The sequence below is a fragment of the Asterias rubens genome, chromosome 2, assembly GCF_902459465.1.
Source record: "Asterias rubens chromosome 2, eAstRub1.3, whole genome shotgun sequence".
NCBI classification, from domain to species: Eukaryota; Metazoa; Echinodermata; class Asteroidea; order Forcipulatida; family Asteriidae; genus Asterias; species Asterias rubens.
This window is the reverse complement of record NC_047063.1, coordinates 2,084,059-2,156,147: the sequence shown is the minus strand read 5'-3', so window position 1 is coordinate 2,156,147 and position 72,089 is coordinate 2,084,059. Positions and strand designations below refer to the sequence as shown.

The 72,089-nt window shown below is 39.1% G+C and overlaps 5 protein-coding genes across 10 annotated transcripts in view; 1 reads left to right on the top strand and 4 right to left on the bottom strand.

Moving 5' to 3' along the window:
• Positions 1-5,661, top strand: part of LOC117307061 — a 19,755-nt gene extending 14,094 nt beyond the window's left edge. For all 3 annotated transcript variants that reach the window (XM_033791710.1, XM_033791709.1, XM_033791708.1), the window contains exons 4-5: positions 1-2,733; positions 4,547-5,661. The exon at positions 1-2,733 is cut by the window's left edge. In XM_033791710.1, coding sequence (XP_033647601.1) covers positions 1-2,733; positions 4,547-5,037 — 3,224 coding nt within the window. In that variant the 3' untranslated portion in view covers positions 5,038-5,661. The remainder of the gene's footprint in view (positions 2,734-4,546) is intronic.
• A 16,709-nt stretch (positions 5,662-22,370) lies between these two features.
• LOC117307341 (integrator complex subunit 13-like) lies at positions 22,371-41,242 on the bottom strand. 2 transcript variants are annotated; one of them, XM_033792064.1, is made up of 15 exons: positions 40,912-41,242; positions 37,431-37,694; positions 35,769-35,843; positions 34,852-35,057; positions 33,985-34,071; positions 33,108-33,327; positions 32,137-32,365; positions 31,548-31,591; positions 30,324-30,633; positions 29,979-30,055; positions 28,036-28,193; positions 26,738-26,971; positions 25,086-25,204; positions 24,153-24,297; positions 22,371-23,003 (listed from the first exon to the last, which is right to left on the bottom strand). In XM_033792064.1, exons 2-15 carry the CDS (start codon positions 37,656-37,658, stop codon positions 22,967-22,969), a joined length of 2,169 nt encoding a protein of 722 aa, XP_033647955.1. In that variant the 5' UTR covers positions 37,659-37,694; positions 40,912-41,242; the 3' UTR covers positions 22,371-22,966. The 2 variants fall into 2 exon arrangements, with proteins under 2 accessions (XP_033647955.1, XP_033647956.1); XM_033792065.1 differs by lacking the exon at positions 40,912-41,242 and having other exon boundaries at positions 37,514-37,521.
• Positions 41,243-43,871: 2,629 nt separating this feature from the next.
• LOC117306628 (ras-related protein Rab-7a) lies at positions 43,872-62,295 on the bottom strand. The gene is made up of 5 exons (XM_033791118.1): positions 62,158-62,295; positions 54,140-54,221; positions 48,814-48,940; positions 46,703-46,921; positions 43,872-45,935 (listed from the first exon to the last, which is right to left on the bottom strand). The coding sequence occupies exons 2-5, from the start codon at positions 54,190-54,192 to the stop codon at positions 45,717-45,719; spliced, it is 618 nt and encodes a 205-aa protein (XP_033647009.1). The 5' UTR covers positions 54,193-54,221; positions 62,158-62,295; the 3' UTR covers positions 43,872-45,716.
• Positions 62,296-64,359: 2,064 nt separating this feature from the next.
• On the bottom strand, positions 64,360-68,635 carry LOC117307346 (alpha-N-acetylgalactosaminide alpha-2,6-sialyltransferase 2-like). Its single transcript, XM_033792068.1, has 7 exons — positions 68,628-68,635; positions 68,086-68,245; positions 67,471-67,651; positions 67,100-67,265; positions 66,668-66,785; positions 65,275-65,420; positions 64,360-64,621 (listed from the first exon to the last, which is right to left on the bottom strand). Exons 1-7 carry the CDS (start codon positions 68,633-68,635, stop codon positions 64,360-64,362), a joined length of 1,041 nt encoding a protein of 346 aa, XP_033647959.1.
• A 1,716-nt stretch (positions 68,636-70,351) lies between these two features.
• LOC117306720 (alpha-N-acetylgalactosaminide alpha-2,6-sialyltransferase 2-like) overlaps positions 70,352-72,089 on the bottom strand; it is a 21,297-nt gene continuing 19,559 nt past the window's right edge. For all 3 annotated transcript variants that reach the window (XM_033791198.1, XM_033791212.1, XM_033791205.1), the window contains one exon: positions 70,352-72,089. This exon is cut by the window's right edge and continues 2,253 nt beyond it. The gene's annotated coding sequence lies outside the window, so the exon portion shown is untranslated.

The window sequence follows — 72,089 nt, the reverse complement described above, 5'->3', positions numbered from 1 at the left end:
TTGGAGGACAGAAGAATGATACCATAATTGGTGGACCTGGTGGAGAAGATTTGATTGGTTTAGATGGGCATGATACCATATATGGTGGTCCAGGAAATGATGCACTTTATGGTGGAGATGGCGACGACTTTCTCGATGGGGGTCTAGATGACGATGTGTTTTATGGTGGCATGGGAGCCGACACAATCATAGGAGGTCCAGGTTCAAACACAGTGGTTTTTAGTGGGCATAGCCTTACCGGTGTGAACATAAACCTTCAAATTGGTCTTGGATGGGATGCAGATGCTGAAGGTGATTCTTTTGAAATGATTAACAACATTCTATCTTCAGAATATGATGATTTTCTGATTGGAAATGATGACAACAATGTCATACGAGCATATGGTGGAGAGGATTTCATTTTTCCAGCTGGAGGAGATGATCTTCTTCAAGGAGGAAGAGGCTCTGATATCTATCAACTTGACAATGCGTTCGGGCACAAAGTGATCAATAACTTTGCAACTGACGAAGAACTTGATTTAATTGTTTTGAATCAAACTTCATTACATGGAATTTGCTACTATTTTTACGGTGAAGATTTGCAGTTGACAGTGGGCTTTGATAATTCTACAGAAGCAGTATCAAGAGACTTTCTTGGTCAGAACTTTCTGATGATAACCCTTCCGTTCTGGTTGCGAAACAGCACATATCAGCATATAGCATTCTCTTTCTCTGATGGCTACTTAACCCCGGAAGATTTTGATGAAAGCTATAGACAACTGGAGCCTATGATTAATTTGGTGCGTAGTGGACAACTCCTTTACAGCACAATTGTTTCAGCGACTTCCATTCGACTAATCTTTAATGTAAGCTCTTGGAACGATGTGAACGATTCTCATGAGACAGTGAGTCTTCAATATGTACACTTTGAGTACAATTCTACTACATATTATCCTCTGAATCTACCACCTCCTGAGTCAGTCACAGTCAATAACCTGGCAGCAGGGTCAACACATAGCTTTACTTTGATCCTGAGTTCTTGTGAGCTAAATGTTGCCATTTCACCTTTATTGTATGGTACTATTCCCCCAAACCAACCCACTGGTCTAATTGCTGATCCACTCTTGGACGGTTTTGTTATACACTGGAATCCACCCACTTCTCTGACCGATCCTTCAGTCCAAGATTATGAGTACAATGTTAGAATTTGGAGTGTTGAACAAGCCGGAGACAATTTTGAGCAGACCACCAACAGTTCCAACATCTCTGTATTCAGTTTGATTCCAGAGACTGAATATCATATTTCTGTTAGTAGTCTGGTGTACAATACAACTAATACTCCTGCACAGATAACAATAAGGACTGGTAAAAATACTTGCACAAACTTAGTTAATTTGCCATCACATCTGCGGATAGAGGATTCAACACGTAATGAACAAGGATATATTGTTGCAATAGTCTCGTGTGAGACTGGTTACGAATTGGAAGGTAGTAGCAATATCATCTGTAATGACGTGACGTCAATCATCCCTAGATGTAGTATAACAGAATGCACACTGCCAGTAGTCACCAATGCTGAACTTGTTGTGGGTAGTGACAACCCTGTTTATGAAGACACGTTTTCATGGAGATGTGTGCACGGTTATGAAATAAGTCGTGATGGAACAAACACATTCAGTAGTGTTTGTGGTCACCAGTCTCAGTGGACTCCCGAAATTCCAACCTGCTATGAAAAATCAAAGTGTACAGGTCTGAAGGCTCCACAGTTTGGTAGCGTGAATGCTACTGCAATTTATGTAGAAGAGAATGTTACCTATTCCTGCTCTTCTGGGTACAATCTTCAAGGCCCTGCGCACAAACAATGCACTAGAGTTGCAGGAATTGAGGCATTTTTGTCTCCATCAGATGTGACCCAATGTGTACCACGAGTGTGTCCAGCTTTATTACCACAGACACATGGCTTTTACAATAACATAAGATCTCAATATGTGACGGGAGATATGGTGGAACTGGTTTGTAACGGAGGGTACTATGCAAGAGATGATCGAGACTACCCAGAACCAATGATGTTTATTTGCAATGGTTATGACTGGAACCCACCACAGAGGCACTGTCAGTCTATCATTGAAGTGTTTGACGCAAGGCATTATATTTCACACGTCGATGTGAGTGTGCAATATACGATATCTTCACGGCAAGGCACTATTGTTCCAACATCACTGTATCCTCGAGCCTGCCGTCAAATACTGCCACACTTTACAAAATGGGTTTTAAATCCTGAGACTTTACTAAGCATACATCCACGTCTTGATTGTCATAGAGCAATTTATTTTGCTAACGGACCAACTCGCTATGAAGGAATTCTCAAAATTAGTTCAGAGAATGACTTTGCATATGTGTGTGTAATGAGCAATCACTTACACACTGCTACTGAAGTTTGTAGACAACTTGGGTACGAGCAATACACCAGTTCCATTTACCACAGTGCATCAGCAATCCAGACAACTTACATATCACAAACTTCATCCCCAACAAAAATATCCCAACATGAACAACTATGCAACCACAGAATCAGCTGTAGAAGAACATGTGATCAACTCTTCCTTCCTCACGGTAATTGGCAATTCGGATGCCCACAAACACTGGAAGGACAAACTTGTGACTTTTCTTGTGATGCTGGTTATGGAATGATAGGATCATCATCTCGAACCTGTACAAGCAATGGATGGACAGGGAATCACCCATTTTGTGATGGTAAGTGTAGTATTAACCCTTTACCTGCTAGCCCTATTTCAGTATTTAAAGACAGTGGACACTATTGGTCAAAGACCAGTCTTCTCACTTGGTGTATCTCAACATATGCATAAAATAACAAACCTGTGAAAATTTGAGTTTGATTGGTCGTCGGAGTTGCGAGATAACTATGAAAGAAAAAAACACCCTTGTCACACAAAGTTGTGTGCTTTCAGATGCTTGATTTCGAGACCTCAAGTTCTAATCAAATTCGTGGAAAATTACCTCTTTCTCAGAAAACTATGTTGCTTCAGAGGGAGTCGTTTCTCACAATGTTTTATACTATCAACCTCTACCCATTACTCGTAAACAAGAAAGGTTTTATGATGATAATTATTTTGAGTAATTACCAATAGTGTCCACTGCCTGTAAGTAGTTCTTTTTATTTTAAAATAATCAGCAAATAATCTGTAAGCAATAAAAAAATTGCTGTATGGAAATTTGGATAGCCAAATTATTAAAAAAATATATTACGCCAAAAAATAGGCCAAAACCTCACATTTGTTCACTTTATTATCAAACCTCGATAAATTAAGGTAAAACACTTCCCCTAACCATAACCCAGGTGTTTTAGACACTACAAATAATTGTTGGTGTTTTCATCTTGTTAACTGTTGAAGGAGAAAATAAAATCCATTATACTTGCGTGTGGCCTAGTTCCGCGATATTACGTATTCAACGAATAAACAAACATGTAGTGAAATATTATCCAGCCTAATTTACGCCAAAACAACCTTAAAAATATAACCCTACAACTGTGGGGGGGGGGTGTGATGTCTCAAAAAATGAAATACGAATCATTTTGGCTGACATGGTTCAAGGTATAATTCCCCAATGGCTCGCCAAGCAAAATCCCATTGACTTAGTGTGGAAGGGCGCAGAAAAACCTTGACACCCACTAAAAGCAAATTTTGAATTCAAGCTAGCAAGCGGAATGAAAGATATAAAACTTTTCAATAGCTACAATATTTGAGAATGGCAGGGTGTAAGTTACAAGAGATTAGGGGTCAAAAGGTTCAGGTTTTAGGTCAATAGGCACATAGACAGCTTACTGGGCTCACAATGGTTTTTTTTTTATAATATTGTAAAACAATTTAGGGAGCAAACAAATACAAAATGGAGCAGCTTCATTTTGGGGCTGATGACCTCATTTGACCCCAAATTGCAAGATCAAGCCATGTTCCTCCCCAGTGACCCCCTCCAAAAATGAATATATGCTTAAAAACCCTTTCTCTTTTCTATCAAGGTTTTGAAAAACCTGATTTTTAAAACGCAAATTTTGCGTCCGTGGAAGGGAAATTGGGTTGACAAGATTAGTGGTAAACTGTCATTAAAAAATGGCTAGTGTAGGAATGGATGCTGCAAAAAGTAATGATACAAGGTACGAATGGTCACAATGGCAATGTCTGAATTCTGATAACACAGGTATATGACCACTTTGTTTATTTATTTTTTACTATACATGAATGCATGCATCCTGTGATGTGTACTGTCCAGTGTCTGAAGTAATAGTACTATCCGAGATATTCCAAGAGTTCAGTTGAAAATGAAATAAAGTAGTTATGTGCAGGAATTCAGACATGGTCATATGGCCATTCTTTCCTTTTTTTCATTACTTTTTTACAGCAGCCATGCATTCCTACATGAGTAGGCCTAACTTGTTTTGATGAATTTTTTACCACAAAACCTCCACCCAAAAAATTATGTCCCAACTTAATGTTGCTTTTATGTAATAAATAAATGAACGTCCTGTTTTTACTGAATTTTTTCTCAGGAGAGTTATGGAAGACTGACATTGAAAGAGAAAGTCGTGAAAAGTCCGATCTTACCCATCATGGCCTGTCCATTTATCTGAAAAATTATCTATGTGTCAACTATCCAGGAGTCTATTGGATGGTTGCAGTCTACGATCCTATTTCAGGTTCTGATAAACACACTGTCTCAGGATATGGATATTATCACCTTTTCCGTCATTACGGACATAACATTGTGGTAGGACATAGCCTACCCAACATTGGATCATCTCACAATGACTTGAGTGTTTTGTTTTGGCGAGCATATTCTCGCCAGTATGATAAAAAAGGATGGGGTGGTTCAGTTTTAAATGCTCAGCGTACAGTTAGTGCAACGTGGGACAAGCTTGTCAATCTCGGAGTGAGACCAGACATGCTTCTTATTTACAGGAGCACATATAGCGGTGCATGGGCTTCGTGTTATGACGAAAATCGAGTGTATACCACCGATGGTGTGGTATTGCTGATATAATGACGTAAACGCGATGTCAAGCTTTACATACAAGTTATAATTATAAATACTTATTAATTGGTACAAGTTATAATTATAAAGATTTATTAATTGATACTATTTACAATTATTATGAACACTACAAACTGGAAAAAGCCCACTTTCCGTTGGAGGGTTGGAACAATAGGCCTACAGAAATGATTTGGAATGGTCCAATTGCTTTACATGCAAATTGGTATGCGAATTACATTATGCAAGCTTTTCACAAATTGCAAAAAAAAAATGTCTGATATTAATACAGTTCCTATTGTTGGTCTCTTTGTTCCGCTGCAAGTGGTCTACCCACAGCCATTAAGAGTTGATGCTTGAGGACTACTGGGACAGACAAGGCCAATGGGACCGATTCATAAAAACTAGCAATTGCTTATTGTAAGCACAGGCACCGAGCAAAAGCAAAAGTTCATCAACAGAAGCTGTTATCAAAAGGGCAATTCCATGGTCAGTCGCATTACATTTTTCTGTGTCATTTCTTGATCTTGGTGCTAATAGATCTGTCTGGGATATTTTTTCCACTAAGTTTATAGACTGATTTGTACTTGACACCCGAGGCTTTGAAGTGATGATATTAGAAATGTTGTGGGCTTTGTGATCTGGATGTTATAACGTTGAAAAAAACGGTCAGTCGCATTACACAAAAAAGACATGGAAAAAATTCACTAGTCACAAATCAAAAGTTTCCTCTAACTAAAAAACTTAGGAAAGTTTGACTACATGCATCACACAACTCTTATACATGAGTATCCAACAGGGATACTTATAAATGGTCAGCAACTTGAACTTTTAGATACATGGCATAACCATGGTCAGTCGCATTACGGTCAGTCGCATAACAGTTTTTCAGTCAATTAAGCCAAGCCTACATTGTACATAGAGCCCAAGCTGAGTTGTTTGGCAAAACTGGGTTCATTTCTTCTCAACAACTAAAAATAAATTGATTTCATAAGTAAGCTATAACTTCTAAGTGGAAAGAAAGTTGTGACAAAAATTTGATTTTTTGTTGTGTCATGTCCACGTTTGCTTGGAATTGCCCAGAAGCAATTGCTTAAAAATGTATAATAACCTTTTGCTTTGACTAATTGCTTTTTCTCAAACTAGCCCAGCAATTGCTTGTAGGTTCTTAATAAAGCGCTATTCATGTGCGATGAAGCATGCGTAAATGTGGAACTCAATAGAAGCAACAAGAGAGTGCAGCTTTGGTCAAACTCATCCCAAAACATCCTGTGCTATAAGACAAATCTCAACTAACATAAAAGCAAAGGGTGCCATGCAAAAACTGCTACAAACACAGGGAAAAACATGGATGACAAACAAAATGCTAAAGAAAGTTGCCAAGACGATAGTAGTATAATAGATGTTAAATTTGCATCGGGGGTAAAGAATATTAATTTTGGTTTTTACCCATAAACCGATGTGTGTAAGCACTGTATACTCAGTACTTTCCCCGAGTCCTGTGAAAAAATATCACAGGCGTGTTACTCCGGTGGGATTCGAACCCACGACCCTTTCGATTCTAGAGCAGTGTCTTACCAACTAGACTACCGAGGTTGCCCGGCTGCTCTAGAATCGCAAGGGTCGTGGGTTCGAATCCCACCCGAGTAACATGCCTGTGATATTTTTTCACAGGACTCGGGGAAAGTACAGAGTATACAGTGCTAACACACATCGGTGTATGGGTAAAAACGAAAGTAGTAGTACAACTTTGTCTTCAATAGAATTGATTTGATCAAGTATTGTTTGTTTCATCATTCTATCTTACTAGATATTAAAGTCCAATCCAACATATGCAGTAAAATCTGTATTCCACAGAAATAAAAAGCAGTCGCATCACTATACCTAGTGGTGCCCAGTCCAAGGTGTCAAACATCATTTAAAGGGGCAGTCAAATATTTCCTTCATTTCTAGTGCATTATAATACACACAAAGTCTTTATTAATCAAATTTAATTAGACAATACTGGAATCCCCTCGACCGGGCTAAAGATAATAATTTTATAAAGTTTTAAACCTCCCAGTGGTGCCTGGTCCAAGGCATCAAACAAGATTTAAAGGAGCAGTCAATATTGTATTTCCTGCTAGTGCATAATAGGCACATTATACTTAATTAAACAAATGTAATTATGATTTATTGGCACCTTTGATACTTTGGATGTTGTTGATACTTTATTTGGGAGGGTTACCTGGTTTCAAGAGACATTTGCATTAAAATTTGATGTGACAATGATATCAATTCTACAACTATCAGGGCGTGTGCACACATACACTAGTGCAAATAGAGGGGAAAACAACAACTTCTAATTTAGGGGGGGTTGTGCAACCCACCCCCCCCCCCTTGCATACACCCATGTTGACTCTATAGTTAGGGTTATGCTATATGCTTGATCTTAACTTTTTACACAATCATGTGCTTAATAATCTTTTTGCATTACCAAAAAAATCATTATTTCAATTGTAAATAGATCAACTTTGGTCATTTTTGTGTTAGCATTCCTTGTTGTATTTAGCGTTGTTTTGCTGTATAGTACTACATTTCAGCATTAGTTATAAGAATTTATTGTAAATACTTTAACAATTTATCAAAATCTTTTAACAATTTCATTGACTTTAGAATAAAGCTGCTACGGGCGAGAGACTGAATAAGTTTCAAGTTACTTTTTTATATTTTCATTCTTGAAATTGTATACTTGACATCAGTGTATGGGTAAAAACCAAAATTAATATACTTGATTTACTTAGAGTCACCTTGATCAAGTCATTTGAATTTGTCACCTGAAATCAAACCGAGTAATATAAACCCAAACTCCTTGCATTTGAACTTTACCTTGAAATCAAAGTATCTAAAAATCAGGTCAACTTGAATTGACGCACCATGATTGAACAGTTTGCATATAACATAAATATTTTATCATTGGGGTAGAACAAAAATGTTTATTCTTAATAAGATGTTTATTCGTAATCAAATGTTTATTCGTAATCAAATGTTTATTCGTAATAAACTGTTTATTCAGAATCAAATGTTTATTCAGAATCAAATGTACATGGTATATTCAGAATCAACTGTTCATTTGTGATAAAATGTTTATACGTAATAAAATGTTTATTCGTAACAAAATGTTTATTCATAACAATATATCTTTAAATTGTTTGTTTTCTGTTTATTCATACCATAAATACATGATATTTGTTTATTTTTAAAAGCATGAGATATGATGTTATAGGTTGACTCAAGCACCCCAATTTAATATTTTCAGAAATTTTCATGATTTGTAACTATTGGTATTTTAAAGATTATTTTAATAGCATTGTATACTTTGTAGCTTTCTGTTATATTAAATCATTGAGATTGCAACGATATAATCATAAATGTTTTATCATATCAAGAACATCTAGGGAGTGTAAAATGCCTACAACCTTGCTTACGATATCACGATAAATTACTCAATAATCTAAATGTGCCTAACCAACATTTCCAACATTTTCTGGTCTTCCAGCATGAATGTGACAGGCAGTTAGTGATTCTTTAGATGAATCCATCACCCCACACATGTGAACCACGCCCTCTTCTTGACCATAATAAGCCTCGACTTTGCCTCCTCTACAAAAGTAGTCTTAATTCAAGACGTTGGTTTTCATGCAAATCAGACACAACGGCACAAATACTGATGGGTTTAGTACCACTAAAAAAGGGTGTCCTTTTTGCTCAGATAGCACAGTTTACAGATTTATTAGTGATGAGGGTAATTAATTGTGATAGCTTTTCTTGTATTAATTATTGAACTTTGCACAAAAACTGGTGGGTTTAGTATCATCAAAAAAGGAGTCCTTGTTGCTCAGATAGCACAGTTAAAGATTTATTTTTGTACTTTGCAATGAAAGCAGCAGCTACACTTACGCCAACCACTGGTTGGCCAAACATTCAGGACTTTGCAAAAGAAGAGAAGCCCCCGCTTGGTAAACAAAAAATTATATTTTGAGTATTAAAGCCATTATACACTTTCGGTAAACAGTAGGCCCCCCCCTCCCCCTATTGTCCAAGTCCCACACTTCGTGTATCACAACTAATATATAAAATAACAAACCTGTGAAAATTTAGGTTCAATCGGTCATCATAGTTTCGGGAGAAAATGACGGGAAAACCCATTCTTGTTTCCGCGCGTTTCGCCGTGTCATGACATGTGTTTAAAACAAATCCGTAATTCTCGCTAACGAGAATTTATATTGTTTTAATGTTTGCTCAAAAAGTAAAGCATTTCATGGAACAATATTTCAAGAGAAGTCTTTCACCATTACCTTCTGTAAACCCTGTAAATTATTTGTAAATCTGTGAACCTTTTTTTGTTTTTCTGTACCGAAAGTGTATAAAGGCTTTAAAGACCTGCTTGAACGAAAATGTCAAGTCGTGAACTTTGCTGAATTCCACTTAAAATGTTTTCGATGAATAAGGAAATCGAGTCATATGATTATGAATAGGTTTCAATTGTGTAAAAAAACAATCTTTTTGTATGCCCTTGTCCAGAGCTTTTCTGCAAGATTTGCGAAAAGCCCCGTTACGTAATCACTCTCAAAACGTCATAAGTAGATAAAGCCGCTTTGTTGCAGCGTGGATGTATAACAAAGCAAACTCCCACAAATGACGTCAGCGGCATTGTCCTTTGACGCCCGCTCTCAACAGCAGAAGTGTTTTTAGTTTTTCAAAAAACCTTTAGGTAGGGGCCTGATTTTTTAGTTGATAATTACGAAAAGTTCAGAAGTGTACACATATCAAAATTACATTAAAATGGTAAACAAGTGCATTATAAACAAGTAAAAATACAATTTCTGTTGAGAACATTCCGCTCAGGTAGCTGTTTAAGCGAAGACATAGTCAAATTATTATTTCTTTGATGTTACACTTAAGACAAAAATAGAGAACTACAAATAAAGGTCCAGGGAAAAGCATTCAAAGACCCCACAAGTAAAATTAAAAACTCCAATCATTTATTGATCATGGTTTTATATATTCAAAATACCCTTTAGATGCTTAACCAGTGTATGGTGGAGGGGGGGGGCACTGAGGCAGACCCATGTTACTGACCCCCCACTATGAACATTTAAAAATTAAAACTTCTAAACAATGTGGATGACTCAATAAAGACACCAACCTGGTCGGCCGTTAAAAGACCTAGCTTTGGTCATTTGGGAAATATGAGTGGGTCGAAAGGTTACTTTAAAAATGGCATTGCGAGAGGTCCAACATATACCCATATTGGACTACGATATAAGATTCTGAACAACGGCAGATTGTATGGCACATTAAAGGAGCACAGCGGCTCATCGTTTATGCAATTTAGTGGTGTAGAATCATAAATAATGTTTTTTTAGATGGTTGCTGTAAAGAAAATCATCAAAATATCACGTAATCAGTGAAAAATTATTTTAAAAACCCAAAGCAGTAAAAGACCAGCATAAACGTGTTTCCAGCCTTTGCAAAGTCCTGTCAAATCTTTGTGACATTGCAGCGCAACGTTGCAAGTAAACTGCTGCTTTGTTTATAGCAACGCTTTACTATGATGCAGCATAAGGATCCAGTCTGTATATCCATGTGTTATATAAACAACCAGCATAAACATATGGATCAGGCAAATCCTTCGACAATGGAGGTAGACCTCCATCCAAAGATCGCCATGAAGAACACAAAGAAAGTAACCCAGAGTATGATGGGACAATGACAAGTAAACTATTCCTGGTACTCATAAACTAGACCTACTACTGCATTGCCATGATGCAGTTTGGAATGCGATTGTGGTGTTACATGCTCTAATTTAACTATGGGTAGACAGATGGGGCATTTTCTACCGCGGTGTATGTTGTCATGCACGACGTGCGCACGCATAGCCTATATCTTTGTACAATGGTGTAGGTTCAACAGCGCCCTCTCTTGATATTTTGCTATTCGCTATAAACAATATTGGAAGTCAGGCTTTTACTCAATTTATATATAATGATGAACATATGGCGCTGCTGCAAATTTGGATGCTCATGATGCATGAACATTATAAAAATGACCACTGCGTAATTTATTTAATTCCTGTTAAAACCATTTTGGTTGCCAGGGGTTTCCCTAAACTTGTTTTTTCAATCGCCCGGCGGGCGAGTCAACCAAAATTCTCGATCGCCCGCAGATTTTTCACTAGCCCGCATGTATTTATACACAAAACAAAACTTTCGAAAAAAAAACAAACACAAAAGTGAAGCCCTTTAAATTGGAGGATTTTATATCTTAATTTTTACCTTAAATTATCCCTTTTCCATCAACAACAACTTTAATGACTTTGTGGTTAGGGGTTCTTGGTTCTTTGAACATGTTTTGAACTCCGTTTGCAACAAAATCTTCATGAATCAACGACCAGTCAACAACGCACATCGATAAATAAATCAAAGAACTTTGCCCCACAACGCCCTCTGTTGGCAAAGGTTGTCCATGTTATTAGAATTCCTCCAAGGCTGTACATTGTGCAGTCTGCAGGCATTATGCACAACGTGCGGCAATTCTTTACTCCGTTCGTTAACGTGTACTGCATTGAAGTCTAGTCAATAGGTCATGAATATGGAATTATTAACATCCATCAATGGCCAATCACAGCGTGTGGAGTGTTGGTCAGAATGGACTTTGGACGACTGTGTTGTGTACATTAGTGCTGTGCATACTGCATGGACCACCATGCCAGTGGGTGACCGTGTACTAAGAGGAGGATACTCGGCACCATGTGGTTTGTGCATCCTGTTTTCAATTGATTGTACGTGTTTTCTGGAACAAACAACAGCAATTCAGGTCCCTATCACGGCCAAATTAAATCTAGCAAGTATCTAGAATTGTCAAACTTAATATTTTTAAAGCTTTAGTAAAAGTTTTCTATGGGATTTTGCCACTGAACCAGTCTACTCCAGGGTGTAGAGAAGAAATTATGGGCAAGTGTCTTGCTCAAGTATTTACTGGAATTCTAGGTCTTATGTTGTGCTATGTTTGTCTTTCATCCATGAAAGAAGCTGTTACACACTATTCATAGTTATAAGAAATTAAGGGCAAGTGTCTTGCTCAAGTAGTCACTGGAATTCTAGGTCTTATGATGTGCTCTGTTTGTCTTTCATCCATGAAAGAAGCTGAACTACACTTCATTCACAATCACAGTTTCTTGATATCAAATTCTACAAGTTACAGAATCAAAGGCAGTGGACACTATTGGTAATCACTCAAAATAATTATTAGTAAAAAACCTTACTTGGTAATGAGTAATGGGAGAGGTTGATAGTATAAAACATTGTGAGAAACGACTCCCTCTGAAGTGACGTAGTTTTCGAGAAAGAAGTAATTTTCCACGAATTTGATTTCGAGGCCTCAAGTTTAGAGTTTGAGGTCTCGAAATCAAGCAGCTGAAAGCACACAACTTCGTGTGACAATGGTGTTTTTCTTGTATTATTATCTCGCAACTCCGATGACCAATTGAGCTCAAATTTTCACATGTTTGTTATTTTATGCATATGTTGAGGTACACCAAGTGAGAAGACTGGTCTTTGACAATTACCAATAGTGTCCAGTGTCTTTAAAACAAATAATCATAATCAAACTTTACAATCTTATACAATATTAAGACAAATTACTCAAGTATCTAAATGTGCCTTTACAACATTTTCTGGTCTTCCAGCAAAATGTGACAGACAGTCAGTGATTCTTTAGTTGAATCCATCTCAGATCACATCCATGATGACCACACCCTCTTCTTGATCAAAATAAGCCGAAGACTTTGCCTCCTTTACACAAGTATAATCTTTTCCTAAAAACAAAGCAAACAGGCCTGTGTTCATGAAATAAAAAATCAAGATAAGACTAGAGTGCTTACCTCTTCCTGTTACTTGAACATGTCCAACTCTCCCTGTACCCTGTAAGTGGTTTCAAAGCTTCCTTGGTAGAGTCTTCAGCATCTGTTATTATTAGACAGTCAAAATATTATGAAAATAAAAGCCTATTATGAAAATTAAAAAAAGGATGGAGAGCTTAATATTTCCGTTTAATACCAAAGTTGTTATAAAATACAGCAGAAATACAATTAATGAAAAATGCTTTAAATTTAGCAGCAAAATCAAGTTTAAAGGGAATTACTCAAAATATTAACAAAGAGACCTAATCGCGCTCGTTAATCGGCCGTCCTGCAGGAGATCTCCTATCTTTTCCCACTGGTCAGACAAGGGCATTGTCAGGGTTTTCTTTTGTTACTATGCGGTTTGGCAGTCGTTCGAACTCCTTCTCTTCCTTCATCATGCTTCAACCAAACAATTATCTTAAAAAACTGAAAAAAATTTCACCGCATTTCACCTTAATGGAAACGGAAACAAAATCTCCCAAAGAATTTTCTGAAAGTAAGAAGCGGTTACAAAGACTTATTGGCTACTATAACTAGTGGGCTATTGCCATTAAAAGCGTTTACAGAGCTACTAAGCACTTCCAGCGAACAGTACTGATTGCTTGGTGCAGAGTTTGTTAGTCAAAAATAGGCCGGTACCGAGTTTGTATAGGGTCCACATTTCGGGTGTCGAGCGTGTGCCAGGCCCATGTTTGCAGAGTGCGTAGTTTGCAGGGTGACAAGTTTGCAAAATGCTTTTGCAGGGTGCCAAGTTTTCAAAGGCCCAAGGGGCAAGTTTGCAAGGTGCCGAGTTTGCAAAGTGCTTTCGCAGGGTGCCGAGTTTTCAAAGGGGTAAGTTTGCAAGGTGTCGAGTTTGCAAAGTGCTTTTCCAGGGTGCTGCGTTTGCAAAGTGCCAAGTTTGCAGGGTGCTGCATATTTGCAAAGTGCCAAGTTTGCAGGGTGCTAAATTTGCGAAGTGCCATGTTTGCAGAGTGCCGAGTTTGAGTGGTGTCGAGTTTGCAAAGTGAAAAGTTTTTAGGGTGCTAAATTTGTGAGGTCCTGATGTGTATTTGCCTGTGCCTAGGCAGAAGGAGCAAAACCTAACTCTTTCTACCTTGAAATTGATGTTTAGTGAGTAATTGTGAGTTGAAATGTGAAGTTTAAAAGCAATTTGTGGTTGCGTTCATATTTTTTTTTGAGCCGTCAAAAAAAAATTGCAACGTTAAATTCATGTCACAAAGGTAAAACAAAAAAAAATCGGCCGAGAATGGTACTATTTTTAACAATTATATTGATGTTTTTACACCATCTTACTTGATCCATGGTTTCTTGAATATGTCTTTATTTGAAAACTGTTAATATTTTGTTGGAATCCCTGTTCGATGTACGATGTTTGTAGATATTAAATCGACTTTAAAACTAACAATACACATGGAAAATGTAGTGGGCGGCCATTTTGTGGTCACATGACAGTAATGCCTCTTCCTGATTGGATGAAAGTCAATATCTGACTGTAAACAAAGTCAGCTGGTTTTTTTTTAGTGTTTTTAATAGTTTTAATTGTAACTAGGAAGTCCCCCCACCCCCTGTCAATAAAACCAGTAATATTAATAATAATTAAATAAATCAATAAACAAATAAATTTAAATAATTAAAATAATTAAAAACATTTTTTTTTTTTTTTTTTTTTTTTTTTTTTTTTAATACTCAGTGTTACGTGCGCCTAATTCATTACAATGTCAAAAAGGAACTAAGGCACGACAGAGACATTTGACAAGGAAGAGTGAAACCTAAACCAGCGATTATATTCACGATGATAATTTATTTTACTCAAACAACAATATTTAAAGCAATAGAACCATTAATAATGTACATGGCAGATTTAATACAATTCAAATGAGAGACCCTAAGATTATAGCTACCGGAAGTTTGATGACTGGGTTTGATGTGCTGGTTACACGGTGCCTCTTCTAAATTGACGTCTGGCACTAGATTGGTACATCTGGGGAGAGCCTCAAACCTGGCATGGGTTTAGGCCATCTAGGAAGAGCCTCAAAACCGGGCGTGGGTTTTAGGCCATCGGAGCGCAAGAACCGGGTGGTTCAAGCCATCAACTTGAAGGAGAAAGAGCACAGTTTGACTGACTGTCTCTGTGCAAGAACCGGTTGGTTCAAGCCATCAACTTGAAGGAGAAAGAGCACAGTTGTGACTGACTCTCTCTATAACTGGAATATGGCTGAAACACCAATACTGGACAATGGTGTGGCCGACGGTTGGAGTGGTGACACCCATCAATGTATGAGTTGGGCAGAGCCCCTGGCTGACTCAGTGGTGGCGGAGTGATGAGTGTAACCCAGCAAGAGGCATACCCAGTATTTTATAGGCTAGAAACATCACACAATGCAGTGGGCAATTATACCAAACATTGTGTGCAATTATACCAAACATTGTGTCCACTGCACCTTAATAATAAGTTTAGAGTGTCAACACATTAAGGACACAATGTTACATTACGACTGTTGCATAACATCTAACAATACACATTGTGAAACAGACTGACCTGTTTTGCCAAATACCACAGATGTTCTTAAAGACCAACAAATATGTCATAACAAAAGGAACAGGATAAGGGGGAGAGAAAGCCCATCTGTAACACTCAGTCAGAATAAGATTATATTTAAAAGAAACTGAAGAAAAATTACATGGAACAAAAATACCAAATAGCAGAGTAAGGCTTTCACAACCAAGTATAAAACTACTTGTAAGTTAAGTTTGATCCTGATGCAATGGTGGGTAGTGAGGTGGGCGGTGGGAACGTCGGGTGGGTCTTTCGGCGGTGGGTAGGTGGATAAGTTTGTAGGCTGACAGGCAGTTGGGTGGGTGGGTGGTCAACTGATGATTTAATTATTACTGTTTAATGTTATTAAGCCTATTCTAAGCTTTCCATAGATACCAAATTCATGAAAACTGAACAAGAAACAAGGAAACTACAACATTTCTGGTAGATCTTTTATTCGCATCATTCCGGTCACAAAGTCCGATTCACTTTTGTGTTGATTTCAATGGAAGTCCATTGGACGCTAATAAGGCTGATTTGGCGACACAAAATATTAAATAACTTTCTAATTACTGGTCTGAGAAGATGATCTTGGTGTCATTTGAAAGGTCTCTTCAAGAGCTTTCCAGCAGTTTCAGTTTCATTGAAATCCATTCACTTTTCATTTTTTTGTCACATACCTACATCATGATGGCCAAACACACAGCCACAGCCACTTTGTGCGGGGAAAAAAACAGTAGAGCTGAGTTGACTTTAAACATTCCGATAGCGAGTCTGTCAGAATGGCAGTTTTGTAAAACGTAGGCCTATCTGTTTGTGTGTGAAAGGTAGCTGTGAATAACTCACCAATTGATACGTTAACCTTGTCCAAATCAATCAAGGATTCAGCTTTCCAGACGAGTAAAGATTAATAAATCCATAGAAAATAAAATATCTTTGAAAAAGCTGCATGAAAACTGTGAAAAATTGAGTTTACTTAATGCGTTTTCTGGACCAGATATTGACACATCTAAATTTCTGAACGTCCATTTTGTCGACTGCCACAAGAAGGATTATTTTCAAAAATACTGGAGGGTGCTCCTTCTTTCAATATAATGTGTGAAACCAAAGTGCATGATGCAGAATTTTGTCAGCTTTCCAATGGAACTATTTTGAAATAATTCACGTAAATAAAAATGTACTTTTTGCCCAGTTTTTCTAACACATGAAACACGGACATATTATGTCGTTCCAATATTTCTTTATTATATTTATTAGCGTTTGTTTATTGACATAAAAAATGCACGTTTTCAGTTGCCATTGTAGCAGTTAATTGTGCAGCTTATGTCTCTTTAAAATTGACTTGCTTGAATCTTCAAGACTTGAGGTGTACCTGAAATGGGGAAACAAAATATATATTCACGCTACATGTAGGTTTTTACATTGTACATATTTTTTATTTTATTTTAGTTTATTTATTTGTTAGTTATTTATTTATTTATTTTTTTATTATTTTTTTTTATTATTTTTTTTTTTTTACTTTTGCAAAATTCCAAACACGCGGTTTATATTTATTCTCGACAACAGATCCGATCTATGCACGCTTGGCAAAAACTGTACACGCTTGTAATGAATGAACGTAGCGGGCGCTCTGTTTCTCTTATTTCCGGACCCGCCAAGACTATCCGACACACCGTGTCTGCGCAATTCAATGGTCGTGTCCCCTGACTTAAAAATGGCGTATCAGCAAGCGTTGCTGCTGATGAATGTGGACACCACCAGTCTGTGATACACAAAAAACAGACCGAATAAGAAACACCTGGCGGCGACGTCCACCCGGGGATATATTGGGTTTAATTCAGAGAAGGTTAAAATAAATTATGTTCTGATGGCCTTTTTTATATTCTTTCATTGTTCAAGGTTACATACATGTTTTAAACTTAACTTTTATTAATATTTGTTTGATAAGATAGGGGAAAAAAGGGGGAAAAAAAGGAGAAAAAAAAAGGAGGAAAAAAAAACAGTTTTTTGTGCGGAACTTTTTAGAGATATTTGGCAATGTTTAAAATTTGCTTCATAATAAACAGAGAAGTAAACAAAATTACTCTAATGAATTGATACTAATTTTAATAAAATACTTGGTAACTATGTTTTAAACAAATTCACCTCACAAATTCCAATATTTCTTTATTATATTTATTAGCGTTTGTTTATTGACATAAAACGCACGTTTTCAGTTGCCATTGTAGCGGTTAATTGTGCAGCTTATGTCTCTTTAAAATTGACTTGCTTGAATCTTCAAGACTTGAGGTGTACCTGAAATGGGGAACAAAAATATAAATTCACGCTACATGTAGGTTTTTACATTGTACATATTTTTTATTTATTTTATTTTATTTATTTGTTAGTTATTTATTTATTTATTTTTTAATTATTTTTTTTTATTATTATTATTTTTTTTTTTTTTTGGGGGGGGGGGGGGGGGGGGGGGGGGATGGGAGGGGTTTTGGAGATGCTTGGGGTCAGGTAGCAACTGGTACTGAGTTCCATGAACTGCAAAATGTTCCTTTAACCTGATTAGGTCCTTTTTTTAAACCATGGCTTCAGCTTTAGGTCTGTTTTTGGGCTCCATTTGTGCCATTGAATATGTTCACTTTCAGTGGTGTACTTAAAACATTCAGACAGGTCCAAATTCTAACAAAAACTATGTACTAAAATTGCAAGGGATACAAGAAGTTTATTTACATATTCACAGTTTATCAAAAATGTTATAAATCTGACACCCTTCACTAGTATTTTAAGACTTTACATAAACATGTTTGTTATGAGAATTAATAACCGTATTTAGCACTTTGTATCAAAAATTCGAAAATTAAAAAAAATATTATTATTAGTATTTTTAAACTATGTGAGGGTTCATTTCTTAGAATGGGGAAAAAATAATGATGCCTTACATCAACCGATGCCCTAATTACCTTTTTTTGTTAATATGAAGTATGCAAACATATATTAAAACTTGATGGACATTGAAATATTCACACTACACACCGATCTTCGATGACTTCAACTGGCCCCATTTGTTTTGAGTTTTTCCTGTTTTAACGGCAAACAAGAAAGCATAGTTTCCCGGTGAGCCATACATGGAAGAAACATCTACAGTGACTACAAGTGTTCTTTGAGACTCTGTGTATTACTCTATAGCCAGCAGTTGTCTTCGTTTTATTCAAAATATTTTTTAATGAAATTTTAAAATAACCATGGTAATTTGCAAAAAATTACAAAAATAAATAATTTTAAAAAAAAGTGTGAATAATCATTGGCTTTCAAATCTGATTTTTATTTATTTTTCCCCCCTTTTTTTTTCTCTTAAAATTTATAATAAAGCGTATAAATAAACAGTGATAATTGAATGAACAAGCTGATCGTTTAAATTTTAATATTAATAATAATATTGATCGGAGGGTTAAAAAAATAAATCTCCAAAAATATTAGAAAATGATATAAGGCACATGGCTTCTTTAAGCCTCTGTATTTTTTTTCCAGAATGCTCAGCAAAATATTCAGTCACATGGTTTGATCATCATGATTTGTGAATTGAAATAGTGTTTGATGAAACTTTTTCGGTGGGCAAATATTTTTATATGGCCTCAACATTATGACATATTTTTGTACCTAGTAGAAATGCCCAAAGTACCAAATTTTTTGCATTTACAAGTGCAAATATCCAGTGGAGCCTTACGTGTTTCTAAGTTTTGGTCAAGGGAGAGGAGACTCTTTGCTTGGCAAATAAAACCACACAATTTTTATCTAGGGACTGTTTACATCGCGCACAGAGAGGTAAAAGATTTGCCACGATTTTAGGGACACCTCGAAAACAGGACCTCCTACGATACAAGCTATTGAAATAAAATAAACACCATTTTAACCATTTAGTTTGCTCTTGCCACCGGATAACTTTCCGTATGGCGCCACCACTTGTTCACTTATTTTTACAAAAAGGGATATCTTATTGAGGTAAATTAAATATGAAAGAAGTTTCAGCTTCCTCCACCAGGTAATGATATGAAAATAAGTGGTTAAAAATTGTTTCAACCTTACACGCCTGGAGGTCTGGACCCGGTCGCGTACTCAAGTCGCAACGAATGGAGGCGTGGTCTGTACCGAACCGAGTGACTCACACACAGCTAGCTCCGGAGCTCCATGCTCACACAACCACCAAGTTCACGGCCAGTCTTCAGTCAAAAACAGCAAAAATTCACCAGTTTATATATTATCGGCACCATGCACGTACATTTCCTATTAATATACTGTACTTTCTAAAGTTTAATGTTCGCTTACCTTTGTTTTTCCCGAAGTTTTTGAGTTCCATCTCCCCTCTGGTCCGGTCCGCGGTCGTCACTTTTGCAAAATTCCAAACACGCGGTTTATGTTTATTCTCGACAACAGAGGGCGCTAAACCTCCAGTCGTGGTGTCGCCCCGCCCCCCAACGTCTCTTTTAATAAACAAACCGCACTGGTTTTTAACAAAATCCAATATTATCTGATTATCTGCAAACTTTCAATTTGAGTAAACAAAATTAACGTTTGAGCTACCTCCATGCTCTATGCTCCAACCAATCTGGTTTTGGTCTGCATTTATGGCTTTCCATAGTTTCTCAACCTGGGGGGGGGGGGGCCTGGGGGGGCCTGGGGGGGCCTGGGGGGGGCAAGCAGTGGGTGAAGAAAAAGGAAGGCCCAATTAAAGCCATTTGATAAACAATGTCTGTGCATCCAAACTGGTTATTGGGTCCTGGATCAGAAAAAAACAATTCAATTATTTCTAAACTTTAATGCTCAGACGGAACACTTTGTGCATTATTTGTTGTAATTTAGCGATAACGAAAGTGTGTAATAATAAGGCCAAGTTGCAGAGTTACGATGTAGACTTTACATAATTTGATTTTCTCTTTTTCCTTTTCTTTTTTTACAATTTGTACATATTTTTTATTTTATTTTATTTACTTGTTAGTTATTTATTTATTTTTATTTTTTATTTTTTTTTTTTGGGGGGGGGGATGGGAGGGGTTTTAGAGATGCTCGGGGTCAGGTGGCAACTGGTTCTGGGTTCCATGAACTGCAAAATGTTCCTTTAACCTGATTAGATCCTTTTTTTAAACCATGGATTCAGCTTAAGGTCTGTTTTTGGGCTCCATTGGTGCCATTGAATATGTTCACTTTCATTGGTGTAGTTAAAACATTCAGACAGGTCAAAATTCTAACAAAAACTATGAACTAAAATGGCAAGGGATACAAGAAGTTTATTTACATATTCACAGTTTATCAAAAATGTTATAAATCTGACACCCTTCACTAGTATTTTAAGACTTTACATAAACATGTTTGTTATGAGAATTAATAACCGTATTAAGCGCTTTGTATCAATTCGAAAATTAAAAGGCGCTTATTATTATTATTATTTTTAAACTATGTGAGGGTTCATTGCTTATTCTTATTCAACCCAAATAATTCAGACTACAAGTTTGTTGGATGCAGTACCATACCGTTGACCTAAACCAGACAGGTTGACTAACCACATGGTTTAACTACCCATATGGTTCAATGTTTGAACAAAGAGGGGGGCTGTGTATTGGGAGAGTTGTGAGACCTTACAGAAGACATTCTTTGGTTCAATGTGCGCATACAGGGTGCCAGACCGGACTGTACATAGCTTTGTGCTACCTTTGGACTGAAAAATGGTGTCCATCAAATCCTAGAGCAACTTCGAGTTTGCACCATGGTTAACTAAAGGTTGACCATTTGCACTCGAACCCCAGGCTGGTCAATCATTGGTTGACTACATTTTGAACCAGCCCCATGAGCATGGTTTCTTCCGTGGTCCCAATGGCTTGTTCCATGCTTACATGTGTCAAGTGCAAAGGGGAACCAGTGACACTATAGCGAAAGTGAATGGGCTTCCAAACCAGTCTTTTGAGTTTCAATGCTGGTCAGTAGTCGACTAAATGTGCACCCTCGAACTTGCTCCAAGCTTACACTACCTACATGGTTGAACTTACCAAACTATTAACCACGTGGTAAAACTTACCACACAATAGAACAACAGCCACATGATTGAACTTATTATTGAGCATACAATTTCATCTTGCTGGACAACAAAGGTGTGTGATTTACATTCTGATTCAGTGGTTTCTTTTTATACATGATGATGCCAAGGCTAAATTGCAGAGAGGCCCTCAAACAAAAGTTGCAAATTCTAATCATAATCACCAAAAACATGTCTTGAAATATTGATAATCTTCTTGTCCTTTGTATGTGTCTGAAAATCTTAATTGCCACAAGAGGGCAGCAGTCTTCATAGTTCTTTTTACAACGAGTTAAGAATGTTGGCCTGAATTGTTGCATGTGTCTGATGTGCAAATCTTCTTTAGCTGTGGACATTATGTGCAGGCATTCCTCTGCAGTTTGTCAAAAATTAGGAAAGTGCATGGCCAACAAAACATTTAGCTGTATCTTGCAGTTTTCAAGGGCAATCAATAGACCTTTACCACGCTGTCACCATCTTGGTCATGTTCCCTGTTTCCAATAGCAGTAATGAATGCTAACATTCATGGCGCATGGCACCAGACTATTATTCCGCCCAGCCTCAGTTTGGTTACAATGAGCTGGAATGGAGTAAAATCAAGATGACCACACCGTGATAAAGTTCTATAGGAAAGCTGGACATTTTCAAATCCTTGCTTAGTAAAATTACATTACCAGCCAAGACTCCACTCAATTGTTATGCTAAGTAAACAACAGCTAAATGCCAGTCACAAGCAATGTAAATGGCATGACATTTTGGCCAGTTAACAGGCAGTGACATGAGCTTTTCATAGCTGTGTTTTGATTGGTTAGGGTGATGTTGGTGCAATCACCTCGGACCAATCAAAACAAAGATATGGAAAGCTTACTTTTGGTCGTCTGCATGCTGTGTCCACGTGTGTATTATGGATACAAAATACAATAACGTACATGCATGTGCATGTACTTGCATGTAATGTACTTGCATGTAATGTTGGTGTAAAATTTGACTGCCCATCTGTATGTGAAGTGAATGTAGGTGAAAGTTGAAGATACACGACAGCTGGAGGCCAGCCTCTGGCGTTATTCACGAGCCTCGAAGTTTGACCTCAGATGTTCAGGGTAGTGTGAAATAAGCATGCTATTTTCGTGCTTAAGCACAATTTGTGCTTAAGCAGCTCAAGGAAATTGGCCCCTGGTGCTTCTGGTACACAAAGCAAGCACTCTTGTTTCCTCAGGCTTGCAGACTTGAGAGTTTTAAGTTTACTTATGAGGCATCCTTCGTTTCATAACCAGAAGTATAAAATAAAACAATACCCTAAATCTGTCAAGTTGGACATGTTGAGTTAAGTCTCTCCCTGCATAGTCCCTTCACGTTAAATAAAAACCAGTCTTCAGGGTTCAGTCTTCGAGGATGTCCCGTGTCATGATGTCCTCTCCTTCTTCACTTCTCCATTTGTACTGAAATCATTAACGACAAAGTCGACTGTCTGTAAGACGAGCTTGGAAGCTACACGATCTCGGTCGATACATTTTTTTTTTTTTAAACACCCAAGGCCTGTGCACATTTCACTGATTCAATTACAACAAGACAGGACCCAATTTCATGGCTCTGCTCACCATAAGCAAAGAATCGCCGCTTACTGAAGCAGGTAATTCCTTGATTACGCCAAGCCCCGAACCATTTCACAGAACAACTGTCTGTAAAGTCTGAGGAATTCAAATTCAACCGGTAACTTATGCCTTAGTAAGTGAAAGTCATTGTACCAGACATTATTCAAACCTTACTCGCAAATGGTTTAGGCCTCGTCCGGAACAGCGACTTCGGCTACAGATACGGCTAGATCGCACGTATCTGCCAGTGATCTAGCCGCAGCTGTAGCCAAAGCCGCTGTTTCGGACACGGCCTTACTGTCCTGGTGTGAACGGTTCTAAAAAATACTAAATTTTAGGAAGCACTTATCAGAGTTTATGCAGCAAGAGGTATGTTATTCCTTCCCAGTGGACAGTATTTTTGTATTTTAGTCTTTCTTACAGACACAGGACACTATTGGTAATTGTCAAAGACCAGTCTTCTCACTTAGTGTGTCTCAACATATGCATAAAATAACAAACCTGTGAAATTTGAGCTCAATTGGTCGTCGGAGTTGCGAGATAATAATTAGAGCCTTAGAGACTCTGCTAGGGTCGAAACGTCAGGCCATTAACTATTTTTTTGAGATAATAATTAAAGAAAAAACACCCTTGTCACACGAAGTTGTGTGCTTTCAGATGCTTGATTTTGAAATCTGAGGTCTCGAAATCAATTTCGTTGAAACTTACTTCTTTCTCGAAAACTACGTCACTTCAGAGGGAGCCGTTTCTCACAATGTTTTATACCATCAACCTCTGCCCATTACTCCCTACCAAGTGAGGTTTTATGCTGATAATTACTTTGAGTAATTACCAATAGTGTCTGCCCTTAATGTTTTTTCTGTAAATTTTTCTGTTTTTCTGCAATAGTACATATATTTTCTTATGCTCTGTAATTTTAAACGCAATTCAGCCTCTGGCTGCCAAGTTTGAATGTTTTTTAATCAACCAATAAAAATAAAAGCTTCAAGAACTCACCTCTCTTTTTCTTCTTTCATGAGGTTGGGGTAGAGAGCAGCGACCTTGCCTGATGATTCTGACCTCCCAGCGAACTCCGAGTGCCGCTTAGAATGAATGGTGTTGATTCGACCGCTCCATAGCGATAGCAACGACTGTGGCCCGGCTGGATCAATAAAAACAAATTAAAAAGAACAATTAAATCCATGCTCAGTAAAAATATTAATAACAGCCCTGTGCCAACCAACCAAACGTCTAGCGTTGAAAAAAACCTCTGAATTCATAACCAAACATTCATGAAAAAAAATTCTTAAACTGAAAGATGTATTTGTTGCTCATTTGCTTTATCCTTCGGTGTTATGTCTTGAGTGTATTTATGTTTTGTCCGCCCCACACCGCATACATGACCTGAGTTTTTGTGTACGTGCGTGTTTTAATTTTGCTGAATAAAGATTGATTGAACAACAAAAAAACGGCTTAGCTTAAAATAGAAACAAAACACAGGTCCATGTCCTCAGGTGTCCACGTCTAAAGCCCGTGTCATACTTCCTGCAAATGCAAAGCAAATTTTGACATCACAGTGCTGCTGCCGCAGCGAATGTTTCGCAGGAGTTGAGCACAAGTCAACGGTTGAGAATTATTCATTGCGAATTTGTGACGTCCAAATTTGTAACGCCTTTTCATTCGCATTTGCAGCAAGTATGAACCAGAGACTCAGTGAGCAGTTAATTCATTTTTATTTTGAATCGATGTCATGCAAAATGTGTAATAATTTTTTCACTATGTTCTCGTGACCCAGATGGCCGATCGGTCTCAAACTTCTACAGGTTTGTCAGTTTATGTATATGGTGGACTACATGAAGTACTTACACTACCAGAAACTGTTTTGTTAGCAAAAACATTTCTGTAGTGTTCCTTTAAACACATGCAAATATAATTCTTGAGTTCACTGACCTTTTGGTTTCCCGATGAGATCTCCAATATACATCTTCTGTTTCTTGATAGGAGGTTGATCTAAGACGCCTCGGATGTTCTCTTTGTGCATCTCTGTTTTGATGTCTGGACCGCCACTCCTGTAAAATCAGACGATTTGTGTCATAGAACATGTCGTGAACTAGCTTTCAGGGGTGAGGTTGTATTAAAAATGATATTCCTAAAAAATTCAAGACTCAAACGTCGAACTCTTTGTGTAGAGATGAAGCAAGGTGATTCCACAAGATGTTACATCTTAGGACTCTGCCCAGGATTTCTTTATTGTTGGAAAAATGTTTCCCCGGAAACCATTGCGAGACGAATCAATTACATCGTAGATCATATAAATAGACTCAAATCAAAGAAGTACTCAAAATGAATGGCTTCGGATACCATTTTTGCTGGTAAATACCCAATTTTACATTTTGTTTCAAAAGGAGATTGCAAGTGTAATTTAAAAATTTGGAAAATGCGCGGTGGTTGGAAACAGAGGAAATTATTCCAGTGGTAGTAGTGCCGGGCGGGTTTTCCGGCACCGACCACTGTGCGACGAACCCATCAGTAACTACTTTAAAGGTACTGGACACGTTTGGTAATTGTCAAAGACCAGTCTTCTCACTTGGTGTATCTCAACATACGCATAAAATAACAAACCTGTGAAAATTTCAACTCAACTGGTTGTCAAAGTTGTGTGAGAATAATGGAAGAAAAAACACACTTGTGGCACAAGATGTGTGCTTTCAGATGCCTTGGATTCGAGACCACAGCTGAGGTCTCAAATTCAATTCAAATATTTTAGTGAGAAATTACTTCTTTTTTCAAAAACTATGTTACTTCAGAGGGAGCACGATGTTTCTCACGATGTTTCTCACGATGTTTTTATACTATCAACAGCTCTCCATTGCTCGTAAACAAGTAAGTTTTTATGCTACCAATTATTTTGAGTAATTACCAAGAGTGTCCACTGCCTTTCCTTTAACCGGAAGACCTGTATGCTTGCACAACTTTCAAGGAGTGAGATCATAACTGGGGTCAAAAGCCTGGTTCATAGTTACTACGAATGCTTTGTGTAAAACGAACTTGACGAAGTTGTCTGAATTGTTCACTGCGAATTTGTGATGTTTAAATTGGCATAGAATTTGCATTTGGCTTAAGGTGGTAAAATGCAGGGCAGGTAAAGCCATCATGATCCCCAACAGTCATTCTTACATAGAGTAACATGTGAAACGTGAAGCACAGCCTTCCTGCAGGCAGGATATTTGTTCCTTAAGAGTACGAGAGTTGACCCACATGTACATATGGAATAGGCTTCAATAGACCTTTATCATGGTGCAGCCATCTTGAATTTTTCCCATTGATATCAATGTAATCAAACAGAGGCAGATAGAACAAAATAGTCTGGTTCCTGTTTTCAAAATGATTATATTAGCATTCATTAGTGTTATTTGATACAAGGAACATGACCAAGATGGAGACAGCATGATAAAGGTCAATAGATCTTGTTGGTTTTTCTAACGGCAAAAAGAAATATGAAATCAGACTTGAGTAGGAAGAATATCATGCCTGCAAAAATGCTAAGAACTACAACTGTCTACAACCGTTGAAATAAATAAAAAAAACGTTTCTCCAACTACCTATCGTTTTCCGGCCACAAAGGTTGCGTTTCCATAGCGTCAGGGTCGCTCTTTTCCACCTTGACAGTAACCCGCTCTGCTGCCCTCTTTGTTGAGGTCTTTCCAGCTTCGTCACCGGGTGGTTTACGGCAATCCAGAATGCACTGTAAGACTTTCTCGTGGGCTGGTGACGTGGCACTGTGCGCTCGGACAAGCGTCTCTAGCTCAGACCACATCTGTCTGTACTGCTCCTCTCTGTAGACAAATATATTTTTTTTAAACATCAACCTTTCTTTTATTTATGTGTGTACGTGTGTTTAGAAATAGATTACGCGCTGTTACTATTAAGCTATGAATTGTGTTCCGCGTAATAAAATTGGCGTGCCCGACACTGGTTTTTATCAACCGTTTAAACAAACCCAACGTGACGAGCTCTCCACCAATAGGAATGGCGAAACTGTCTGGGGTATTTACAGTGTATGAATAATAAATAACACTAGGTATTTGTTTTGCATGCGCCAAATCAATCTAAACAGATGTTCAAGGCATCTTCAACATGATATTGCACAGATGGTATTCTTATTTAACTGAAATTATACAACAAGACCGTCTTACTTGTTCATTCATTAGTTTATAATAATTAATTATAATAATTTGGGGGGGCTAATCATCCTTACTCGCAGCTAAGAGCTGAATTGCGAAGGACGCGGCTACAACGTGTTCGAGAAGCAGGCATGCAAGGCACCTTTGGCTGCCAGCCACATCAACCCATTATGACCACGGAGCACAGCCAAGATCGAAAGTGTTTGATTTTTCCCGAGGGAGGAAAACCGGATGTTCTGGAAAACCCTCGTGGCACAGCAGAGAACCAACGCACAACTCAACTCACATATGGCCCCGTCCGTGAATCAAACCGGGGTCACCTTGGTGAGAGGCGAGCGCTTAACGCACACGCCAACCATGCCACCATTACTGGCCCGACACTAAAACTACCTGGCCTCAAGCCTGCGGTTAAGTGTAAAACTCAAGCCCTTAGTGACACTTGTGTCCCTGAGCAAGGCACTTTGTTACAATTGCTTCTCTCCACCCAAGGGTAAATTGGTACCTGTGAGGGAAGAGATGGTTCTTGTGATTGATTGAGCCTAGTAGCGGTCCCCAGGGAGCTGAGATGGTTTTAAAGGAATGAATTAATGGCACAGTGACCAGGAGTAACACTGTGGGGAGCGCTTTGAGACACCTTTCGGGTGTAAAAAGCGCTATATTAGAACTGGTTTTTATCATTGATACTAATATTCTTGAAGAAGCCAAAACTGACTCACCTCTTCGGACCTTTGCCCCTTGACCCCATAGTAGGCACTGGAAGTGGTTCATTCCTGGTTTCCATGCCAACCACGTGATAGACAGCTTTCTTACACTCTAATACCTCATCGTCTGTCAAGACCGATTTAGTGATGAGGGTAGGCAAGGGATCTAAATGCTAGTAAATATAGGAAAGATGCAACCATTACTTCAATTCAATGTGACGTTTATTCCATACTCATTTTGGAAAATAGTTGAGAATTTAACAGTACATAGAAAGGTAACAAAATCAAAAGCACATAAAATATGAGCATACCAAATTTATATGTTGTTAAAGCCATTGGACCCTTTCGGTAAACAGTATTGTCCAAGGCCCACACTTCGTGTATCACAACTTATATATCAAATAACAAACCTGAAAATTTAGGCTCAATCGGTCATCGGAGTCGGGAGTAAATAACGGGAAAACCCACCCTTGTATCCGCACGTTTCGCCATGCCATGACATGTGTTTAAAATAAATCCGTAGTTCTCGCTGTCGAGAATTGATATTGTTTTACTGTTTTCTCAAAAATTAAAGCATTTCATGGAATAATATTTCAAGAGAAGTCTTTCACCACTACCTTCTATAAACCCTATAAGTTATTTGTAAATCTGTTAACTTTTTTTTTTTTTTTTTCCGAAAGTGTCCAATGGCTTTAAAGAAAATAATAAATAAATAACCAGGAAGTAACTATGTACAAGAGGGAGCTATTGGTGTTACATGATGTGACAACAATTTAAGAAACATTTTTCACTTTGAAGTATTATGTTTGTTGTTACAGTTCTCTAAGAACAAACTCTATCTGGCAAGTAGATACAAACATGGTGTTACCGCAAACCAAATATATATTGATACCTCACCATGCATTGCCTCAAATCCTATATTTAAGTATTATGTGGTTACGTAAAAAGATTTAAATTTTTATGCACCCAAAATTTAATCTGAGAGGCGTCACTGGAGTAACAGTTCTCAGATTGTGTATTCCCATTGCAGATTATTCTTCCTGTGTGGACATAACTGCTCAAGATTTTCAGCAATGTCTCACAAATGCTATCCCCTTTACTTGTGGTCAAGTGGTTCGAATGCAGGACTTGCAATCATAGGGTTAGGTTAGAATCCTACCAAGCTAATCACAAACTTCACAATGACTTGAATAAGTACTGTCGTCTAGTTATGGACCGTTCCGGCTTTCCACTAAGCTCAACCCACCGCGCACGTGAGCAAGACACGTGTACGAACACTCCCAATGACATTCTGCACGATTCTGCCGCGCGTGCCAAATATACGCATGACCGAGTTTGTCCGACCACAATCATTGCTGTGATTGGTCAAATGGGTGAACGCGCACAGTTTGATTGATAGGCCGGATCGGTTCATTGATCCGCAATTTCAAACAAACAAAATGGAATTTTCATAGGCTATTTATGGTATACGTATCAACTACTATATAGGATTGCAACAAAAAGTGGGTTCCAAATATCAAAGGTATATATTCCCTTTATCTACTAATTTTAAAATTCAGTTTCATTTTACCCATACACACTGATGTGTGTTAGCACAGTATACTCAGTACTTTCTCCCGAGTTCTGTAATTAAATTCACAGACAAATTACTCAGGTGGAATTCAAACCCACCCTTTGCCATTCTAGACCAGTGTCTTACCAACTAGATTGCCCGTAAGCTAGGGGGCAGTTCGAACCCAATGTTTAAGCAGCGAGTACTGCTACAATTAAAAAAAATGTTAAATTTACATTGGGGGATGAAGAATATCTTTTTTTGGTTTTACCCATATACAACGATGTGTAGATGGGTAAAACCAAAATAAATATTCTTTATCCCCCAATGCAAATTTAACATCTATTACTATTTACATTTTAATTTTGGTAAAAATATAGAGAGCTTCCTTCAATGTGTTGCTTACCGATGGCATGTTAAAGATGATAGTGTTACTGATCACCATTGGCCAAAGTCTCGTCATCCGCTCCAGCTGGGACTTGGCTGTGGGCAAAAGTCAATCCCAAAAGCAATGATTAAAGGATTTGGGTACTTTTTGTGACACAAAACACTTTGTCCACAGATTTACATAAAGCTTACACAGTTTGAAGATAATGATAGTACATGGCTTCCCTTAAAATATTACTTGCTGAGGTGCTGTAGTTTTTGAGAAATGAGCAAAGCAATATCCCCGGAGCAGGGAAAATAGAATGGTCCGGGGATCGCTGAGGGATTATTATTATTATTATTATTAAGAAGTTTTCATACTGACCTCTTTCAATCGGAGCTTCTTCTTCCGTTTCTGGTGTTGGTTGGCACGGCGCCAACCGATTCTCCCTCATAAACTCCCCGAAATCTGTAATCCGATAATCCGTCACCCGGCCGCCGCACCCCTCGCTGATGGACGGTGGGTCTTCGAGGCTGGACCTAGAGGTCGCTAAGCAGTGGAGGAAGATCTCCCCTCCGTGGCTGGCCAACATGTGGGAGATGACCTTGCTGCCAACCTTACGGGGTTGCTCTAACATCACCTGACGTCCGTTCAGGAGGAAGTTGGTCAGGCAGACAGAGTGTCGGCTGTTAACCTAAAGCATTATGTACAGGCATTTTAGATGTAGACCTTTTTTGCAAATACCCATGGCACACGCGCTAACTGTTGAATGAAGTGCATGCTAGTCTAGCTAGCGATCAAACTTGATCGCTAGCTAGACCAGGAAGTTTGTCAAGCAGATAGACTGCCGGCTGTTGACCTATTGTAAAAGGCATTATAGCCATTATGTACAGGCATTATAGATTTTTCACAAATACTCCTTGCCCAAGCACACACTGTTGAAGTTATGAGGGGAAGTTAAGCAGGGAAGTTATGCAGGGAAATTTGCAAAGAAGTTACAAAGGGAAGCTCTCAAACAAATATACACAGGGAAGTAACCAAAAGGAAGCTACCATGGAAAGTATTAAAGTATCAAAGAAAGTTATCTAGGGATTTACCACCGAAACATTTAAGGTAGGATTTGAAACTTTGCATGGTGGAAATACGATATGGAAAGGTTTGCAGTAACACCATGTAATGACTATCTCTTAATGAGTTTGGGTGGTTCTGAAAAGAACCAATGGTTTCAACTCGAATTTTAATCAGTATGCTCTGATCGTCTTCTGGAGAAAAAGGAATTTAACAAGTGAAATATCAAAGGGACATCACCCAAGGAAGTTGGAAAACCTCGGAATACCACAGGAAGTTATTTTAAAAAAAATTATACCCAAGTTTATCCATAGAGATTCAGAAGGAAATATCAGTGAAGTTTAACACAAGGAAAATACCAAAAGGAGTTTATCTACAGCACATTGCTCAAATAATTTAACCCAAAATCTTAACCACAGAAAATTTCCAGTAAACTGTAACAAAATCTATTTACTAAGAACAGGTTTTTCTTCTCTCTCTTTCACATGAGAAGAAAACCTCTTTGTTCTTCTGTTCAAAACAAAACCAAATTGAACATACCCCAACAGGTGAAACTCTGTAAGCTCCTCCGCAATGAAGCAATTCTGGAACACAGAAAAATCAAACAAAGAATCAACGTGATTTGCGTATTCAAGAAGAAGGGGTGCTAAGAAGGTCGCCCTCGTTTAGTGTAGAATTTAAAAATCAAGGAACCGAAAGATAGTACGAAAGATCAACGCAAGCAAAGGTGTGCAACTTCTGAGTTCTGTATACCACAGCATGAACATTACCAGTACAAGCATGTCGAAGTTCACATCCGGGTGTCAGTGATCATGGCTGTGGGGGACAGCCAACGGAACAGGGTGTTATTTATTGGAAATGCCCCAGCTTGAGAGTGCAGTACACTTACACTCGTTTCAGACAGGTGCACCAGAAGCAATGAGGAGCGACTCTAGTCGATCTGAACGACTGCAACAATTGATCCTTCCACTTTTAGCACGTCCAGTCACTCCTTACTGTTATAGACTTTAATATAATTCAGAAATTTGTCCAAGACGCCTCTGGAGCGCCTGTCTAGAACGGCTAATTGCTCGGCCACAACACATGAAATAAAACAAATAAAAATGAAACTCAGGAAAAAAAGCCTCACCTACTGAGCTGGAGCGCGGTTGACACCACTTCAACAAGATATTGTTACTCTCTGGTGACTTTGTTACTGTGGCAACAGGCCCTTTGGTTGAGATCACCATGGTGTTTGAAGGCTCTGGCTCCGGCTGATTGGTCATGACGGATTCCAGTTTGCGTAAGTCAAAATGCGCTTCCTTAAGGTGGAGTAGCTCCACGTCATAATTGGCCGAACTCATAGCATTTTGCTCCTCCTGGAATCAGAATTTTTAGAAATAATAATAACACACAGCTATCATTTTATTTTATCTCATCTGTTTTATGTGGTTGTGAAGCCAAGGACTGGCAGAAAAGCAAAGTTAAAGGAACATTACAGGATTGGTTTTTGCTAACAAAACAGTTGCTGGCATTGTAAGCACTTTATGTAATCCACCATATCCATGAACCGACAAACCTGTAGAAGTTTGAGAACGATTGGTCACAAGAAAAAAAAAGGCATCAGTTAAAAATAAAATGCATAAAATGCTCTCTGAGCGATAAACTCAAAAACGGGAAATTGGTTTTATTTGCTTCTCATCAAATATGACATTTCAGACAGAAATATTTCAATGGATGTTTTCTACTATCATCATTAGACCGTGCAAATCTTTGGACATTGTGTTTTGTGTCCTACAAAGAGTACCCAATTGAGATAGGCAAGGACATGTGGAGTGTCATGGCCTAGCGGTTAAAAGCACCAAACTCAAGCTCTGGCGTTTGATTAGCAGAGTTTGAGTGCAATCGACTCCCTGTTGTGACACTTGTATCCTTAAGCAAGACAATAAACCATGATTACTTTATAAAAGTTGGGGAGGTGTAGTGCTTTCTGCTTTACAAACCAGGCTTCTGATGGATGATACCCAAGCCTACATCTGTATGGACTGTAAAAGGGCTAAGTGTGTTTCAAACCCAAGAGTAGGCGGCAATGGCCCCCAGCATTTTATGTGACAACTTTACCTTCATTGGAATGCCGGTTACTGTGGTAATAGCCAAGTCGTAGTGTTTCTGTACCAGCTGGGAGAGTTTATTAGCGAGGTGCCGTCCAGCTTTGGCAGAGTGTATCTCAGCAGTGAGGTGCGATGATAGCACTGTGGGGGGTCTGTCCTTGACTGCTCCTTCTTTATTCGTGGGGAGGACGTTTATGAGAGTCAGTTGACAGTTGGTGATAGGTATGAGGCTGCGGGAGGATGAAAACAGTTCATAGAGTTAACAAATAGTACTTAGGCCAAATAACAAAAAATACCAGTTGGATTTTTCAAAAAAGAAGAGGATGAGGGCCTTTCTATTTACTATTTACATTTTTTTTTTCAAGATGGCTGCTAAGTATTTCAAATCAAACAGGCCACCAATTCTTCAGTTTGAATCAACCGCAAACTTATTTATACCTATTAGCTGCATGAGGACCTGTGTTAACACTAACACTAACAGGGTCGGATAACACTAAAAAGATTTGCTGGTAGGCATTCACTAATATTGTTTTATGAAACAGATGGTTACAAGTGTTCGAGAGCAACAAGTTAGATTCGGGAAAAGCTCCTAGGCCAGTCCTTTTGAAAAGATGGATTTTTTTTGTATACAAAAATCGAAAAATAGTAAATAGTAAAAAAAAGGATGCGGCCCCAAAATCGTAAACAAAGCGAATTCGTCCCCCTGTGTACCTGGTTTGACTATCTGTAAATGTATATTGAACTACAGCACCTTGAGGTAAAACGGTGATGAAACAATCGAAACGCACAGATTTGTATGGGCAGCGCACACAGGATTGGCAAATGAACAACCTCCTTGAGGGCGCCCTACTGAAATTATGTCATGTTCATAAGGTCTATAAACTTACTTTTCATTATCTCCTGACAGCAGCAATTTATTCTGTTGTGCAATAGTATCCCGAACACACTCTATCAACATATCACCGTGAGATTCACTGTAAAGAACAAATGCAAAACATACATGGATACAGCAGTAGGTTACCAACCAAAGCAGAATGTGGAGTAGCTTACAAGTGATTGGTTCCCTTGCTCCCCTTTTCCGCCTGGTCATGGCACCAACACTTCCCGAAAAATCAATTTGTTTATCTCTAGCTGTGCTCCGTGCTCATATTGTCACCATTTTCATGAAAACAACACATCTCAAAGGCACTGGACACCTTTGGTTATTGTCAAAGACCACTCTTCTCACTTGGTCATGTTGGTGTATCTCAACATACGCATAAAATAACAAACCTGAGAAAATTTAAACTCAATTGGACGTCGAAATTTCGAGAGAATAATGGAAGAAAAAACACCCTTGTTTCATAAAGTTGTGTGCTTTCAGATGCTTGATTTCGGGACCTCAGCTGAGGTCTCAAATTCCATTCAAATATTTAAGTGAAAAATTACTCCTTTTTTCTCAAAAACTGTTACTTCAGAGGGGGCCCTTTCTCACGATGTATACTATCAACAGCTCTCCATTGCTCGTTACCAAGTAAGTTTTTGTGCGAACAATTATTTTGAGTAGTTATCAATAGTGTCCAGTGCCTTTAAAATTACAAATTATTCATTACTACAGGACGGGGCCGGTTTTGAACCCGCCATTTAAGAACTTGTTACTACCCTTTTATTCCCTTATTTTAAAACTGTGTAAGTTTAATGTAGATCGTGGACATTGTGTTTTGTGGCATACAAAAACTACCAAGACCCTTTAAGGACACGACCGGGACAATTACCTTTTAACCGAGGTGATACAGATGATGTGACCTCTGTTGAGTACCTTTTCGCCTCCTTCCTCTTCGTTCAGCGCCACTTGAGTCTGCAGCTGCAGGTCAGTTCCTGCAGTCATCACCTCCACAGCAGACGATAGACCGTTGAGGATGCTGGCATCGTTGTTCTTAGGGCCACGGAGGGGAGGTAAACCTGCTAGGGACACCATCAGCTACGGGAGATCATCATCATAAGACGTCGTCAGCAATTTCACAAACAGCAAACTCATTACAAAAATCATACTTTTTGGCAAATCTGTGTTCTTACACTTGTCAGACATCAATTGACAACTAAAGGCAGTGGACACTATTGGTAATTCCTTAAAATAGTTATTATCATAAAACCTTTCTTGATTACGAGTAATGGGGAGAGGTTGATAGTATAAAACATTGTGAGAAACAGCTCCCTCTGAAGTGACTTAATTTTCGAGAAAGAAGTAATTTTCCACAAACTTGATTTCGAAACCTCAAGTTTAGAATTTGAAGGTCTCGAAATCAAGCATCTAAAAGCACACAAATTCCTGTGACAAGGGTGTTTTTTTCTTTCATAGTTATCTCGCAACTCCGACGACCAATCAAGCTCAAATTTTCACTGGTTTGTTATTTTATGCATATGTTGATATACACCAAGTGAGAAGACTGGCCTGTAACAATTACCAATAGTGTCCAGTGTCTTTAAACTTACACAGTTCAAAGATAATGATAGTTGAAAGCTTCCCTTCAAATATTACTTACTGAGGTGCTGTAGTTTTAGAGAAATAAGTGAAGCAAGTCACAAAATAGTTTTCGTCGCATCTTGCTTTTAAACTGTAAAAGCAGAGCCATAATAATGGGCCTAGAGTTTGAGTTTGGTGCTCTTATAATCACATCCCAAACAGACTTACCTGAGAAATATTCTGGTCCTCTTGGTTCCATGTATTGAGAGGCCTTGCCTGTGTGTCACTCGCCAAAACACTGATCTGAAACATTAAATTACAACAAAACTTCTTTGAACCCTCCTACTCTTGTAACGCCCTCCAGTAATAACATAAAATTTATAAGGCGTACAGTATCTGAAATAGTACCATTCAAAGGCGCCGTTGTCTGAAACATCAAAATACAACAAAATGTCTTTAAACCCCTCCTACTTGTAACATTTTCCAGCGAGTTGACCGACCATCGCAAAGTAACATGAATTGTGTACAGTGACAAAATGATGCTAAGAAACTGAACTGTGTCAAATGTAATATTAAGGGCTAACATTATTAATTTTGAATACACCGATGTTTATACTCAGTCTCCAATAAAAACATTACCAAGCAAGACACCATTTTTTAGTTACTACCACAGTCTGAAAACCAACTTTCTTTGTTTGTGCCGGATACTGAAGGATTGGGCAAATCGGTCAAATCAGAAATACAAGCCGGGTACACCTGACCCCTAAACCGGGTAGTGGATGCACAGGGAAAACAACAAATTAATTTCATGCAAAAGAACGCAAGTTAGATGCCCTGCGGGGAGCTCGGAACATGCCGTGTACAATGTAATGTTATGCTGAGTATTACGTTTATCATCCTTATGGTGATAAAAGGAAGTGTTAGCACTGTATTCTAAGTACTTTCCAGAGTTCTGTGGGGAAAAAAATCGCAGGCATATTATTTGCGTGGGATTCAAACCCATGACCTTTGCCTTTCTAGAGTCAGTGTCATACCAACTAGACCACTGAGATTGTTCGGTAGCTATTGGTGTAAGGGTAAAAACCAAAATTAAAAGTCACCTGGAAATATAATTTTTTTTCTTTCAAACATAAGAGTATGTGCTTACGAACAATAAACATTTTTTTTTAGTAATTGTTTGTCACGATTTATATGTTTAAAAAATATATAAAGTTGTTTGGAGGGGCTCACTCCGCCTACCCCTTTTGTGACGTCAATCGAGGCAGACTTTGCCTGCAATGCGTATAGTAAACACACGTGCAAAATACATGTACGTCCAAGTCGTGAGTTGGTACACTGTTTACTCTACGCATTACAGGCAAAGTCTGCCTCGATTGACGTCACGAACAGCGCCCTCTCGGGTCGGGGTCTACTCTTAAATTTAACCTTAGTTAACTGTTTATTCACATTCCACTCATCAAAACACATATATTAGTGACAAAAGCTTTATTTTGAAAAAATACCACTTCCAGGTGACTTTAATATTCTCCATCCCCAATGCAAATTCAACAAGTATATCATTGCAATACCCGCTGCTACAACTTAGGATCTGAACTGCAGCTAGCTACCGGGCAATCTCGGTGGTCCCGTTAAGGCGGATGGTGTCTGGGAAGAAGTAGCCTTTCAGAAAGTTTGTGCGGGTTGATGGAACAAGGAGGTTCATATAAGTACTGAGTATACAGTGCTAACAAACATCAGCGTATCCCAGATGCAAATTTAACATCTATAAAGAAGTTCATATTGTTTCCTCTGGTAGAAAACATCTATTAGAAATCTTTTTGAAAATTAATATTTGTTAGATACCCCTTATTTTGGCATATAAAAATCTGTTAGAAACCCTTGTGCTCTTACCAACTTTCCCTTCGGGAAGATGTCAAATACAACCCTGCAGTACTCCAGAACGGACTCGATGCTACATGTCCACAACGACTTACAGAATGGCGCCAAGGGTATGAAACCTGTAGATCGAGTCTTACTCAGAGCAACAACGTCAAATTCAACTGGGTGTTCACATGACTCTGCAAAAAATGGCCCATGGTCCAGGACGTAGACGGTTTTGTGAGAAGCAGGGAAGGACATAGTTAATTGTGTCAAAATCTTCAGAAGTTGAAATAACTGTTGAAAAAAAAAAATGGAATTATTAGTACGATTATAGAATGCAAGGCCATTTCAAGGGTAAAAGTAAGAACAGGCCTGTACATGTATGTTTCATTTTTGAAAGGGCAAGGGAATTAAGGCATTTTCTCCTTGGTAAAGGGTACTCTATGAGGAAATTGTTATGAGGAAATTGCAAGTTTCAACTGGGGGATTTCAAGGGCACCAAGGCAATGACCAAGGGGCACAGAGGCAATCGCGGTGTTGCCTCTCTTAAGTATAAGGCTTGTGAGAAGATTCAAATAATAAACCACAAGAGAAACTGATAATTTGAAAAATATTAATGGGTTTAAAGGAAATATTTATCAGAGGGGATGGGGACTTGAATCTGCTTTCCGTAATCATGGAGATTGTCAAATTTGTTCATAATAACATGGAAAGATTGGTTCATTTTCATGGAACTTTCTATGGAATTAGGGGAGTTGGCAGAGCTCTCTGTTATCACTTAAACTTAAATGTAAAGTGTAACTCGTCCTGTTAAGTGTTATCATGAAAAATAAAGCAGAGTTTGAAAGGTAGACAGATTATGAAAAAAAAACAAGGTATTGGAAGTTGACAAACTAGTTCCCGAGGTGGAGGAGCTCAATCTCAAATCGTGCACTTTATCTGCAGATGTCTGTGCAAATCCCAACAGTACGCTTTAATACAAGCATTAACACCCTCCTACTCAGATACGTCATTCAAAACCTAATGTTTACATCCTGTTTGTACACACATGGCAGTACCATTTTAGCAGTGTTGATGATAAGCTGTACTACCACTCAAACCATTCAGGTAGTGTTTATGACATACATTTTGTAGTGTATGGTAACCTCGTAGCCGGGGCAGATCGATCAACCACACACCGCCTGGTATCACTCAATTCAAAGTCATAGAGTGGGATCCTTGATGCACCACTTACAAAAATCCTCATAGGATTCTGTACCAGCTGCACCACCTTTCAAACCATTTTGGGAATCAACTGTGTGCTGAACCATTCAAAACCATTCACTTGCAGCCCTGATACTTCACGACGGCAACGACGGCAATTGCCGTCGTTGCCCCTACCGATTGCCGCAATGCCCTTCAAAAACTCAATTTTTCACGGCAATGATTGCCGTGCCCTTTTCTCATCATTGCCGCCGTGCCCTTCCTCCCGAAAACAAATTATATTCAACGTTGTCAAAGTTCAAAAATAAGCCTAAAAGTCCTGATGTCTGTGTAAATTTCACGCAACGAAATAGACCCCAATTTCACGCACGTGAGGCATAACAGCAGATTTCAGGCCCGTTAGTCGTTGTTCTTTGCGTGCGACAAAAAAATACTCGAAACATCGAACGCTAGAGGGCGTTTCGGAACAGAGCGATAGCGTGAGACTAAACGCCCTCTAGTGGTAAAATTACGCGAACCAACGTTAAACGCCTTGAGAAAAAGACTCGACGTGTCTTTGCATGCTGGGATAGTGGTTTTCCCCATGCTTGGTACATATGATGTACCATCATGTACAGCATAGTCGTCGCGCACCGCATGCATTTATTCTGTCAACATCGTGTCAAAATGGAGCAGTTACGTGGGAATTTTAGCGTCTCTACGAAAAACTACACAACGTGCATGACCAATAGTAGGATTACGTAGGAACAAACATTATTTATTGTGTATTGTAAGTAGTTGTTCTTTATTTTGTTGAATTAGATGGATTAGATGAATGCTTTCTTTTTTCATTGGGTAAAATGGAAAAATTGGAAGAACTATTTTTTACAGGCAACTCGGAGGTTTTTTTTCAAACTGCCGTCGTGCCCTTCGCAACTTTTTATGATTGCCGTGATGCCCTTCCAAATTTTTGAAAATTGCCTTGGTGCCCTAAATTTTTACAAAAAGTCAAGGCAAAACTGCCGTGCCCCTTAAAAGCCGAAGTATCAGGGCTGCACTTGAATGGTTTCAAATGGTGTATCAACTTATTTCAACAAGGCACCGATTGTAGGGAGGTTTTAATGCACAACAAACAAACTCATTTTGGACATTGGTTCTGATTTTTTGAGATGAAAATTTCACTCTTCTTGAGAAATTTACCCGACATGATCGTACGAAACTTCATTGGAATTTGGAGCCATGTATGCAACAAAACAAATTAAGCTAAACTGGGGATGGTTGTGCCTGAAATGTGCATGTGCATACTGTTTTTAGCCGCTCTATAGATATCTTGCTTTCTTTCCCTTTTTGAAATAATCCTGGGAGGGGCGTTATAACAATTATATGGAGTTCGAGCTTTCTTTCCCTTTTTGAAAAAATCCTTTGTGAGTGAATGTGACACTTCACTACGTATGAAGCTTTATCTTCCAGTACGCGCTAATCCACCATATAGATGCTCGAACTGGAGGGTGGTATAAAAAGCTTGGATAACTTTCCGTATGGCGCCACCACCTTTTCACTCATTTTTACAAAAAGGGATATCTCAATGTGGTAAATTAGATACTATATTATTTCATATCGAATGAAAAAGTGGTGGCGCCATACGGAAACTTTTCCAAAAGCTTAAACCTACTCCCAGTTTTTAAATTGCACTCTGCATATAAATTGCATCAGGCTCCGCATACTGACAGTGCAAAAATTACAGGATAACTTTGTGCATGCATGCTGTTTGTCACAAAATAACGTTCTGCTATATATGTTTTTGGATAACTTTCCGTATGGTGCCACCACTTTTTCACTCATTTTTACAAAAAGGGATATCTCATTGAGGTAAATTAGATACTATTTACTATATTATTTCATATTGAATGAGAAAGTGGTGGCGCCATACGGAAACTTTTCCATTGTTTGAGCATAAGTGACCTACTACTAGTACAACAAGAAACTTTATTCTCAGCATGATGAAGCCTGCAAAATACAGACCGTGCATGGCCATGACGTGAGTAAACTGCAGAGCATCTATATCTGTCACAGGTGGAACTTGCACAGTCTTGCGGTAAACGGGAATCAAAGCTGTTTTGGATTTCGAAAACATATGACTTTTTATGAAATCTGAGGGGCAAATTTATCCCTTTTGGCGCCATACCCAGGCCATAGTGCCATACGGAGGGTTATCCGAATATTTATTTACAATCCTGACATGGACACTGACAGCATACTGTAACTGTGTACTCTCCTCATCTGTCATAAACCACAGGACATGCAAAACAGAAGGAGGAGGGATACTTACGGTTCGTAAACTGTCGGCTGACTGACTGCATAGATTGAGAATGGGATACACAATTCACTCCCACATCACACTGACCATGCTGACTGTATGTACATGTAGTACGTACGTGTAGCAGAGTCGGTCAACTCTCTCCTCAACAAATGACGGTAGTAGATTAGTTAAGAACCTCCTTCCTTCAGTCGTTTCACAACCAGAAACTCTAGTTGTTGGTGTCTTCACATACAACGACGCACCCGAAGGAACCTCCGAGGTCTATTCTTAAAATTCACAAGGAAAAAACAGAATATAATCCCGTGAAAGCTGCCACATTATTCACAGAAAATGTACACAAACGAAAACGAGAGCACTGAACGCAAGTTACAAGGGCGCCACCAAGTGTGTAGCTAGAGTCGAATTAAAATGCCGCCCTCTTGTGTCTTCTAAAACCCGGACATTATTGCCCTTCTTGAGACTTTATTACAAAATTAAATGTTTTGGGGCTAATAGTACGTTTTACACATATTAAAGCACCATGCTCACTTTGATTGGTTTGGAGTATTTAACCCATACACCTCAATTTTATCAAGTTGTCAAACAAAAACAGCAGCTCCATCTTAGGGTAAAAAATGCCCTCTTTGATTTGCGGCCCAAAATTCAAATTATACATGTACAGTAACGCTCGTCTGTTACTGCTTCTAACTGCATTCTGTAATGCTTTACTGTAATTCATCCCAATGTGTGACCATCTCCGAACTAGTGGCTACAGCCATGACTAGTATTCTGAGCCGTCATGTGTTCAGTTTGGACCTAGCTCCTTTGTAAAGAAACCCTGATTTAACGGTCATAGTGGCACCGGTGGCCACATACGACCTAAACTTACTGGTGGCTGGAAGGAAAAAGTAGTCTGGCACCAGAAAAATAAAAGAGACCGTCTACGAAATAAACCAGGCACAATCTTCAAATTTAAGAATCACCAAGTTTATTTACTCCCCATGGTTTCTTACAATTAATTGATATTTATCTCATAACATACACAAATACTCTCACAAGTAACCAAAAGTATCATTCTGTAATGAAACTCAACACAGAGACTTCTGATAACATTGTAATTTTCTTCAATTTTATAAGACAGCATAATTAACAAGATCTTATTATTCTGAGACGGCTGGAAATACTGATGAAAATCTTTTCCTTAAAACAGAAGCAAAATGATTAAAAAACATAATGTTAATTACAGGGGTAGATCCAGAGTGGAAATGTTAATAGATCAAGGCAGCCAGACGTATAGTATTTTATCAAGTCCTCCTGGGTTTATTGAGATCATCCTGAAGGATATAAAACTTGACACTTTTGACGAGTCATTTCTAAAACAGCCATGGAGCCTTCTCAAAACCTAATCTTGGGCTTGAGCTTCTGCTTGGGCTCTTTCACCAATTGTGTAGAAGTTGGTATTTTCCAGTGTGCTTCAATGAAGCCAGCAGCCAACTTCATGAACCCCTGGGATTAATCCTATCTCGAGTCAGGACGAGTAGTTCGTTCTAAAGGATGGGTTCAATGCATCCTAACGTCTATGGTTACGAAATGTAACTAGCCTCACGTCCAAAGGTTAAGCCTAAGTCAGGAAGAGTTTGGTGAAACTGACAGTTGGAGCCTTTAGGTTTCACAAAGAGTTAAGAATAGTCTTTTAGTCCTAAGTTAGGACTAATCCTAACTCATTTTAAATCGACCCCAGGAGCCAAGTTTCGAAAAAGCCCAAAGTTTGGTAACAACTTTTCATTAATATGCTCGGATCTTTTTCTGTTTTTTTCTCTTTCTTTTCTTCCCTGTACACGGAAATCATCAAAACAATGGAACCATCAGACATCATAAACATCATGTTTGTTGCATTAACTAGCAAAATGGTCTTTAGACAAGTTTTGTTAGACTTTTTGTTTTTCTGTTGTTTTTTTAATCCAAAATTGATAAATGTTGAAGTCAAGTACATAGCAGGTAAGGACACTGTACTCAAAGCTCGTCCTTCTTCGTCCTTCTAAATCTGATGGGACATGAAGCTCAAGTTCCCCTGCTCGGTGTAATGCAAGTAAAAGAACCCGGTTGCACTTACCCCTGAGAGATGGGGGTTTGCCGAGGTGCTTTTGGCAATGGCTGCTGAATGATCCGCAGCACCTTGTAGACCCTTACAAGGTGCTACATAGTTATGCATGGGTCGCATAACTCATAAACTTCAAAAACCTGTCTCAAAAAGGGTGTATTTTTGCTATATATTTATGGGTGGATATGTGCGCTTTACAAGATTCCGACATATTTATTTTTAACATTTCTTGAGGTCCCATATTTAAAATTAAAAAATGTGTAATTCCCTCGCTGCCTTGTTGCCAAATAAATCAAAACTATTTAACATTAAGCAAATATATGATGAGCAATAATAGTACACAGAAAGTCAGTTACTTAATTACATTAGGATTATGGTGACTAATTGAAGACCGATACAGCATGGGACAAAATTAAACGGGAGTTTACATGCAGTTTCAAGAAATAAAACTCAAATATTTGTTTGGCCATCAGCTTGGTTTTGTTGGGTCCCAGGTAATAGTTTGCCTATTAGACCACACACATAGTTGCTGAAGCATTTCTGTTTTTAGTAGTTCACTTTTAAGTGCATTGCCTAATTATTTAAACATATCTTTTACACTAGTGGAACATAAACTGAATTATAAGTTACGAGTAGCTACACAAATAATAGAGATTTCAATACCTACCTGACATAAACATCATGAATGCATATGGCATTAGAAATTTTAAAAACTCAACCAGAGCAGTTTCACTTTTAGTTGTTGGCACGAGCAAAGTTAATATAGGGCCGTTCTTATCGTTTTACATGGATTTAGCATGTTATGTACAAATTGGTAGTTCCCATATTGTAAATCATGTCTACTTTATGTAAAAGGTAAATTACAACTTCTAATTGAATGGTTCTTATCTCTCAAATAAAAAATTTAAATGAAAAAAAAAATCATCTGCTACTGCCACAGGAACAGAGGTGTCTTTTTGATAATAAAAACACACACACACATAGCAATAATCTTTTAACAATGATTTTGATAAATGTGCAAATATTTACCTTCAGTTTTCAGTCACGACCCGGAAGTTTGATAGCAGGACCGACACTAAACTCATTCCTGAAAACCTATAACACTGATCTATGCCAACGTATGCTGTCCAGGACAAAACTAAACAGTCAATGGGGGAGGGAATAAACACAAATCAAATACGACGTTCAAAATGCTACATTGTCTTTTTAGCCGTCAATATTTGTACACTGCTGTGACTGATTTACAATTGATGAACACAAACCATAGTCAGCGTGGTTTTACAATGGAAAAACATTCATTTGAAGATTGAGGCGATATGTTTGTTGCACCAATGACCGATACCTTGGATTGTAAAACCTTGAGCCTCTTCCAATCGCCCGTTCTGGGCTCTTTTTTTGTGGGCAGACTACATGACTGATATGCAGTTGTTGTAAAGGGCTCGGCAGTCCTTGGTACATTTCGAAGGGCACCAAGGTAATGACCAGGGGGCATGCTGAAGGCACCTTGCAAGGGCATAGAGGCACCTTGCAGGGCAATGGAAGCAACTTGCAGAGCAAAGAGGCACCTTGCAGGGGCATAGAGGCACCTAGCAGGGGCACGGAGGCCCCCTCAAAATGGCCTAAAGCTGTGAGCTTAGTCAACATTTCCTGAGAATTCGCTTATAAGCAAAGAGAATTTCCTTCAGTCACAAATGGGAAATCTCCAGGGAGAGATTGTGTGAGCCAGAACCAGATTGGAGTCCACATTTGAAAAAGTCACCCTCTGATAAATTTGTGGCCATGCACTGAGCTATCGCATGTAATTAATTGTACAAGATATGCGATAGCTGTTGAGTTGGGTTCTATCTTGTGTAATCCTGGAGTTTTCCAGGGTAGAATGCGGTTATCCCATTTACCCCTAGTAACAGGTTGCTTGATGTTGCACTACCTCGTTACCTTACTCCACAGGTGTGATGGCTCCTTGCATTGATAACTGCTAGTTGGGGTAAGATTGTTTCGTTTGGGGTTGGTTTGGAGTCCTAGGTCTCGCTCAATGGTGCAGCAAGTGCAAAGAATTTAAAATCATTCACCATTTTAAGGGTTAAAATTTACAGATTTTGAGTCTGGTTCAATGCAGAGTACAAAAAAGAAAAATCACCGAGTCACAAACAGGGAAAGTCAAAGGCTTTGCAATTTAGTCCTGTCCCTCTTTCATTTTTTTAATTTTTTTTTTTTGACAGAAGAATGTCATCCAGGCAAAAGTTTATATCATGGCAAGAGCTTTATCACAACAATTCAAATGGCACATGCATTCTTATTGTCTCGTTTTTTGTTTTGTTTTTCATTTAACCCAAACAACCGAAAAACCCTTCATTTGATGGATTGAGAGGTTCTTAACACCCCCCCCCCCCCATCTAAGCATGAGGCCAGGCACCAATACCATCCAAGTACAGACATTTTGGTGGCAAGTCACTTTTGAGGGGAGCATTTTGTATATTTGGGAAAACTGATTACGGAGTTAGGGTTAAAGATTCTCAAATCATGATATCAACTTGAAGTACCTGGACCAATGTGGCAGATTTCGAAAGTCGGAATTCCACACCAGATGTTAGATCTTTCCATTAAAAAAAAAGCCAAAGCCTCTCCAAGTCCCCGGATGAGTCAATTATACACCACCCTAACACCTGTGCAAGAGCCTAGGTGCAAAGAGTGCTCTTCGGAATCTAGAAAGGGGGGGGGGTACTTTCTAAGAGCCTCAACACGAGCAGCCCGACTTATCCTGTTTGTTGTCGTCGGTGAGTTTTATCTGACTGGGGAAATCATTGTACATGTCTGTCTCGGGTTCTTGTGCGAGGGCGTTCTTGGCTATTGTCTGGAAGGCCTGCTCGACGTTAATGGATTCCTTGGCGCTCGTCTCGAAGTAAGGGATGCTGTTCTTGCTGCTGCACCAGTTCTGTGCCCGTTTGGTTGAAACCTGAGAGGAAAGAAGTGACGATTTAATTATAACCCTTTGGGGCCCAGCTACCTCCCCAGGTATTTAGGAAGCAATTATGGTCAAGTGCATTGCTCAAGGGCACAAGTGTCATGACCGGGATTCAAACCCACAATCTGCTGCTGACAACACCAGAGCTTTGGTCTGGTGAACTAGACCTCTTGGCCACAACACACCACAAAGATAGAGTTTGTCAAATGAACCTTTGAATGCAAGCTTTTCTGTAGTGTGAGAATGTGTGCTTCACACATGAGTGGTCAAACGACCTGGGCACCAGCTGTTGTTCATGTCAACAGAATTTAATATCGAGAGAGTTAACCCTTTGGTGTACAGATTTATTATTTAGAAATCAACAAAAGAACACGTCCAACCATGTTTTTTTCATCACACCAATCGAAAGCTCAACACTCTCTCTAAACAATCGAATGAGGGCAGTATATTTGGGGGTTGTAGTTTTAAGTTATGACAGCTTATATAAGTCAAATTTGACATGTTTTTGGTGGTCGCTAGCTACCGCTTTTGCACCAAGTGGTTAACCCTCCTACTGCCTGACCATTATATTATAAGTATCATCCACTGTGGTTTTGGAATGATAGATCAACTATGCCAGCCTGCAAAATAATACCATATGGTATGCATCTGCGTGGTGCACATATGTACACAGTCCTGTTCACAGTTGTGCCCCCAGAAATGCACCACTCGTGCACCGAGTGTTACTATCATTTTAATATTCTTATAATAACACTTACTTGTCTACTCTCCATGTCAATCTTGTTGCCTAGTACAACGAAAGGGAAATTCTCCGGATCCCTTGGACTGGCCTGGATCAAGAACTCGTCACGCCAGCTGTCCAGCGACTTGAAGGAATTCTGATTGGTTACATCAAAGACCAGTACGCAGCAGTCAGCGCCACGGTAAAACGCGACACCAAGGCTCTGGAATCTTTCCTGGCCGGCTGTGTCCCATATCTGGAAGGGGCACCAAAAAAATAAGAGTGCAAGATTTGAGTAAAGATGTGCGGAGATCCATCTAAATAAATGTCTTCCAGGCCTCGACCTCTACAGCGGCCACCAGCGGCCATTGCCGCGATGCCCCAGCCAATTGCTGTGAAGCCCTTTTAAAAATCACGTACCTTACGGCCACTTGGCCGTCATGCCCATTTCCATTGATTCCATAACATTATTTATTCGAAAAAGTTATTTAATGTTAACATTGTGACCCATTTAATTTATATGGAGGTAAAATTCGGAACGTACGATCCCGCACACTAGTTTTTCACAATGCTGCTTCTGTGCAATAAAAAATGTGTCGAGAATGTGGCATGGTAACCATATCAAACGTAGTTGAGCTGTTTACTACTAAAAACGCAGCACCAGACTACTCCAATGTATAAACTCGCTACAAGTCCCTACATTAAATTACGCATTTTCGCACTGATTTTGTCCATTGAGATCTGTATTTGTAGCGGATGGGGCGGGGGAGGCGCGCGGCCGGGGGCTGGATACAGTCTATGTTTTTCCCCTGGCTATTTCGCTGGTGTCCAAAGCTTGTACTGGATTAATGTTTGTGACCCACCACTACCAGTGATCTGCCTGCCTTGCGACTTTGTTTTTCATTGCCAAACACATGTTTGTGTACACACAAAAAGCGTGGAATTGTAAAACGCCAACCGGCAGAGCCCTAATTTGGCAATCATCATACTCCATCAAGTTCATTATTGATTAATCAGCATGCCATCCCCACAAAAGATGCAAAAATAAGCAGGAAGGCGAAAGGGCTAGAGTGGTAGCAAAGTGCCAACTTTAGAAGCATTTTTCAATTAGGTGCGTTTGTCTACTTTTTTTATAGTAATTATTTAGCGCAGTCTAGCATGGCATAAACGCCGGCATGCAAAATACAACTTACAAGTTTAGCTAAATGCTAGGCCAATTATTTTGTGCTAAGGGGTTGAGGGTTCGTTTTTAATTTTCTTACTCATATTTATATAAAAAAAGAAGGGAAAAAAAGAAATAAATAGTTTTCCAAATCATCGGATTTAGCTGAGCCTCCGGGTTGTTGGTGTATGATGGGGGTTGTTGGCGTGGGGTGGGTTGGGCTCGTTTGTCTCGCAGAGTTGGGGTAGTGGTGAGCCAGAGACTAATTGATCTTTTTTCTTCAGATTAACACGCAGGGAATTATTTTTCTTAATATTTTTTCTGTATGATTTTTTCAACAATTCTTTGTTCTGGAGCAACGATTTGTTTTCAGATGACCAGAAGGGAGTTTAATTAAGTCGATGAATAAGGGTTGGGGGTAAGTTAATTACTGGGGTAATCGTTTGCAATTCGAGCGCTGCAAAAAAACTAAATAATTCAGAAACAAATATTTTTAAACTTTTATTCAATTTCAGCGACAATGAAATAAATATGGGTTGGAAAGTTGACCACCATCTTGAAATCAGTGGAAAGTATTTTAACATAATCATCAACAAATAAAGGTTTGAAAATGGCCTTGGTGCCCTTTCAGTTGGCCTTGGTGCCCCTTTCTTTTTGAGAGCTTTTGAGGCCAAGTGGCCTTGCCCCTCTGAAGCTAAAGGTTGATGCCTGGTCTTCAATTTCTCATTCCTTGCATATCCTACAGCCACACTATTTTCTTGAATAGGATTTTGATGGATTGGGGAGCGTTAAGGCCAGTTTATGGTCGGTCCCACGATGGTCGCACATGGAAATCTTGACGTGCGACTCAGTTTACCTCGCTGAGGCCCAAAAACTGTGTCTTCTTTGATCGCGCGTCAAGATTTCCATCGCCCGACCATCGCGCGACCGACTATAAACCGGCCTTTAGGATTAGCATATATGACCTTTGACCCGACTCAACTTACCTGCATTGTGACAAGTCTATCCTCTACCATGACTTCTTTTGTGAGGAAGTCTGCACCGATAGTGGCCTTGTACTGGTTGCTAAACTTCTTGTTGACATACTGGTTCATAAGCGAAGTTTTGCCAACACTAAAAACAATCACAGCATTCAGTTGTTATTGTAAATAATATAATGTCTTTCTATTAATAAAACTAAGGAATCCTCAAAAGTACATTGGAATGTTCTGGAGGACTGAAGATACTTTTAAAGAGAACTTCTTGAAAGTCAAACAAAAACAGTGAGATGAAAATTATTTATATAATTAAATATCATATACCACGTATTACAAGCTAAAACTAAGACGCAAATTATTTTTGTGACATTGTTTTAAATAATAATAATAATTGTTGTTTTTCTCATTTCTCAAAAACTACAGTCCCTCAGCGGGTAATATTTTAAGGTGAGCATTTTTAAATTATTATCTTCAAACGGTGTAAGTTTCATGCAAATCCGGGGACATTGTGTTTTGTAATACAAAAAGTACATAAATCCTTGGAAAAAAACCCATGAGAAACCAGTCAAAATTCAATCAAAGTGATCCGGCTGACTAAAAATCACTGGATTTCATTTTAAGTAGTTACAAATGAAAGCTATAACTGGTCCTGGCTGGCTTGTTACTAAAAAAGTTACGGGCAAACCCTGTATTCACCATGCAGTTCTGTCACTGTGCGTTAAAGACAGTGGACACTATTGGTAATTGTCAAAGACTAGTCTTCACAGTCGGTGTATCTCAACGTACACATGTATGCATAAAATAACAAACCTGTGAAAATTTCAGCTCAATCGGTCGTCAAAGTTGCGAGATAATAATAAAAGAAAAACCCTTGTCACACGAAGTTGTGTGCTTTCTGATGCTTGATTTCGAGACCTCAAATTCTAAACTTGAGGTCTCGAAATCAAATTCGTGGAAAATTATTTCTTTCTCGAAAACTACGTCACTTCAGAGGGAGCTGTTTCTCACAATGTTTGATACTATCAACCTCTCCCCATTACTCGTAATCAAGAAAGGTTTAATGATGATAATTATTTTGAGTAATTACCAATAGTGTCCACTGCTGCCTTTAAACAAAGCAGTACAAAGCACCCTCATGAGTGCCAGGGGTACATGATGTGCAATCTTGTATTGTGTGCTTATAACAACATAGTTCTTAAACCATACAATTTTAAGTTGGTTGAAAGATGAAATGTTCAATTCACACGGTTTTGCCTTGTTTGAACATTTTTAATTGTTCCGCTCGTGAAAAAAAAATCACCATTGCACTAATACATAGTACGTATGTACTTTCATGCTTACTGTTACTGACATATATGTTTTGCTTTACTCCGTAATACATGTAAGTGTCGTTATTCTTTTATGAGAGTATGAAAATAAATGTATTCTTGAATTGAAAAAATTGATACTATTGCCGCAGAATTGTGTATTACATGACCACAATCACAAAAAGTCAAGATTATGTGTCAACACTGCTTTTAATAGAAACAATTCTTATCTTCAGCTGAATGCCTTCCTTTTAAACAGTTGCTGGTGGTTCAAACTGAGTACCTTACTTCAAATGATTTCTTTGCTGATATTGCCTACAGCCGCCCTCAGAACGACCCGAGTTTTGTTTGCGCTGCGACAGAACCATCGCAATCAAGCAGAAATTTAATGCTCAGATCACTATAAATGTGAATGTCGTGGAACAAGCATCACTTCATCAGCGACAGGAGACCAAATATTTAAATCAGTTTAAATTTTCATAATCAGCTTCAAGCAAAAATCACAAACGCCATACATTCATTCCATCATTGTATCAATTGATGCGTTTTCCCCCTACATTAGGGAAATCTGATACTGAACAAATGTTAGTCCAATAAAAGAATCAACACCAGGCTTGATACACTCAGATTCAGTTTCTTAATGCGCATAAAGCAATATTTTCAGACAGAACGACGTATGTGTCGTTTCAGGTGTTGGTTTTCACACTGCCTTCTGATCAACTGATACTATCTTTACAAAAAAAAACATGCTGCTTTACACATCATACTACATGTTTGTGCAACTGAGTGAAAATCCAAAAAGTTATCCAAAACATAGAGACAGAGACCAAACTAATAATAATAATAAAGAACACTTAATAGAGCGCCGGTATCCGCCTCAGGAAGGCGCTCATGGCGCTTGAGGAGAGAAAGACAAATTAGGACTGTGGATTGTGTGAGTACCGTAATTTTCGGATTATAAACCGCGGTTTATATGTTGATTTTGACATTTTTTTGAACTCCTGCGGTTTATTCTCCGGGCGGCTTGTAAGCCGACGTATAAATATTTAAGAGAAAAACAGCATTTTTAAAAAGAAAGATCGTTTGTAAAATATTCTAAATAATGTTTTGTGTTTTCTTACACGAAAACAAAAACCTGCCTGTGTGATGACAAAAACCTGTTGAAAATCCCACCACAATTGTATTCCATGTTTCCTTTGTAAAACGTTTAACAGCCGCCCTGAGCTAGCTAGCTCCCCCCCCCCCCCCGCTCAGCGCAACTCGGGTTAGACTAGACTGGTGCCCGTCTATTTATCCTAGCGGTCTCTACATGCTGGCGTCAGACATTCAAGCTATAGACCTTTCTTTTGCAACGTCACAGCCAGATTGGAAAACTATGGAAAGCTATGTGCAAATTAAGAAAAGATCGGTATTTTTTGTAACAATGTAACCAATTTTTGTCGATTTTGTTAAAAACAAAACAAATAATTATGAGAGGTATTTTATTTAATTGAAAGTTTGCAGAAAATGCTGAATTTGGTTAAAACATCTGTTTTTAAGATTTAGTGTTTTACTAACATTCGGCCGACCATGCCAACCAAGGCGGTTTGTTTATCAACAAAAGAAAGGTCTATACTCGTGTCTCAGCGAAATAGACTCTGATTGTTGAGTCCAGTAACATTGGGAATTTTATTTCCAGGCGGCGCAAATGCGAGGGCGTAGCACAACCCGTCAGCGAACATCGCTCAGTACGGTGCCGCCAACATCTGTTGTGCAATCTCGAGATTGAGCAGCGCAATTAACAGATTGCTAGCTTTACGAACTCGCATATGTGTACATGTGCTTAATGTGCACGCTGCATGATACATTACTACATACACACACGCTACGTCCGTCCGCCCGTCCGTCGTTGCAATAATCTGTTGTGTGGATCCTCGTTGTGGGACTACAATAAAAGGGAGAGAGAAACACCGGCCAACCAAAAAAAAAAAAAAAAAAAAAGAATGCTATCCTATAATAGATCATTTCAATTACGATCAATAGTGTAAACTTTAATACATTTCCACTTTAATTACGACGCAACTCCACATTGCGGCAACTATACAAGACTGACTGATGTGCCGCCCGCCTGTCACTGCACATCGCCACAAGGGTACCGCAAACAAGCACAGCCCCTAAGTGTTCACGCACCGGTTCGTGGGTAATAGCGGTTGGTGGAGTGATAGCGCCCTCTATGGGCGGCGGAAATTTGTGGAAATACAAAACAGGGACGTCTTGCACCAAGACTATGATTGGCCGTTTGATGATTGGCCGTTGTTGATTGGCCGGTGATAGTTCCATTCATAAAATCTTGGCTAGACTTCGGACGGATCGAGTAGAGCGGCTGCCCATTGTACAACGGGGAGCTTGAACGTCTGACCCACGCTTTGAGGCTCGGGGCCCAGTCTAATCAAACGTGAACAACTTTTGTCAACAGAGGGCGATGCGATGCAGGGCAAAGTTCAACTATTTCTCGGTGTGCGTTGTCGACCGATCTTTGATTCACGGAGATTGTTGCCAAAGAAGTTCACAAAACATATGGTCAACACAACCGATCATCAAATCGCAAATTCTTGAAAAGGGTTGTTGACGGAAACAAAATATAACTCAGGACTGATAGTGTGAGATAAAAAATCACCCGTAACGCGGCAGGTTTGCGTACTTCACTTCCGTGTTTTGAGGTTAGTTTATCATGTCTTTTTTGCATTTTGATCGCGGTTTATACGCCGCGCAGCATATACGCCGACATCTAATATTTTTTTGTATATTTTGAGGAAGTGCGGTTTATACGCCGCGCGGTTTATAATCCGAAAATTACGGTATGCTTGTTTGAACAGGTGAGATTTTAAGTTTGTCTTGAATGTTGTGATGGATGGAGATGATTTGACAGTCAGTGGGAGTTGGTTCCACACCCGGGCTTATACCTTTGAATACTGATATGTACTTGCAATACATGGAGAAACAATATTTTTACACTTGAAACTCAGAATACGGTGTATGATTTGATACTGTAGAGACACGAGAAGGAGGCCGGTCCTCTATGGGAACATGTATGTTCAGACAGCATACTATGTTAGACCATGGAGGTAGACCTAAACTGATTTTACGAGGTGGTGGGAAAAATTTGTTCCCCTTGCGTTCAGACAGCTACGAGTTAAAGCCATTGGACCCTTTCGGTACAGACAAAAAAATAAAAGTTCACAGATTTACAAATAACTTACAGGGTTTACAGAAGGTAGTGGTGAAAGACTTCTCTTGAAATATTATTCCATGAAATGCTTTACTTTTTGAGAAAACAGTAAAACAATATCAACTCTCGATAGCGAGAATTACGGATTTATTTAAAACACATGCCATGACACGGCGAAACGCGTGGATACAAGGGTGGGTTTTCTTGTTATTTTCTCCCGACTCCGATGACCGATTGAGCCTAAATTTTCACAGGTTTGTTATTTTAAATAGAAGTTGTGATACACGGAGTGTGAGCCTTGAACAATACTGTTTACCAAAAGGGTCCAATGGCTTTAAACCAGATACAGTTATCTTGTTTTAAGAGGTCAAATCAGACGCGACCCTCTAACTCTAACATTCGGTTAATTCAGAGATACTTGTCCTATGTATTGGTCACCATGTGTTTTCGTAAGGGTGACAGAGGTCAATGGGTCATGAGGAATTCAAATGTAAGTGGTACATTGTGACTTAGAAGCAAGTAATTGTACATTATTCAAATCTAACTTGCAAATGGCTTATTGTCACAGTGTGGGGTGGAAAAGTGTACGTGTCCAACTTGTTTTAGGAAAAATTTAAAATGGCAAAAACATTATGTGAGTCATATAAAACAAACATTGAATGAACAAATGCTCACGCATTGCCGCAAAATATTATATGAATTACTCTGAACTCCACTTCACTGCCAGTCCAGATTAATACCTTGTAATTATATTCTGCAACAATGCACTTATAGATCCAACCGATATTAGTATAATAAATTGATCGTGTCATCTTCTTACCCGCTGTCTCCTAGGATAATGACCTTCAATAGAACCTTCTTCCTTGAAGTCATTTTGTTCTTTTTAGAAGAATTCCTTCAACCTGAACGGACAAAAAAGAAGAGGGTACAGTTAAAATATGTGAGTGTCTGAATGCTTAGTTGTTGAACAAAAGACCTTTGCACACTGCACTGCTGCAGATTCGCCATACAAAACCATTTTTCTCCATAAGCGCATGTTCTCAAAACTATAATCAATGGAAACTAGGTTTTCAGATACAGCTTTCTCAAATGTTAAATCAGACCTAAAATAAAAACATCCGGTTTTAACTCAAAACAGACAACCCATTGACCCCCGTATCATTACGTAAACACACAGTGACCAATGAACAGGACAATAAACGGGATGTTAAAGTAACGGGGTCGTGTTGCTTTAACCTCTTAAAACCAAAGATGAACCGCATCGGGTTTAACTAGTGCTGTCTGAGCGCACGGGGAACAACTTTCTACAACCACCTCGAAAGTTAAACCGGTTCGAGTCTAACTTAGTACGCTGTCTGAACACACCCAGAGTCAACAGGGTGCATGTGTCGACATGTTTGATGAAGCGTTTCCCTAAACCTTGACATCAGATACACAATGACTTCTGAATGCATTCAACATGAAGTACCTCCACATGACAATACATACAAGCCACACAGTCACATGTTAACCTTGATGCTTTAGAAAGCCTATTGTTAAAAGATTCTTTCGTTGAACAAGGTGACAGATTTAAACAAAAATAGCCAGGGCTCTTCCAGAATAAAACAAACAACAATTTTAAGACAAACATATATTGGTTAAAAATGAGGACATGTAAAATGTAAGAGATCAGCGTTCTCCCATAACTGTGGTCTGCTTGTCTAATGCCAGATAAAACACCTGATGACCAGTCAAGATTCACTCTGAGAGATCGAACTTGCTAAATCAGTTTGAAAGGGTTGCCCTATTGAAATATGGAACATTGAAGAATGTGATGCACTAGTAAAATGCCAAGCTAACCTGGTCTTGCTAGCCAGTCACTCAACAAAGTTCAGGACAAACCCTGTATAATGCAGGCCTGATACTTCATTTTTGTAACGGCAAGGCCCTTTGGGAAAAGGTTAAGGAAACCACGGCTAAGATGGAATTTTACATTTTCACTAGACTATCTCAAAGGACACCACGTGAATGAACCAGGGGCATCAGGGCAAGTGCCTTCATTGCCTCTGTGAAGTATCAGGCATGTAAATGTACATAATACATGTATCATAGTCGCCCTGTGATTATACACTTCAATATCAATCAATTTTTTACTGTGAATAAATATCGAAATTTCTTAAACATTTTAAACCAGTCAAAATAGACAAAAAGTTGTGTTCAACATGTAAGGCCAAAGTTAAAAAAATACCAGTTGATCGTCCAGATTTTTCTAAATGGCCCCTTAGTATTTCAAATCAAACAGGCCACCTATTCTTCAGTTTGAACCCATCGCAAACTTATTTTATAATTTGTTGCATGAGGACCTGTGTTAACACATTAACAGGGTCGGATTACACTAAAAAGGTTTGCTGGTTGCCTACCACTAATATTGTTTTATGAAACAGACTGTTACACGTGTTCGAAAGCATCACGTTAGATTCGGGAAAAGCACCTGGGCCAGTTCTTTTGAAGAGATGGATTTTTTTTATTTTTGTTTTACAAAAATAAAAAAATACAAATTAGTAAAAAAAGATGCGGCCCCCAAACAGGATGCGGGCGGAGACGATCAACTGTTTTTTAAAATTTTATTTACAGTTTTACTGTAAATAAAACGTGAATTTCATCACTTTGATAAATAGCAATAGCAACTGCAAAGGGTACTGTCCTCATAACTGCTTCCTGCCATACATATTGGTAAGAATTAAATTGAGTACTTTGAACTGCAGTAATGTACGGTTACACAAAAAACCAAGTGAGAAAAAGATAACGACTATTAATTACTGTTGTTGCAGTGTTTGGAGTCGGATCAATGGTAAAGGCATCATAATCTGCTCATCAGTGTACATGTGTGTACATGAACGTAAATGTACAACGTAACATTGATATACAGTTGATGTACAATCATGTAAGGTCCCCACAATCATGACAATGGGATGATTTGACCTTGGCATCACTTATGGTACAGTACACTACAGTATACTGTACATGCGTGTTTTTGTGTATCACTATGCATCACTGGTTTTGGGGTTCTATTTTTTCCCATCCTGTAGAGTTCAATGTGTATAATAATAATAATTTCTTATTTGATGTCCTTTTCTTTGTTAACTTCTACTTGATGTAATTTTTTAACCTTCCTCTATGTTTAAACATATTATGATATTGACATGTGCAATTCAGTTTTTAACTGCGAGACATGTTTTAATAAACCATTTTTGAATTGAATTGAATTGAACAAACAAACTTTAGTCTGTTTGTTTGTTTGTATGTGTGTTCAGTGAGGGTTTTTTTGTGGTAGGGAAGGGGGTAGTAGGTTGTTTGTGTCCTCATTTACATATATCTGGACAAAGCTTGATCTAAAAGTAGCTATGAAAAAAAAAACAAGTTCAATGTATGACAATGGGGACAATTTTCATGCACACATTTCTGACAACTTTTGTTATGGACATTTAGTATTAGGAAAGTTTCAGACTTTAACTGCTCCAGTCACCACGTGCCTCCTTTACATGCTTTAAGCACTAGCTGTGTCAACAAAATGGTGCATGTACTGTGTTTGCTAATGTACTCAAATCTACACCAATGTACTGGAATGGTGACAATCAATGTGTTGCAATTCTTGGTGCAGTAGCAAACTCAAAATGCCACTTACAAACATACATGTATGTTGTATGTATACATGTGATGAGGCAAGTTGAGTTATAAAAATCAAACATGTCTGCTACAACAATGTACACATTAGGCCTACTGTGGAAAGTTTCAGTTTTGAAGTGTACATGAATGCTAATTTCATGTACATTCTGCTGATCAGAAACACCAACACTAAGAATTGATTTATTTCAAATTGATTTACTTGACAAGTTTACATATTTTAAAAGGATAGCCCCATAAATTCTTCCAATCCACTCCATATCCTTGGCCTCAGTACATTTGATATAAAATTCTTTTGCCTTTTAAAAAAAAAGATTGATCTGCAACGATCTGCATCATGAAACTACCGATCAAATGCTTCTGCAGTTGTAGATAGCCCTACGCCTGGATTTGTTCAAAAAAACATCACGCGTTATTAAGCCTGGACGATTAGGATGTTGAAAACAATAATGTCGATATGGATGTTGGTTTTGAAATCATCAAAATATTCTTTTTTTCAAAGACTATATAATATTCCAGGATATGTTATTTTAAAACCACCTTTGCGTCTTTTCCAAAGGATTTCTAACAATCTGACAGGTAATTCAAGATTTGTTTTGGCGCAACCCACTTAGGCCTTAACCCTTACACTTTGTATCTACGTCTTCACATCTAGACATGATGGTCTCTCTTTAGGCAGTGCTGTTCTTGAAATGTTTATGTGCTGTGTGAATATATGACGTCAGCCTAATGTTTCTTAAAGCGCTGCCATTAGAAAGATGTTAAGAAATCCATCACCTCGATCCCATGGTTATTATGCTAACTTTAGTATTGACGAACTGAGTGTTGCTGTGGCCACTCATGATTGCGAAGCTTTAGGGGACAATCCCTTGGCCAGAAATCACCACTTTGTCAGGAAATGTCGGATTATAGTCGGACACACAGAAAATACAGGTCAAACTACTCGCCCTCATCTGGCTTTCAACTCACTTGGGTTGGTACTAGTGCTGGGCGAATAGTGAAATTTTGTTATTCGGATACCGCTGGCCAACTATCCGAAATTAACCGGATATTCGAATATTTTTTTCGCCGCTAGACAGTGTCACTCGGTTCATTCATAAAAATGACCGGATCTAATTTAAAGATGGCGATTTGCTTTTTTTTTTTATCATGATTGACTCTACGTGAAGGAAAACTTTTGTAATCTTTGAACAAAACACGTCGGAAATGTCATTGTTTTAACTCTTCACGGAGGTGAGCATAGTTAAATACTTAATTTATGCTGTTTTATGCTGTTTTAATAGAAGTTTCATAAGGATTCAGACAAAACATTCATATCAGTTGTCGCCCGACGTCCGCGGATATTCGGATATTAAAGAATATCCGGTTACTTGGTTGTAATTACAGAACTATCCGGTTTATAAATAGCTATTCGCGCCCTATGCGGATATCCGGTTAAGAAAAAAAAGGCATTCGCGGTTACGGATAGGAAAACCTATTCGCCATTAACCGGATATTTGAATAATTCGCCCAGGCCTAGTTGGTACCACCACTTACAATCATCACCTCCATTAATACATTTAAAATCCACAAAAGAGGCCATACAAAAATTTTAAAACCTGTTTCATAATCTTTTTGTTGTTTTAGCTATTGGTAAACTTGGTTTTACATATCAAACATTTTTACTGGCGATATATTGTCCGATATGACGATATATCGTGAATTTTTTTTTAAACTGAAAACGCCAGGCACGGGCCCCAACTTCTCATGATCAACAGGCAAAGAATCATGGATGTCAGACACTTCGTACCTTAGCCACTTCGTACCCTGGACACTCCGTAACTTCGGGACACTTCGTACCGTAACCAAATTGGTCACTTCGTACTCTTGGTTGGGTATGAAGTGACCATCAGCTGAGTCACCTTGTACCCTCAGCCGAGTCACTTTGTACCTTTATAAAAATGTGGGCTCCTCAATAAGGTAATGTTCGTTGAGATACAAATTAATAATATTATTGTATAAGAATGGAGGTCAATTACCGCCACAGACAACATCTTCCACCCATATCTTTTACAGATATTTTAAATGCAAACAATCATGCAATCGTCAAAATGGCTCCTTGGTCCCAACAAAATAGTAACAATTGGTTTGATTTGCTTTTACTTCATAATCATCCTGTCACAAAGCACAAAATAGTCATAAGCGATGCAGAAATCCAAATGAAGTACGAAGGTAGGAAGTGTCTCGTGAGAAGGTAGGAAGTGTCTTGTAAAGAAGGTATGAGTGTCCAAGGTACGAAGTGTCCAAAGTCACTTCGTCACTTCGTACCTTGAAAAAGTATGAAGAGTCCAGGGTACAAAGTGGCAAAGGTATGAAATGTCCTGACTCCAGCCACGTTAATGTAATTTTTGTACACGCCTTTTTTGGACAGGCAATTCTGCACAAAAGTCATCCATCATCATTTGGTAAGCCCTGTCATGTTTCAAATTCCATAAATGTAAGGAATAAAATGAAGTATGTTGGAGTAGTATAGGACTTTTGCTAATTGTAAGAAATTTGCAATCAAACTTGTACCACGCATAGGCCCCCGTATTGCGACCTTTGAAAACTTGGCGTTTTTACTTTTATTATGCACGTATTGAAGGTGGGCTGTAATTTAATGTATGCAGATTGCAACTGTGATGAGACCGATGCGATGTTAATTTTTTTAAAGATGTTAAAAAAAAGAGCCATTGATGATTTACACTTAGGCCTACTTAGTAAATTACAGCTCAACAAGGACAAGGTGGGCTACTCACTGTACTCTGGTCTGTAGGACCGACAGAAAGGAGACAGGACAACTCGTCCGTCGGACAACTCGTCCGTGCGAACAACTCAACGGTTCAGACAACTCGACGGTTCAGACAACTCCACGGATGATTTATTCAACCATCAGACAACTCGACTTGGGACCAAGACAAGTCGACGGATGACCTAGTCGGGAGGAGGGTTGGCCGCGACTGTCGGTGGCTCAGCACGGGGCAGGAGGGGGAGTCATTTTTAGTCATTATTATACACAAAGTGTCCTGGGGACATAGTTGAACAGATGTTTCTTCAACGTATGGCTTCACTGGGACACCACCACATTTTCTTGTGATTAATAATAGATAAATTTTACTTATATAGTGATAAACTATACAATCGCAGGATTAATAATACAGGAACATTTGTGTAAACATGACACAGTTACGGAGGTCAACCGCTCAACTGTCGACTTGTCTTGGCCAACCTTAAGCTGTCTCAAAAAGTTGAGTTATCTGAACCGCTCGAGTTGTCCGAACCGTTGAGTTGTCTGAACCGTCGAGTTGTCCGAAGGGACGAGTTGTCCGACGGACGAGTTGTCTGACATTCGATATTCGACAGAAACAGTGTTTAGTCAGTTAGAATAGATAGATGAAGTGGGCGAATGCTGGTCATCTCGCCACCTGGCAAGCTCGCCACCAACAAAGTCGCCCCCTACCCGGCTCGCCCTGGGTTGAAACAAAGTCGCCCCCGGGCAATGTCGCCCCCCTAGCAAAGTCGCCCCTGACAATGTCGCCCCCAGCCAATGTCGCCCCCTAGCAAATTTGCCCCCAGATGTTGTTCGGAAAATAATTAAGGCTACAATAATTATGGTAAAAAAATATAGTTAAAACATTTTCAGAAAAATTTTTGTATGAAGTAATGTGCTTGTGGAAGGTCTTACCCTAACCCTAACACTAACCCCACCCTCCTAACCCTAACCTAAACCCTTATAACTATTTTCTGGGGGCGACTTTGCTAGGGGGCGCAGTGGCTGGGGGCGACATTGTCAGGGGGTGACTTTGCTAGGGGGCGACATTGTTTGGGGGCGACATTGTCAGGGGGCGACTTTGTAACAACTCGGGTAGTTGCGATAATCGTAACCCTCCATCCTCCCGACGGTCGGAGACCGGAGGGTTACGACACAAGACTGATATTATCGGTGTAACTAGCAGTTTTGACCAGTTTTTGCCAGACTCATGATCAGATTCGTCCTTTTTTTCCACTTTCCAAAATCATGACAGACATTCTAAACACATGGAGTTGATCTTTATTGTATGACAACGTCATCTGGAACCCTTAAAACAACATCATGAAAATATTTGGCAGAAAAAACGACAAAAACTTACCAAAAGACTGACCGAATATATCCATAATCCATAGCGGAGCCAACTAGTGATTTTGAACGTCGCACTTGCTTGGCAACAACCAATCAGCGTGACCCAACCAAACACGCATCTGTACGAGCCATGGCTGTCGTATGCTGTCACCGCCTGTGTGTGTAAGCACCGATCCCCCGCACCGAGTGCGCAGCATGCAGGCATGTACATGTACATGTACATGTACATGTACATGTACTGTATGAACATCGTGTTTGGTTGGGTCACGCTGATTGGTTGTTGCCAAGCAAGTGCGAGGTTCAACATCACTAGAGTTGGCTCCGCTATGGATTATGGATATATTCGGTCAGTCTTTTGGCAAGTTTTTGTCGTTTTTTCTGCCAAATATTTTCATGGTGTTGTTTTAAGGGTTCCAGATGACGTTGTCATACAATAAAGATCAACTCCATGTGTTTAGAATGTCTGTCATGATTTTGGAAAGTGGAAAAAAAGGACGAATCTGATCACGAGTCTGGCAAAAACTGGTCAAAACTGCTAGTTACACCGATAATATCAGTCTTGTGTCGTAACCCTCCGGTCTCCGACCGTCGGGAGGATGGAGGGTTACGATTATCGCAACTACAACTCGGGGTGAGCCGGTTAGGGGGCGACTTTGCAAGGGGCGACTTTGTTGGTGGCGAGCTTGCTAGGTGCTGAGATGACCAGCCCCAAGCAAGTGGGCATGTGACTCACGTGAGGGAAGAGTTTGTACCCCGCACCAATTCTACCTCCATGCCAGCACCAAGCCCATTCTCCCCCTCGGACCAGACGGCACCGTGACACTGCATGTCCGTCACACTTTGTCTGTGCGTAATTCTACCTCCATGGTCTGTGTGAGTGTGACACCGAATGCCCGTGACACCACCTACAACACAACACTGAATGATCCATACGTAACATACCCACTTCCGACTACGCTAAAATGACTTACAAACAATCTAAATAAGCTTGTCTGATTGTCACAGTCATGAATAAAGCCAATGAAAACCATGCCTACCTTATAATTACCAAGAATTGTTTAATATCAATCACTTTTCTTTGATAATTTCACACTTTTCTCTTCTTTCCACGCCTCCTCTGCTGATGTTTAGTCGGAATAAATACTGCATACGTTAAAAAAGACATACAGGTCACGGGACCATTTCATTCAGCTGGTACTACACTAGTGCGCTGTTAAACATCGACGGGGCTAGCGCGCACCAGCGAGCGAACCCGACGTCATCGTAAGCTACTTTCACGTGAGATTTTGCGTGATTACGTTATTGACAAACTTTTCTCTGACGACGCCACTACAAAAGTAGTGTCGCAATAGAAAATGACTGCCCCATTCCATTTGCAATCATTACACATTTTCTGAAAATCTGTTGTTGTTGTTATCGTAATTTAGAGCTGATCTATTTGTCTTTCTAGTTTTAGTAGGAAGAAGTAAATCTTGATTCAATTGATGACACAAAAAGTTTACACGGTGATGATCGAGTGAAAAGCGTAAAATTTACTTATTGCGCACACTTTATGCTCGGCGCATTATGGCTACACTGAATTATTTTGACACTTTATAATATTAATATTATAATAATACCCCCGTTGACCAATTGTATTGGCTTGCAAGCCACTAGGCATACAGGGCCCTTTGAAATGGTTTTGTTGAATATCAACATCAGGGGCGGATCGATCCAGGATTTCCCAAACGGAACGTGATTTTTTATTTTTTTTTTTTTTAGAATGAAAGAGAGCACGCATAGTAGCCTGAACATCTGACTTCACACTTCGAGGTTTGCGGATAAAGACAGGGGCACAGTCTAGAGCACGCCAGGCAGCATTTTATTTGTCTGCACTATGAAATTGCCACTGCCGTCAATGGGAAAGTTTTTTTTAGTTGAACATTTTGTAACAGTTAGTCTTTAGTGCAGTGATCAATACAACAGACCGCCGGTGTCGCATGCAATATCCGGGGGACATTATTGCATATGCAATAATGTTCGCCGGACGGTTTTGCATATGCAATTATGTCCGCCCGGACGCTGTTGCACAATGCAATTGTGTCCGCCCGGACACATTTGCATATGCAGTTGTTTCCGCCCGTGCAAAACCGTCCTTGCATCATGGAGGAATAAATGTATTCCTCCATGCTTGCATGCAGTACATACATTAAACGCCCTTGGTTGACGAAACACGTTCGCCATTTTGTTTACAAGCTAAGTGCATGTTGTGAGCGGCCGTTGGGTATTCGCTGCAATACATGAATATTCATGCTGCATATACATTGATTCAGTGCATGCACGCTTGCGCACAAACATGTGCAGTCATCCATGTACATGTCCGCCGGATGATTTTTGCATAGCCCCGGACACGATTGCATATGCAAAAGTGTCCGGAGCGGACAGTGTTGCATGGCGGACACAATTGCATCTGACACCGGCCATTTTTATTTCGCTTTGGTGACAAAAAAAAAAGTTTACAATCGAATAAGCCTGAATGAGTGATCATTCTTGTGTGTATTTGAATAAAGCAGAGTTACGCTGTCTTGATTATGGATGAATGCCGAGTCAGGAGGGAAAACACTAATTTTATTGGAGATACCTGCCGTGAATGTCATGTTTTTCCCTAGCCCCCTAAATTGGTCATTTGGCCCCAGCACCTTTGATATAGCATTCTTCCGCTTTTGAGAAAGTTCCCACTCAAAAATCATTTGATTTTTACCCAAAACGTGTGATTTTTTCCCCTTTTCTAAATCCAGGCGTAGGGCTATCTATAACTTCAGAAGCATTAGATCAGTAAGTTTCATGATGCAGATCGTTGCAGATCGTTTTTTTTACGAAATAATTTTGTATCAAAGGTGCGAGGGCCAAGGATGGGTGGATTGGACCAATATTATGAGGCTAGTGTCCCCCTGTCTGCTGACCCTGCAGGTCGGTGGTGATCAATGTTTTGCACAATATTGTGGTATCAAAATACTTGCATTTTCAGGCCTACGACGGGTTATTTTAGCTTTTTTTGACCAAAAAATTCCCAGGCATGTAATATACTTTGTGGGGCACCCTTTCTTCCTCCATGCAAACACCAACGATGTGTGGGGTTTTCTTTTGTTTGTTTTTCAGTTTTGTGTGGGGGCCGTGGGGTGGAGAAGTGTCGCAGATAATTATTTACTTGTATTATTATTTGATTTACTTAAAAGTCTGGACATCAATGATGTTTTGCCTCATGTACGTCTCTGATACCAGTCGATAATCCCAGCATCATTAAAGGAGTCCATCAACTCGGTCTCCTTCGCTAGATCGTGCACAGACGTAGCTACGTGAGGCCGTTGGTAGTCCGCATCGTAGTAGTAAACCGAGTACATCAGCTGATAACCCATACCGAAGACTTGTACTCTGTCACAGCCTGCGTGCAACGCAGTGAACAGCATCAGGGCGCCGGTGCTCGGGCGGTAAAAGCTCGATAACTCAGAATTCCCCATCCAACTAATATAATGTAAAAAGCAGAGTAAAGTGTTGTTTCACCGACACGAGTCAAACTTAGAGAGTGTGACCGTAAGCGGCTTGTATATAAGTGTAACTTCCAAAGTTTTGGGAATTGGGCATGTCTTCAAACGGGAATTTAATGCTCATCGAGTCTCTGATAAGTTGCATCGGGGATAGAATATTCATTTGGGTTTTATACCTCTAAACTAAGATGTATGTTAGCACTGTATACTCGGTACTTTCATGGTAATTTCCCGATCGATCTGCACAGTCAAATCTTGTTTTCCAAAGTCACTATAAAACCCAAGATGGCCGCTTTCCCCATGCCCTGACTAACAGTACCAATGGCGAGCGTTCCCACACCCAGGTCAAAGTAAAGATCGACATCTTCTGAGTTTTATACTTTCAAAAGTTCCCACACTGTTAATGATTTTAAAAAGAAGAACAACATTTAATTCCGTATTATTTTTTGCAGACACATTCTTCTAAGAGTTACTGGAATTCATGCACACAATGAACGTAATTTAGAGGCGATCCTCCAACTATTGTGTTAATAACGCATTGTGTCCGACGTGGACTACACGCTATTTTTTCAACCATTGTATCCATCCGCATTGTGTCCAGAGTCCTAGAGCAAAGAGCATGGTTCTTACATTCTTTGGACGTATCTGATGAAATCTGGATGTAAGATCCGCACGTCTGTTGCACTGGCATGTATCTTGGGTTCCCAGCCATTCACAACTCTTTTGATGTACACGTAGTCGTTATGACGACACGGTATGAATACGTACTTAATCCCCTTTGTATCAAAATAAGAAAAGGGGAAAAGTCATGGATAGTGAAGGGGCTTCTTACTATAAAAAACAATCCGTCACTCATTGACGCTCACAAGGTGCTTTAACTACTATTTTCTTGCAAGATATGTGGAACTACGTTTGAACTATGAGGCCTATTCATGTATTTTCTTTTACAAAGCACAATTTAAATGGTTTATAGTGTGTGCTGTGGCGCAATATGCCGCCAATCAAACCAGGGGCACCGGTGTCGCCGGCAATTATGTCCTCTATATGCAGTACATACCATGCGGAGGACATTATTGCATATGCAATAATGTCCGCCGGAACGTTTTGCATATGCAATCGTGTCCGCCCGGACGCTGCTGCATAATGCAATTGTGTCCGCCAAGACACATTTGCATATGCAATTGTGTCCGCCCCCGTGCAAAACCGTCCTTGCAGTAAATTAAACGTTCGCAATTTTTTTACAAGCTAAAGTACAAGTCATTAATGACATGGGAAATGTTCGGCCGTTGGGTATTAGCTGCAATCATAATATACGTGAATATTCATGCTGCATATTATATTTATACGTCGTCACTTCAGTGCATGCACGCTCGCGCCTGGAGGTAGCCAGTCGCGCGCACATGCATGTACATGTCCGCCGGACGCCTTTTTGCATAGCCCCGGAAATGATTGCATATGCAAAAGTGTCCGGAGCGGACAGTATTGCATGGCGGACACAATTGCATCTGACACTGGGCAAACACTTTCCTTTGCCAGTGCACTGGTTATTACACGTGCGTTATACACAACACACGGGACCAACAGCTTTACGTCCCATCCATCCAAGGACGAATCATCCTTAAAGTGTATTGCTTAATTAAGGACACGGGTGTCAAGACTCTCGAACCCACACTCATTACAAAAACAAACCCAAACACCCGCACAACAACAACAGCACAAGCAGCTTAGCAGTAGAAGCAGCACGATAACGAGAATACACAGCAATACAGCAGCAGCAGCAGCAGCAGCAGTAATTAGTACAGCAACAGCGAGGGCGAGAACGAACAACAACTATACAACATCAACAATACATTGTTTTTAATAATCGTGCTTAAAATGACCTTAATTTTGAAACTACTCTTTTGACGTTTTTGAAGGATTACGGCTGCCACCTCCCGCGACCATTTTGTGAAGAATCCGTAAATTTACTAGATATTTTCACTCATTTTGTAGAAAATTAAAAAGTCTTTCCTACAAAACCTACTTTATCTGTTGGAACATCTCTTTTGTCCATGTTTTGTAAAGACCTGTCGTAGAAAAAGTAGTGGGTGGTTCGATTCCCAACATCAACTTCGTGACCTCTACGAATGGCATTGTTCAACCTATCAAAATAATGTGCACTCATTATTATAATCATTCAATCAACGTGAACAATTTGTATTGATATTCAACATAAAAAAGCCAGCTAAATGCTGTTCGGCAGTTTGTCAAAATTTCTGTCCATCAGAGAGGCATTATACAACATCAAAATAATTTGCTCATGGATACGAGCAGAGTATACGCTTCCAAACGTCGAGATCAAACCGGCTCTTTTGAGAGCAAACACTCCCGCAAAAGAGATGATTTACACACCCGCAAGTTTACTATATTTCTGTATAGTTTCTTCATACAGAGAGGATTTGATGTCTCTGTTTACCTGAAAACCATATGATGGTCATCGATTTCCCTGCCTCTTGCCGAGCCGTTTAGGATCCCTCCATTTCCGACTACCGCGCAGCGAATGCACGACGGGCGGAACTCACCGTCCGGAAACTCAAAAATGGATTCGGAGGCGGGAAACAAACTTAAGATTCGAGCCAAATCTGCAACACCCACGCGGAAAAAGGAAAGGGATTAAAATGGTATTTCATTATAAATATTTGTGTTCACTATAATAGTTGTTGGTACAGTGAATATTGGGCCAACGCCCTTTATGATGGACCCCCACAGTTAACAGTCTCCAATTGAACTGCCACAGTCCCCATTTGAGCGGCCTTATAGAAACAACAAACGTGAAGCACCCTTTACCGTCATAGGAAAGGGATGGTCTCATCTTTAGGCCATACGGGATCGAAAACGTTTGGAGTCTTCTGTACTCTGACTGGTCCACAAGTTCTTCACTCATTAGCATCTGAATCTCCGGGTGATATTTTCCCGCTAATGTCCAATCGGCATCTTTCATCTTCAGCTGAAGGGATAACGGGCATGTCTGAAAAGGGGTAATAACTGCACTTATTTCTTTGTCAAAGTATTAGACTAATGATACTTGAAGCCAATATTCATTTGAATGTGTAAACACTTGACACGTTTCGTAATAGTTACTCAATAGCATAAAAACTTACATGGTAAACGAGCAACGGAAAGCTGTTGGTAATACAGAACATCATGAGAAACGTGCGTGTGTAGTTTCTGAAAATGAGGTGTTTTCTCACTAAAATATGTTAATCTAAAAAGGGCTTTAGGCCTGAAGCCTTTCTTAAGCATCTGAAAGCACACCAATTTGTGCATCGGGTATTTTTCCTTTGAGCATATTTTTTCACAGAGTTGTTATTGTCGTATATAATCCATATTGGGATACAAAACTGATCTTGGAGTCATCGTGTCCAGTGCCTAACAACAGAACAACGCGAGTTAACTACAAACCGATGTTCTGAAAGCTGGATTTGTTCTAAAGGTGTGGTCACGAAGTAGCTTGAGATTTCCCGGGTCTTCATTCGGTATAAGTATAGTTAAATAGTCCCCCCTTGTCGTTCCAGTGACTCCACTGGATTTGGAGAACAACTGAGGTGGTGTGGAAGGTGTGCTGAAATAAACAGTAGAAACAAAGGTTATTGAACTTTCGCAGTGTACTACGGATTCCTATATAGAGACCACAGCCTTATTTTCGAGGACCAGATACAGCAAATCGGACTAGACCCTGTATGTGGTGGATTGAGAATCATGAACGGCGGGGGGTTGGTTCACTTTAAGCTTCCGTATACAGGACCATGGAGGAATAAATTCTAATTTATTCCGTATGTGGTGGATTGAGAATCATGAACGGCGGGGGGGGGGGGGGGGTTGGTTCACTTTAAGCTTCCGTATACAGGACCATGGAGGAATAAATTCTAATTTATTCCGTATGTGGTGGATTGAGAATCATGAACGGCGGGGGGGGGGGGGGTTCACTTTAAGCTTCCGTATACAGGACCATGGAGGAATAAATTCTAATTTATTCCTCCATGACTGGACTATAATTCAAGGAGTCGTGCTTTAACCGAAACTATTTTAGTTTACCTTTCTAACAGCTGGATATTGTGGTCATTCAATCTCCTCAAACTCCTGCGTAAAAACAAAAATGTTTTGGAGAATGTTCTAAATGATCACTGTTGTACCTCAAGTGACAGAGAGTATCGATCCCTAATGTTACCAGCAGTACTTCATCATGTAGGCCTACAGAAGTAATCCTCTAAAGAATTCACGCAATAAAGAAACAGTGGGTTGGCGGGGGGGGGGGGGGGGGGGCGAGGGACGGTGACGCACGGGACTTACCGAGCAGAACAATCCCAGGAAAGAAATATATATATTTTCAGTTTGTAGGATTCAATCATTCGGGTATATTGGTACATACAAGTCTAGAAGGTAAAAGTTTTTGTAGTTGTATCCGCGCAAGACTCCCCCAATTTGAAACATTGAAGTACTCATTCGCCCGAAGATGGGATACAACTCTAAAATGCTCGAGTTTTCCCGGCCAATTTTAAGCAAAATATGACTGACGACCAACAATGCCATTTTCGAACAGGGGATGCTCAACATAGGCCTATACTATGATTGAACTTACCATGCATTCAACCGTGGGCCATAATAAACAACTGCAAGTATAACGCACAATCCAATGACGAAGACCCCTTCAACACACTTTGAAGTCGCCATGGGGAACTTGTCAAGAAAACCGTTTCCAAAGACCCAAATTTCAAGATTAGTTCGTCAATATAACCATTATGAAATATTATATAAAATATTGTAGCCTACTGCGTGCATTCTACGAATCATGCTTGAAAGTGCATGTTGCTAACCTGTACACTCGCAGCCATGTTTTGGTGGGTATAAAGTCCAGGTAATGTTTGCATATAACCCAAATAAAAATTATATGCACCACACTATTATAACAATGTAGGGAATGGAAACTGAAGAGCCCGTGGCGGTTTTTTTAATACTTCAAACGAAGCCGAATTGCGAAGGATCAATCTTGTCACTGGTCATGTCCTATTTACCAAGGTATACCAAGCTTGTTTGATTTGTTCATCAGGGTGTTTTAAAATGTCCAAATCAAACTAGGCGAGGCATGATTGTCTGACACAGGCAACATTAAGATTAGGACCAGTTTGAGGGCATTTTGAGCACACTATAATAGCTTTCGCACAAAGTATAATGAAGGCATCACTTTCAACCTGTCTTGATGACCCAGAGCCGACCATAATCGGAAAAGAAGGGAATGTAGTTGGATTTAAGTTCAGATCAGCGGATATCAATGCAGTAGGGGTAGCAGACACAGATATTTTCTACTTTCCTTGCAATGAGACTTGGCAGGCAAAAACGCATTACCACCATTATTCAAAAGAAAGACCGCAAGTATGGCGAACTGTGTACAAACTTCTTCTCTTTTCACAATCCCTGGGCCAAGACATGAGTAGTCTTCCATCACAGAGGATCCTGTTTCAGACATACAGCCTGAATAGTTACAGTTTTACCATCTCCTAAAGATGATCAGAGCATACTGATCGAAACCTCGAGTTGTAAAATAACACAACCAGTTTTGTGTAGAACTACCACAACCAGACAGAGTGTAGATTATTTTCACTCACAAAGAATCTTATCACAGTGTTGCATTTCCAACAAATACATGTACAAGTAATCGGGGAAACAGTTCATCACTGTACCAACAATAGATCGATTTATTCAGCCTCTGATAAAAAAAACATGATCAATTCTATTGAGCAACAATATGCTCAATGTTAGATTTTTTTAAAGTCCTTTTAAAGGTGGCATGTTGTGGCAGAGTGGTCCAGTTCACCAGAACAAAGCTCTTGTGTCCTTAGAAGTAGTGTGGGTTCAAATCCCATTCATGACACTTGTGCTAACTACTTCGTAAATAGCACAAGGGAGGTGGTGCATTCTGCTCTACCAGCTTGGACGTAGTGGCTGATACACATGCCTTCATCCTTGAACTGTGGAGGTGGTAAACCCTGTTTCAGCCCCTGGAGTAGGTGGCAGTGGCCCGGGGTGTGAGTTGATTTGGGTCTACAGCCCAAATCAGTGAAGTGTAGCTCTCACCTTGAAGTGGCCTTCCAACATTGTGATGTTAGTGAAATCTTATATATAACACACAATAAAATGAGTAATCTAACGTCAATCTTGAAAAAATGGCGATGCTTATCTCGCTCTAATGAAAAAAGAAGTGTCAGGACCTGGATTCGAACACACACTCTGATAAGTCAACTCAACCATCAAAATTTGAGTTTGTTGCTCTAGACAACTCGTCCACAATGCACCGTTCATTACAATCAATTTCGTCAATGGAGGAAAACATTCTGTTTTGCTTCAATCAAATAATTACAATTATGAATATCTGCTGTTTTAAAAACTATTTGTGCAATAATAACCAACCTACCACAATCAACACCCCCCCCCCAAAAAAAAAAGCCCGTTAAAAGTTGGAAGTTTGCATAACCAATGTAATACTTACAATAATCTATATTAAAAACAATATTTAAAAAAATGGACTCACCAACACACCATCATAAAATTTGAATTACATGTGTTTGATAAAAATCAACAATGTTTTTCCCGTATTTTCTACAGTTTTTGTTTCAAGTGGGAAAAAAGGAAATAAAGGAAATCGCTAATGCATTATATCAAAGTATTTGCATAATTATCAACGGCTGCAAGTGCTACCCACTAAATAAGATTTTAAGGTCATAAATTTATCAGTATTGAAACAAATCGTTGACCCATCCTTTAAAGGAACATTACAGAATTGGTAATAACAAAATTTGTCTAAGATCACAGATTTACATAAAACTTACATGGTCTAATGATAGTATTAAACATCCCTTGAAATGTCATACTTGTAGAAATAAATCAAACTAATTTACCATTTGGAGTTTAACGCTCAGTAAGTGTCTGTGTATTGATGTCAAACAAAATGTGTAATCTGTTTTTCACTAATTTCTAGTGACTCAGAAGCCTGATCGATCCCAAACTTCCACAGGTACCAAAACTAATTCTGTAATATTCCTTTAAGTCTATTTGATGATTATGGGATTTGATAGAAAAGCTGTGTGTTATGATGTGACCACAATGGGACTTGTTGTACAACAAAAATATCACAATTTCATATCCTAATAGACCATAACTGTTTCAAAATATTTCAAGTACACATTACCAATCACACTATACAAGTTTCAAACATTGAAATTAACATCAATACTAGAACAATAATTATTTATATACTATGAAATTTACAACTTTTCAAAAAAAACACACAACAATTTACCACATATAGACAATGATTCACAATAAATTATGAGTTGATTCGTAAATGCAAGACTTCAAGAAACAAATAAATAATGTGATATTTGGCATTCAGTTAAACATGACACAGAAAT

Excerpts from the sequence above, each read along its gene's own strand:
- LOC117307341 (XM_033792064.1), bottom strand. The coding sequence starts at position 37,658 with ATGTCCTTCCCTGCTTCTCACAAAACCGTCTACGTCCTGGACCATGGG. Across the intron at positions 28,194-29,978 it reads TCATCTTTAACATGCCATCG|CATTTAGATCCCTTGCCTAC; the intron begins GTAAGCAACACA and ends TATATTTACTAG. Across the intron at positions 26,972-28,035 it reads AGGGGCAAAGGTCCGAAGAG|AGAGGAGCAGTACAGACAGA; the intron begins GTGAGTCAGTTT and ends ATTTGTCTACAG.
- LOC117306628 (XM_033791118.1), bottom strand. The coding sequence starts at position 54,192 with ATGACTTCAAGGAAGAAGGTTCTATTGAAGGTCATTATCCTAGGAGAC. Across the intron at positions 48,941-54,139 it reads ATTATCCTAGGAGACAGCGG|TGTTGGCAAAACTTCGCTTA; the intron begins GTAAGAAGATGA and ends GATTGTTTTTAG. Across the intron at positions 45,936-46,702 it reads TTGACATGGAGAGTAGACAA|GTTTCAACCAAACGGGCACA; the intron begins GTAAGTGTTATT and ends CTTTCCTCTCAG.
- LOC117307346 (XM_033792068.1), bottom strand. Across the intron at positions 66,786-67,099 it reads GACCATCATATGGTTTTCAG|GTTGAACAATGCCATTCGTA; the intron begins GTAAACAGAGAC and ends TTATTTTGATAG. Across the intron at positions 64,622-65,274 it reads ATCAGATACGTCCAAAGAAT|TTGGATGGGGAATTCTGAGT; the intron begins GTAAGAACCATG and ends ACATTATATTAG.